This window comes from Vipera berus (assembly GCF_964194415.1).
Source record: "Vipera berus genome assembly, chromosome: 2".
Taxonomy (NCBI): Eukaryota; Metazoa; Chordata; class Lepidosauria; order Squamata; family Viperidae; genus Vipera; species Vipera berus.
Genome location: NC_138203.1, coordinates 56,868,427 through 56,940,247, shown reverse-complemented (window position 1 = coordinate 56,940,247; position 71,821 = coordinate 56,868,427). Strand labels below are relative to the sequence as shown.

Here is a 71,821-nt window from a genome sequence, read left to right as displayed (position 1 = left end):
AATAAAAACCAACACCCCCCCCCTAACCCCACTGCCAATCCTCAATAGAAATGCTCACAAGAATGAAAACCTCAGACAGGAGGAAGAGCACTGCCGGGCGGGCAGGCAGGTGCCTTCTTCGGCTGTGGCTTGAGGGGGCACTTTTTTCAGTGTAACTTCGAACAGTCATTAAGCGAACTGTTGTAAGTCAAGGACTACCTGAACTTCATCACTTTTTTTTCTTTTTTGGTCATCAAGTTTTTGCTAGGCGACTGGTGGTACTTGGATGTTGCCATATCCTAAAAGTGGTACAATGGGTGAAAAGGTTGAAAAGCCCTGTATTAAAGGACTCAGTGTAAAGAAAGCCCCTTCCATTTTTGAAGCAAACATGAGGTTACTAGAGATGCTTGAGATATGTAGGAGATTGTCATATAAAGATCCAGCTGTAAGTTTCTCTGTTATCAATGAAAAGCCCTGCCTCACCAGATCAGAGGAAGAATGTTAGAAAAAAACATTTTTTTTAATCCATTCTCCTAATATACATGAGAGCATATTTGTTCTAAATGGCAATTAGCCCAGGCAGAATTTTTGTAAATCCACCCTTTCCTTCTAAAAGAGACTCTAAGAATGATGCTTTGAAGGAATCATGTTTAGTTTTAGTTAGAGAACTAGAGCCATTTGCAATGGAAAAACCCCACCTGAATGTTTCAGTGAGAAAAATAGAAGAGTCAATGGGGCTTACTAATGAAACCACAATCCTATACTTCTGGTGTAAAATGAACTCCTTGGTGATTAAATCATATTATGACTGGGGACTTGTAAATCAGACACATCATGATATTCTTCATAATAAAAATTAAATTTCATACCTACTCTCATTTCTCCCCCTACTCTGTTCTGGGGTAAATCCTGCTTCTGAAATCAAAATTCACCTTTGAATGAAGCCCTTCTTTAGCACCAAAAGGGATTTCTCCGGCAATTGTTAACTTTAAACAAGCAATAAAATTTATATTTCCAGGTACCTTTCAATGATATACCTCTGATATAATCCAGGAACATTTTCTCCATAATATAAAAAGTCTTACATTTTAACAGTTACAACCAACACTTGTATTTTCTCCATAACTGAAGTTCCCTGAGTAAATTAAAGAATTTAAAATTAAAAACTGAAAGACAAAAATAGTTCAAACAAGAAAATATACTAATAAATAATATGAGAATTATATAACAGAATCCAGTCTAATGCAAATTTTTAATATTAAGAGAAAAAAGTATGCAAATATCTGAAAGGACATCTTAAATTATTCCTAGCTGATCAAATCTTACTTTCCTAGTTTAAAAATATATTTCACTGAGTTATCTTAATTAGGAAAAAGACCAAGCAAACACAGCATTTTTTCCTGTAACATTGTTTTATGTACAGCTGATGAAATCCCAATGGAAGATAAGAATCTCAGAGTTTGATCCTGAAGCCATAAGCCAAAATGGATTTCTGGTATCTAGAAAGGTGAGAATAAATGGGAATATCCACAATAATTTCTTCTTGTGGAACTTTCTGCATAAGTTTCTTTCGGTCCTCCCCATGGCAAAGCCTCTCACTCTTCTCCAGAAATAGGGTGTCTTCTCGGGCTCCACTATATAGTTCAACCTGGTCAGCATGCTAATGAAGGAAAATCAGTTGTTTTATATCCATGTAGAAAGAGACTTCCAATAATGATATGATTAACATTGATATTAATTTATTTGAAATACAGGTAGTCCTTGAGTTATGACCACAATTGAGCCCAACTGTTGGTAAGCGAGACATTTGTTAAGTGAGTTTTGCCCCATTTTATACCTTTCTTGCCACAGTTGTTAAGTGAATCACTGCAGATGTTAAGTTTGTAACATGGTTGTTATGTGAATCTGGCTTCCCCATAGACTTTACTTGTCAGAAGGTCAAAAAAGGGATCACATGAGCCAGGACACTGCAACTGTCATAAATATGAGTCAGTTGCCAAGAGTCTGAATTTTGATCACATGACCGCAGAGATGCTGCAACAGTCGTAAGTATGAAAATCGGTCATAAGTTACTTTTTTCAGTGCCATTGTAACTTTGAAAGGTCACTAAATGAACTGTTGTACATCAAAGATTACCTGTAATATATTTATGCACGTAAACACCCTTACAAGTGAAACTCGAAAAATTAGAATATCGTGCAAAAGTTCATTTATTTCAGTAATGCAACTTAAAAGGGGAAACTAATACTGTATATGAGATAGACTCATTACATGCAAAGCAAGATAGTTCAAGCCGTGATTTGTCATAATTGTGATGATTATGGTGTACAGCTCATGAAAACCCCAAATCCACAATCTCAGAAAATTAGAATATTACATGCAATCAATAAAACAAGGAGTGTACATAGAACAATATCGGACCCCCGAAAAGTATAAGCATGCATATGTACTCAGTACTTGGTTTGGGCCCCTTTTGCAGCAATTACTGCCTCAATGCGGCGTGGCATGAAAGCTATCAGCCTGTGGCACTGCTGAGGTGTTATGGAAGACCAGGATGCTTCAATAGCGGCCTTCAGCTCTTCTGCATTGTTTGGTCTCATGTCTCTCATCTTTCTCTTGGCAATGGCCCATAGATTCTCTATGGGGTTCAGGTCAGGCGAGTTTGCTGGCCAATCAAGCACAGTAATCCCATGGTTATTGAACCAGGTTTTGGTGCTTTTGGCAGTGTGGGCAGGTGCCAAGTCCTGCTGGAAAATGAAGTCAGCATCCCCATAAAGCTCGTCTGCGGAAGGAAGCATGAAGTGCTCCAAAATCTCCTGGTAGACGGCTGCGTTGACCCTGGACTTAATGAAGCACAGTGGACCAACACCAGCAGATGAAATGGCTCCCCAAATCAACATAGACTGTGGAAACTTCACACTGGACTTCAAGCATCTTGCAGTGTGTGCCTCTCCATTCTTCCTCCAGACTCTGGGTCCTTGGTTTCCAAATGAGATGCAAAAGTTGCTCTCATCAGAAAAGAGGACTTTGTACCACTGAGCAACAGACCAGGTCTGTTTTTCTTTAGCCCAGGTAAGACGATTCTGACGTTGTTTGTTGTTCAGGAGTGGCTTGATAAGAGGAATACGACATTTGAAGCCCATGTCCAGGTTCCGTCTGTGTGTGGTGGCTCTTGATGCACTGACTCCAGTCTCAGTCCACTCCTTGTGAAAGTCCCCAACACTTTTGAATGGCCTTTTCCTGACAATCCTCTCCAGGCTGTGGTCATCCCTGCTGCTTGTGCACCTTTTTCTTCCACACTTTTCCCTTCCACATAACTTTCTATTAATGTGCTTTGATACAGCACTTTGAGAACATCAAACGTCTTTTGCAATTACCTTTTGAGGCTTTCCCTCCTTATGGAGGGTGTCAATGATGGTTTTCTGCACAACTGTCAGGTCAGCAGTCTTCCCCATGATTGTGATTCCTACTGAACCAGACTGAGAGACCATTTAAAGGCTCAGGAACCCTTTGCAGGTGTTAGGGCTTAATTAGCTGATTAGAGTGGGACACTTTGAGCCTAGAATATTGCACCTTTTCACAATATTCTAATTTTCTGAGATTGTGGATTTGGGGTTTTCATGAGCTGTAAGCTATAATCATCACAATTAAATCACGGCTTGAACTATCTTGCTTTGCATGTAATGAGTCTATCATTACATTGGACCCCTACCCATCACTCTTTTCGCCGCGAACTGAAGACTTGGCTATTTGAACTTGCCGGCCTGGACTGAGGGATTGGGGTTTTAGATTTTAAATTTTAAATTTTAGAACGTGTTTTATTGTTTAGGGCTACTTGGTTTAATTTATTTTAATTTTGTATATTATGTGTTGTATATAGTGTTTTAATTGCCCTGTACACTGCCCTGAATCCTTCGGGAGTGGGGCGGTATATAAATCCAAAAAATAAATAAATAATAAATATATTAGTTTCCCCTTTTAAGTTGCATTACTGAAATAAATGAACTTTTGCACGATATTCTAATTTTTCGAGTTTCACCTGCATATTACAACCAGTTCAGTCAAAAGAGTCTCTGGATGGTGAACAACAAACCAGAAACCAAATAATAAAATATACCACTATTACTAATCATAATTGAATACTAGTATTGTAAGTCCATGAGCAGAGAAAAATTACAGTGGATTTATCTGAGTATGTGGTATTTTTTTTATTTTAATTCCATTTATATCCCGCCCTTCTCCGAAGACTCAGGGTGGCTTACAAGCTTAGCAGTAGCCTTCATTCTATGTATATGCCTGCTTATTAGGGCTTTCACACACACACCCAAGCGGCATTATTACAAAGTCAGCTTAATTGCCCCCAACAATCTGGGTCCTCATTTTACCTACCTCGGAAGGATGGAAGGTATGTACTCTTGAGATCTTATCTGAGAGGTCTTAATTTCAAAAGCTTCATTGAACCATGCGATGCCCCCGATGAATACTTCCACTCCATATTGTCAAACTTCAAAGTATCATTATTTTTTTAAAAAAAATCACTGATGCCCATGCCTCTGTATTGTTTGAAGAGGAAAGCTCTTACATGAATAAAATGGTCATAATTAATTTTGAAAGTGGAGATGCCTTTTCTCTGTGTTCTGTTTGTGTGGAATCAGACTTGGAAAGGTCTTTGAGTACAACTGCCTGCTATATAGAAATTCAAATTGATATATCCCAGACAGATGGCCATCTAACTTCTAATGAATACATCCAGTGAAAGGAAACACACCATCTCTCTTTCTGGGCCATTGATTTAATTATCAAATTAATTTTTCTGAAAGTGTTTTCTCCCACTAACATTTAACTAGAACCTGTCTTCCTATAACTTCAGTCCTTTATTCTATATCCTCTGGAATGATGGAAAATGGTCTTGAATTTCTTCTACAGGACATCCTTTCAGATATTCAGAAAATGTTTCTCAATTGCCTTTTCTCAGTTGAATTCTACCCAGCTGTTTCATTCCCTTGTTTTTATCGTTATTGTAACTTAAAGTTGACTCATAGTGACTACCTGAACAAGTCTTTACAGTTTGCTTGGCAAAATTTCAGAACTGGTTTGCCATTGCCTCTTTTCTAGGGCTGAGAGAGAATGAACTGGTCCAAGGCCACCCACCTGGCTTTGTGCCTAAGGTGCAGTGGTGGGATTCAGATATGTGAACAACTGGTTCTCTGTGTGGATGCTGCCCAGCCATTCTGGGCTTGGGCAACAAAAATTTAGCTACCGGTTCTGCTGAAGTGGTGCAAACTGGCCGAATCCCACCACTGCTAAGGTGGGATTAGAACTCGTGGTTTCCCACATTTTAGTCTGGTGCCTTAATCACAACATGAAATTCACTCTCTATTCCCAAATTAATCCCTGTTGTCCTTCTGAACCACTTCAGAATTTTCTGAATTCTCCTTAAAATGTGGTGCCTGGAAAGGTACTCAAAGTAGTATCTCACTAAATCATACATGCATACATATATGTTTCATTAAGGATGTCTGGGCAATCATGGGTAAAGAGCCATGTTTGCCTTGGACATCAGGTTGAGCATGATTTTCTTCCTCTTTAATAGAAGAAAGAATGAGCTATTAAATTTGATAGGACTCAATAGTGATTTAATAAGTATTTATTGAGAGACAGTTTGGTGTAATGGTTAAGGCACCAGGCTAGAGACTGGAAGGCTATGAATTCTAGTGCTACCATAGGCACAAAGCCAGCTGAATGACCTTGAGCCAGTCACTTTCTCTCAGTTCCAAGGAGGAGGCAATGGCAAACCATTTCTGAAAAACTTTGACAAGAAAACTGCAGGGATTTGTCCAGGCAGTCTCTGAGAACCAGACATGATTGACAGAGTAAAACACAATTATTACATTTTAAAAATGAGGCCTCTGTTGTTCTGCATAAAAAGTGTAATTGTTTCCCTGATTCCTACCTGCAAATGTAATGCTCGGTATTTCATATCTTGTTTCCAGGGCATCACATAATGTTTTGGAATCATCCCATGTTTGCACGAAAAACTTGGTAAATGGCAGTGAATAAACCTGGGAATATAATAAGCAAGTAAGGAGGTGATAAATAAATGCATAAAAGTGTGAAAAGGATAGCACTGCCATACATTAAAACATCTCACAATCTACCATGCAACCACTTGGCCTCACCTTAGCACACAATGTAAATAAAGATGTCCAAAACATCCTAAGTAAACCAAAAGTTCCAGCATCTCCAGAAGAAAAAACAGGACTCATCTTACTACAACAGTGTAAGAATTGTAACAGCCACTGTGCAGGACAAACAGGCAGAAGATTAGCAGACTGCATCTAAGAATACCAACTAGCAGTTAGAAGACATGATGAAAAGTCCTTAATTTCACAACACATGGACACTTTTAGCCATAGTTTCAACTGGGAAACTGTGAGTATCCTAGACCAAGCCAAATCCAAAAATGCTAGAGAATTTCTGAAAGCCTAGCACTCCTGAGAAATTGGCCATCAAGAGACATATAGATATAAACAACATTTTCATACTATTCAAAAGACAGTCAAAAAGCCAAAAAGGGAACAAAAAGACTCAAACACCTCCTCATCAGAAATCAATACCCAGATGAGCAGAAATTAACATCAAGGACTTCCGTTCCTGCACAATAGCGCAGCAGTCGAGGGCTTCAGGGCTCTGTGCTCTTTGGCTGAGTTTCTTCCTGTTAGGGGACCCTAAATGGGCCAGAAGCTGCCCCGAAGAGGCAGCAAAGAAGGAAGTCCTGGGAACCACGGAGAGATGGCAGTCGACCTGATTGGTCCAGGAGAAGCCTTCCAGAAACCAACAGGAGAAAGGCTAGCCTAACTTCACAGTCTAGCCCAAGCTACAAGCAACTGAAGTCAAAAGCACTATTTTAAGCTGATTGTAAACAGCGTGTTTGAATCTGGGTAAGAACATCGATTTTCTCTATCCTACTTATCAACTTTCCTAAAGAAAAAAAATCCCAAGAAGCAAAAAACCTCTGAAAGTGAAGGAGGGGGATCTTTGCCCCAATCTTTTATGAACAGAAGCGGTGAATTAAGCCTTTTATGGAGGACCAAAACATATTGAAATGAAATGAAATGACTATAAAACCTAAATCTGGATAAGTTTGAAATTGCTGAATGGTTAAGATTCTCATTTTAAAGGCAATTTGTTCATTTTGAAAATTTGAAAAATAAAGCGGTGCTGACATCTAGTGGTGGATGAAGACTATGACAGGTATGGTTTTCATATAGGACTTGGCAAAATCTGGAAAAAACTAATTTCTACTTGTGACCTTCAAAGCTCTAACAATACAGAACAGCTGTGACAAAAAAGAAAACAATCTGGGCTGCAGACAAAGAGAGACTTATAAACTGTAGGGAACAAAAAAAACTTTTTTGAACTTTTTGGATTACAAGTATCTATTTAACTCTGACCCCCAAAGCTATTTGTAGAAAAAAGAAGATTTGGATTCTTGGTCATCATGGAAAATCAGAGATTTATAGAAAGAACCAATCAAGAAAAAATACTTTTCAAGAGGAGACATATGATATGTTGCAACTAATTTTAATAACAATAATTTCAAACCACAAAGAAATCCAAAATAACTTTGAAAATATAAACTAATTCATCTCCAATTTAACTTTACAACAAAAAAAAAAATCCCAGGAAACAACAGAGAAGGAACAGATAAAACAGAAAACTGAATACAAATTTGAGGATAGAGACTTAAAGATGGAACCTAACAAAACAAAGAAGTATGATTTAACTCAAGTGGGAAAAAAATTACAATACTGGATTTGGAAAAGACAATTTATACTTTAACATCACAAAACAAAATTGAGGATAAGAAACAAGATTGGATGAAATGTAGATACCAGGAAAAACACTTGAACTGGAGAGACAAAAAATGATAAGAGAAGCAGAGAGAAAAAGAAAGATTTTCAACAAAAATGAGTTGGCAAATGCCTCTCACAAAGATATTGTTCTTGACTTACCTTTCATATCTACAGTAACACCTACAAGAATATAGAAAGATTCTTTGACTCAGCAGAACATATTGATTAAGAAAGATACTGGGCAAAAGAAAAAGGCTAAAGTGAAAATTAAGAAAATAGACGATGGGGCCTATCAGAGACTATATTTAAAAAAGAAACACTTGTTCAAATATGGTTAAAGAAATAGAAAAATTTCCGATGTGAATTTGACTAAGAGGGAAGAGCCCCTCAAGTAACATAGTACTTTCTTTTTCTTCTTTCTTCTTATTTTATTTCTTGATATGAGTACGGTAATATAAAAGAGATGGAATGGCTTATATCAGGGGTGTCAAACTCAATTTCACTGAGGGCCGCATCAGCATTGCGGTTGCCCTCAGGGGGCCAGGTGGGTATGGCCAGGGTGGGCGCGGTCTACTGAGTGGGCGTGGCTAGTGCATATGGCCTACTGGGTGGGCATGGCCAGCTCTACATCGTTCGCATCAAGGGTGCCTATGGGGGCCTGGGCAGGAGTGGGACAGATCTGAGGGTCTCTGGAAGGAGGGTCTCTGGGCCAGGGCCAAGGCAGTGAGGGCCGTTCCCTCACTGTTTCCAGGATGGTTTCGCGGGCCACATGAAACCACTTCTTGGGCCAGATCCGGCCCCCGGGCCTTGTGTTTGACATGTCTATTCTAGAACATTTATTTTGCAAAAAAGGGACTGATAGGAAATAAAACAAAATGCAGTCAAATGTAGTCAAATAAGAAAATAAAAGGGGAAAAAAGCAATTGGCACAAGATTGCTTTTCAGTGGAGAAGATCCAATTACAGCTTTTAAATTCCATGCTTGTGTAACTTCATGTTAACATAGTATACCCTTAAGGCCTCTGTACTACATTCAATTGATGATGTGCATGCACAAACACGCATAACCAATTCATGAGTTCAGATAAAATATGTTCAGCTGAGAATCCACTGAAGAATTAACAAATAGGTTGCATGCATGCATGGAAAAAAAAGCAAGACGTTTAAAATTGAAAAAGGTACAAGACAGGGATGCCCCCTATCACCATTATTGTTTGTTCTAACGTTAGAGATTTTATTAATTAAAATTCGAGAGTCCTCTATGATAAAGGGAATTAAAATAAAACAGAATGATTATAGATTGAGAGCTTTTGCTGATGACTTGGTTGTGACAGTATCTCAACCGATACAGTCGGTTATAGATTTGATGAAAATTATAACTCAGTATGGTAAGGTTTCTAGGTTTAAGGTGAATAGTAATAAGACTAAGATATTATCTAAGAATATATCTATGAGTGGAAGGGAAATGTTAATTAAACTAACAGGTTTTGAAATAGTAAAAAAGGTTAAGTATTTGGGAGTGTATATTGCAGCTTCAAATGTAAAATTATATAAGAATAATTATGAAACATTATGGTTGAAGATACAAAGGGATTTAAATAATTGGAAAAAATTACAATTATCTTTATTGGGAAGGATCGCAGTTGTTAAAATGAATGTTCTGCCGAAGTTTCTTTTTTTGTTTCAAATGATACCTATATTGAAAAAGGATGCCAACCTTGATGAATGGCAGAAGGGTATTAATAAATTTATTTGGGCGGGGAAAAAACCAAGAGTTAAATTTAAGATTTTACAAGATGCTAGGGAAAGAGGGGGACTCAAGGCACCGAATTTGAAACTGTATTATGATGCGGTGGTCTTGACATGGGTTAGCGATTGGTTTAATTTAACTAATAAGAGAATACTTCACCTTGAGGGTTGGGATTTGGTATATGGATGGCATGCATATTTGCTTTATGATAAAAAGGTGGATAGGGCTTTCAAATCTCATATTCTTAGAAGTGCCTTGTTGCGTGTCTGGAAAAAGTATTATTATAAGTTAAATTATAAAATACCGATTTAGGGAATTCCTGGACACGCGATCGAAGGTGTATCTATGGGAGTGAGTTTGGATATGTTTTCCTATAAGGAATTACTTAGATTGGAAGGGAAGGATTGGCAACTTAAATCATTAGAGGAGTTAAGACAAGAAAACATAAGTTACTCTTGGTTTCAATATACCCAATTGAAAGCTAGGTGGAAGTTGGATCAGAAGGTTGGCATCACAATTAGATGAAAATTTAGTAAAACAAATTAGAGATTTAAATCGTGCACATATAAAGAGGATATATAATGTTTTAATTGAATTGGACTCGGAAATGGAATTAGTTAAAGACTGTATGATAAAGTGGGCACAAAATATCCAGGAACCAATTCCGTTGGATACCTGGGAGGTAATTTGGGTTAGAAATGTTAAATTTACTCAGGCTCAAAATTTAAGAGAAAATTTTTATAAAATGTTTTATAGATGGCATCTGGATCCCAAAAAGTTGTCTATCATGTATCCTAACTTACAGTCTAAATGCTGGAGATGTGGTAGTTTAGAAACCACCTATTTTCATATGTGGTGGACTTGCAGAAATATAAAAGTTTTTTGGGTTAAAATTTGGTGGAACATTCAAACGATTTTTAAGAGAAAGATAAAGTTCTCTCCGCAATTGTTTTTATTGGGCATTGTTGTAGATTGTGATGTTAAAGAAAGTAATTTGATGTTGAATTTGATAACAACAGCACGGTTACTGGTGGGACAATACTGGAAGAAGGATAGTTTGCCTATTATAGAAGAATGGGTGTTTAAAGTTTCGAATCTTGCAGAAATGTCTAAGATTTCTGTTTATCTGAAGGATCATTCACAAGAAAGATATATTTCAGTTTGGAGGAGATGGATAGATTATATTCAGAATACATATGGGACTAAAAAGTTCCATTTAGCTTATGAGTAGATTTTAGAGGGATATTGTTATTAATTTTAGTGTTAGTATTTTGTATGTATCTATGTTAAAGGGGAGTTAAAGCACGTTATGAATTTGGTTAATTTTATATTATGGATAATTTTTAGTTAGAATATGATTATTATAACTATAACCCTGTATTTAGCTCTGGGAAGTGGGGGGGGAAGAGGGGTGGCTTGGGGTGGGTGGGTTTTGGGGATGTATTGTAAAATCTTTTTTTGTAAAACTCTTTAATTAAAAAAAAGCAAATCAATGTAACTTTGTCTCAATGTGTACCAAGGTCCCTGAAGTATAATGATTATTACAGTATAATGATTATTGGATAGGATGCTGGTCACAGGACTGATTTAAACTGATATCTGTATATTCATAAAATCATGAACATGAGCTTCTCACATTGTTAAAAAAAGACACTTTAAAATATAACCACAAAAATGTTGCTTGTTTTTAGTATTTCTAAAGCGTTTTCCTATTTACATCTTTAAAGAGGATTACCAAACAAAGAATTGGCGATTTTTGGCAGGGTTACTGCATTCTTAATCATTAACTTCAACATCTTCCATTTCTAAAATACCTTCTGTGCTTGTTTCTGTTATTTGCACAATAAACTGCAATTGAAAAGCAAGCACGATAACCCACTTGAGAAAAAATGGACATTAAAATCCATCTGTTTCTGATTGATGCTGCTCGAAAAGATACGTTTTCATCCTCCCAAATATGTGTTGATTGAAATTCTGTCTTACCCTCTTAGGTCTGTATTGACCCCCTTGGAAATCCTATTGGTTTTAGACCCCTTAGGGGGTTCAGCTTCGGGGCTGCTCATGCTACAGGGACTGCTGCACTCTGTTATTGGTAACCTATCAAGCAAACTGGCGCCTGCATCAGAACAAGGATTATGATGCATCAGCCATTGTCAGGTTGATGACACAAATAATAAGAAATGCCCTCTCAATGGACACATGGCTAAAATCTAACAAAATCCAAACAAAGCTTTGACTGTTTCCCCGAGGTATTGATGAGGAAGCTCAGATGCTTATATATTTTGATGCAGGTGGAAAATATAAAGAACAGTAGGCTTGACCGAGAGAAGAATATGGGGATGGGATCAAGATCATTGGACCTTTGAAAACCTAGACTATCAGGAAACAGGGCAAGACAGAAGGTATTGTTCTTAGCCTTGGGAGAAGATCAAACTAATTCAACAGAACCTTTATATATGATTAAATTATCAAACATAATTGTGCTTCCAATTTAATTTCGGTCTATTGGTGAGTATGCGGTTAGTAAGCTGAGCGCCAAAGAATTGAGGCCTTTGAACTATGGTGCTGGAGAAGACTCCTGCGAGTCCCTTGGACTACAAGGCGATCAAACCGGTCAGTCCTAGAGATCAACCCTAACTGCTCTTTAGAAGGCCAGATCCTGAAGCTAAAACTCAAATACTTTGGCCACTTAATGAGAAGGAAAGACTCACTGGAGAAGAGGCTAATGCTGGGAAAGATTGAGGGCAATAGAAGGGGACAACAGAGAATGAGGTGGCTGGATGGAGTCACTGAAGCAGTAGGCGTGAGCTTAAATGGACTTCAGAAGATGGTAGAGGACAGGAAGGCCTGGAGGAATGTTGTCTATAGGGTCGCGATGGGTCGGACACGACTTCGCAGCTAACAACAGAGCTTCATTATTAGAAAGGGACATAACTTGGGTTTCTACTATGATGTCTTACTGCTCTTCCTGCCATTCCCATTATGAATGCAACTTATACTGCAACATTTTAGGAAAGTAGAGATGTAAATGTAATATTTTACTCATGATAGGAATTGACTATGCTATATGAGTATTGATGATAGTGATTATGTATCTAAGGCCTTCGGTATCTAAATATCATTATGTATCTAAGACCAAGAGGCTAGGAGTTTGGGGAGGTCAGATCTGCTGTACAGGCAGTCCTCAACGTACAACCCCAATTAAGTCCAAAATTTCCATTGCTAAGCAAGACTGTTGTTAAGTGAGTTTTGTCCCAATTTACAATCTTTCTTGTCGCAATTGTTAAGTGAATCACTTCATTGTTAAGTTAGTAGCATGGTTTAAGTGAATCTGACTTCCCCATTGACTTTGCTTGTTAGGTCACAAAAGGTGATGTCATGACCCAGAACACTGCAACTGTCATAAATACGTACCAGTTGCCAAGCATATGAATTTTGATCACATGGGGATGATGCAATGCTCGTGTGAAAAATAAATCTTAAATCAGTTTTTTGTAAGTCAAAGGTCAGTGCCATTGTAACTTCAGATGGCCATTAAACAAATATAATGTTGTAAGTTGAGGACTACCTGTATTTTCTCTGGTCGTTGATAAAATATATACTAATTTATAAGTTATTTCTTCCTCAAAGGATTCACAAATCAGGAACAAATATGTACATGAAGGGAAAAAATGGATGTGTGACAATTACCAATCCCACAGGAACAGCCTTACCTCTCACCTACTTAACCAATATTTTTTTTAAAAAAAATTAAACATCCTAGCGATAACTAAAAATTGGTTAAATCATTCCAAGGCAATATGGTTTCTTTCTGATTATAAAAGAAGCATTGACTTTTAGGTTTCTAAGAATTCCCATCATAATGAAAGGACTGCATGGTACTAAAGGAAGACTAGAGGAAAATATAACTTTGCTACAGGCAGTTCAGTGTACAAATCCTTTTAATGCACAAAAACACAAACTTTTTTGTTTTGCTCAGCAACATCTCCTATTTTCACAATAAAATGACAAACTCATTGTGTAAGTTTGAACTAAAAATTTAACATACGCAAATGTACATAACTGAAATAAGCTGTTGCACTTCAAGGATTTAATTACCAGTGGTGAAGTTTGATATATTGATAGAATAATTTAAGCAACACAGAGTTCATTTCACTTTCCTACCTCTTCCATTTTTTTAAAGGCCAACTGGACATCCTAAAAAGTCTGGGCAAGTTGAATAAATACATTTTAAAAGCCAAAAAATTTATTTATTGTACATATTATAAATGAAAATTAAACCAGATTTGCAATTTCCACTCTAATAATGTGAAACCTTAGACTTATGATACATAAGTATCCTGCTATGATTCAGACAGATGTGCTGCTTGACTTCTTAACTGTTTTATTCCTTTAAGAATATTGTAATTAATAGGAAGAACAATGGTGAGTAAATCTTATAGCCAACTCCCATCTTCAGAGTTATTAACTTCAAAACAAAATATGAAACTGAGACAAGTTTTGTACCCATTTATGCTGGCTAAATGCAGATAGAGGGGTTCTTCAGTTCTGTGATATCAATTAGGTCTAAGTCACAACTAAAGATTCACTGATTTAAGTGATCTACTTTTAGTACAACTAATTTTATACAAGATTGTTAGCTCAAAACTCAGGAGTAAGAAATTGAAAACTGAAAGAATTGTAAAAGAGAAAAAAGCTTGTTTTAATTATTGCAAGTTTATATGATTTCCTCAGAGCTAATGGTCAACATAAGCTGAAATTGAAGTTCTCTATGCATGCAACATGTAGTATTTACCATTTTGTATTAAGGAACAAAACCTCAGGTTCTATCATTAAAACAGGAGACAAACTGTACAAGAGCATATCTTCTTTAGAAACAGTCTTTTCAACTGTGTGAAGGGCATCCAAATAAAGAATATTTGAAATGGCTGCATTATATTCTTTATTGTTCAATATCTTGCAAGCAGACTGAATACCTATCTGGCTCATAGGCAAAACCTGTTCCCAAATTCATCATGAAAACAATGATCATGCTAAAAGGCTTCCATATAAGAGTGTCAGAGTGGTATTTGTTTACAGTACTATTAGTTAAATGAAACAGTGTTTCCATGCAGTTATATTCAGTTCCATACAAAGGTTTTACTCTGGGATGAGAGCATTCAGTTGTTTTCTAATGTTAAACTAACCTTGAGATGAAAGAATGTGCATCAGGTGTTAAGTATCTGTTGAAGTTATGAAATAAATGAAGCTATACGGCATTGTTGATCTGAAGCAAACTGAAAACTTAAGCATCAATTGTGAGAAATAAAATTATCCTTTCCAGCATGTGACTGATTCACATAATAGGCACTATTGCAACTAATGACAAGATAAAAAATTGACCATTAATATGGACATCACAAAGATTTTGATTCCTCAAGTATCTAGTGCACAAAAGATAGCATCACCTTCATCTATTTCAAAAACATGTTCTACATTATTTCCCAATGTCCTTCTTGCAAGTCATCCAGAGAAGCCAGGGCTTCATTTGTGTCACTTGCAAAAGTCTCTCGAGAGGCATCATCGTGTTCATGAAGATTAACTCCTTTAATAGCTTGCTGCATCTTTTTGCTCAGCACTTGATATCTCCTCTTCTTTGCAGCCCATTTTTTCTCACTCTCCTTTTGATTTTCAATATAGAAGATTTCCTTTAAAGAGAATGTTAATTACCTCATGAAATGAGAAGGAATAATAGACAAAAGCAGCTTCCACAAAACACCAACTTTTAGAGATAATCATGGCTATTTAACAAAGAACCCTCAAGTTTTTAAAAAGCCATTATTTTTTCAAATATTGGTGCAGAATTATTTGAAAATGTATTATCTACAGAGTTAAAAGAAAGCCTTGTTGTAAAATAATAATTTTATAATAAAATAGATGTCTCTCCGTTTATAATATTGAGAAAGAAAGTACCGTATATACTTGAGTATAAGCCGACTCGAGTATAAGCCGAGACCCCCAATTTTACCCCCCAAAACTGGAAAAAGTTATTGACTCGAGTATAAGCCGAGGCTGGGAAATGCAGCAGCTGGAGGCTGGATCCCCCGAAAGACGTCTCTGCTGAGATGAGAGAACGGGGTGGCAAGCCGCCGAGAGAATGGGGCGGTGGAGTGCTCCGCCGAGAGAATGGGGCGGCTTGCTGTTCTCTCGGTGCAGCACGGCAGAGGCTGGATCTCGCGAAAGAAGTCTCCGCTGAGCGAGAGAATGAGGCATCTCAGCGCCCATTTTCTCGGCGAAGACTTCTTTCGGGGGATGCAGCTTCTGCCGCCCCTTTGTCTCAGCTGCCCAGTGGAACAGCTTGCCACCAGAAATCAAGAGTGCTCCATCACTGGAGGTTTTTAAGAAGAGACTGGACATTCACCTGTCTGAGATGGTATCGGTCAGTGGTGGGAAAACTTTTAGAGACCGAGTGCCCAAACCGCAAGCCAAAACCCACTTGTTTATCACAAAGTGCCAAGGTAGCATCGGCATTCTGGTGCCCTCGGGGGAGGGGACAGGGAGGCGCCTCTGAGTGCCGCCTCTGGCACGAAAAAAAAGGGGGAGCAAAAAATGGGCCACCGTACCGCAAGGCACAAAAATGCCAACCGCCGCGCCGCAGGGTGCAGATACAAGGCACCGCACCACGTGAGAACGGGGCTGGGCTAGTGAGTATCACGCAGGCACTAGCCCCGCCCCCTTTGCAGCATGTGCCTGCTCGTGGCCCCGTGCGCGCATGCACGCATGTAAAATGCTTCCCCCTCCCTTTTCTTCCAGTCCACCAACCGACAAGGACCTGCTGCTGGCAGCGGTGGTGGCGCACGTGCCAACAGAGAGGGCTCTGAGTGCCACCTCTGGCAGGCGTGCCATAGGTTCACCACCACTGGTATAGGTCCTCCTGCTTGAGCAAGGGGCTGGACTAGAAGACCTCCAAGGTCCCTTCCAGCTCTATTCTATTCTATTCTATTCTATTCTATTCTATTCTATTCACTTTCTATATTTCTATTCTATTCTATTCTATTCCATTCACTTTCTATATTTCTATTCTATTCTATTCTATTCACTTTCTATATTTCTATTCTATTCTATTCTATTCCATTCACTTTCTATATTTCTATTCTATTCTATTCTATTCTATTCTATTCTTATTACCATTCTCTATTCTATTCTATTCACTTTCTATATTTCTATTCTATTCTATTCCATTCACTTTCTATATTTCTATTCTATTCTACTCTATTCTATTCACTTTCTATATTTCTATTCTATTCTATTCTATTCTATTCTATTCTATTCTATTCTATTCTATTCTATTCACTTTCTATATTTCTATTCTATTCTATTCTATTCTATTCTATTCTATTCTATTCACTTTCTATATTTCTATTCTATTCTATTCTATTCCATTCACTTTCTATATTTCTATTCTATTCTATTCTATTCTATTCTATTCTATTCTATTCTATTCTATTCTATTCTATTCTATTCTATTCTATTCTATTCTTATTACCATTCTCTATTCTATTCTATTCTATTCTATTCTATTCTATTCTATTCTATTCTATTCTATTCTATTCTATTCTATTCACTTTCTATATTTCTATTCTATTCTATTCTATTCCATTCACTTTCTATATTTCTATTCTATTCTATTCTATTCTATTCTATTCTATTCTATTCTATTCTATTCTATTCACTTTCTATATTTCTATTCTATTCTATTCTATTCTATTCTATTCTGTTCTGTTCTGTTCTGTTCTGTTCTGTTCTGTTCTGTTCTACGTTCTGTTCCAATCCATTCCATATTTTCTATTCCATTCTGTTCCACTGTCAGAGCCCATCGGAGGCAACCCAGTCAGCCCACACAGGAGTTACACTAAGGCTACGCAGCCTCTCCTCTCAACCTGAACCCCTCCTTACCTTTCCTTTTATCTGCATCCTATTTATAACTGCCGGCTCTGCCCTGCCCTATTTTGTCCTTGAGCACTTGTGAGCTCATCAAGAACAGAAGGTAACTGTGGGGGGAAAGGCAGGGCAAGATCTGCAAGATCCCCATTTGCATTTGACTTTGCCATCCCATCTGGTTCGAGATAACACACCACAGAGAGAGAGAGAGAGAGAGAGAGAGAGAGAGAGAGAGAGGGGGGAGGATGAGGATGAACGAATTTTGCAGCGCGTTTGCTTTCAGCTTTCAACGAAGAAGGGAATGTTCTCCACTTCTCGCCTCAACTTTTTCTTTCCTCAGGAACCAGAGGCAAGGGCTTTCTGTTTGTTTGTTTGTTTTACCACGAGTTGACAGTTGGGCAGAAACCAGAGGGGAAAAAAAAAGAGTTTCGGGCTTCGTGGGAACCGAGGAAGCAAAACAAGATGCAAAGTCTAAAATCTATAGGCTCATAAACCACCCCGGTTTCTTGAAACAAACCGGGATTTCTCTACCCCAACCTTGAAACCATGGATCGAGTGAATCTCTTTACCGAAGAATGTGTGTGTGGAGGAAGGGAGAGAGGGAGGGAGGGAGGGAGAGAGAGAGAGAGAGAGAGAGAGAGAGAGACACGCACACCTCAGCAAAAAAGAAAGAAAAAGAAGTAGTAGAAGAGGCAGAGAGCCCCTGTGGGTAGGAGTGAGGATGGGGAGAAACAGCAAGAAGACCGGGTGGGGTGGGGTGGGTTAATCACTAAACCTTCCAGTGTTTAACCAAAGCAGCTTTTGCATTTGTCAAGCTCTGCTAGCAGGGCACTGGACGGGCCTGGCAGAGCTGCTGAAGGTGAACGGGAGAAGGTGAGTCTTCGCCGAGAAAATCTCAGCGCCCATTTTCTCGGCGAAGACTTCTTTCGGGGGATGCAGCTTCTGCCGCCCCTTTCTGTCAGCTGCCCAGCTGAGAGAAGGGGGTGACAGAGGCTGGATCCCCCGAAACAAGTCTCCGCTGAGACGAGAGAACAAGGCGTTTCTCTCTCCCCCCCCGCTTTTGCGTGTGTGTGTGGGGGGGGCAGTCAAGCGTTGTTTCCCTCCTCGTGTGCGTGTGTGTGTGGGGGGGGCAGTCAAGCGTTGTTTCCCTCCTCGTGCGCGCGCGTGTGTGTGGGGGGCAGTCAAGCGTTGTTTCCCTCCTCGTGCGTGTGTGTGTGTGGGGGGGGCAGTCAAGCGTTGTTTCCCTCCTCGTGTGTGTGTGGGGGGGCAGTCAAGCGTTGTTTCCACGTGGGCCCCGGGCTGCACCCCCGGCGACTCCGCTCCCTCCCCTCCCCTCCGGGCCGGGCTTCTCTCCGCCCGTCCGCCCGCCTGGCTGGCTTTGGGGTGGCGCCGCTGGTCCCGGGCGAGGCAGCGGGCGAGCGAGCGAGCGGGTGAGGCAGCGGGCGAGCGAGCGAGCAAGCGGGCGAGCGAGCGAGGCAGCGGGCGAGCGAGCGAGGCAGCGGGCGAGCGAGCAAGCTCCGCAGGGCAGGCTCTCTCCGCCGGGACGTGGGCGGATGGCTGTGGCTCCGGGGTGGCGCTGAGCTGCGCGGCCGCCCTCCCGCCCTGCCTGCCCCCCGGCCGGTGCCTTCGCCCCGCAAGCCCCCCGACTTGCCCGGAGGAAGCGGCAGCGGCGCGGCGGGCCGGGAGGGGGGCGCGGCGGGGGCTGCCCCTCCTGCCGAGCCCGGCGGCGTGTGTGTGTGTGGTGTGTGTGTGTGTGTGTGTGTGTCAGACCCGCAGGAATGGCTAGTAAAGGTGGCGGCAGTCCGGCATTTGCGTTTCTCTGTGTGTCAAGCCCCGTGGGCTCGACACACAGGAAGGGGGGGAATGCCGGAATGCCGCTTCCCTACCAGCCATTCCCGTGGGTCTGACACAGACACGCACGCACGAGGGGGAGAAACAACGCTGGACTGCCGCCAGCTCTGCAAGGCTCTGCCGCTCCCTTCTCTCAGCAGCCTGTACCGAACGAAGGGACAGTTCTTTTTTTTTGTTCACTGGAGTATAAGCCGAAGTGGAGTTTTTCAGCCCGAAAAGTGGGCTGAAAAATTCGGCTTATACTCAAGTATATACGGTATCTAAAAATTGAGAGTTATACCTTGGATCTATTGAAAGGAAGGGGGCAAAAAAAATCAGGAGAATGAACCAGTTTATTGTAGATAGGAAATACCGTATTTTTCGGACCATAAGATGCACTTTTCCCCCCCAAAAGTGAGGGGGAAAACGAGAGTGCGTCTTATGGTCCGAAGGTGATCCATATGGCCAGCCCCAACCTCCGCAAGTGGAAAGCAAGGGAGATTGCCAGGAGCACAAATCGGCACGTGCTGAGAAACACCGATCTCGCACTCCTGCAATCTCCCTCGCTTGGTTTCAGCTTCCCTTGCTACAAGAGAAAGCAGGCTGAAACCGAGTGAGAGAGATTGCCAGGAACGCGATCTCCCGCTGCTGCAATCTCCCTCGTTTCAGCCTTTCTCTTGTAGCAAGGGAAACTGAAACCACGCGAGATCGCATTCCTGGCAATGTCCCTCGCTCCGTTTCAGCTTGCTTTCTGCAAGAGAAAGCCGGGCTGCAGGGCCGCCTCCGTGGGTACTGCTCTAACACAGAGAGGGAAGGACAAAGAGGGAGGGAAGGAAGGAAAGAAGGAAGGGACAATGGGAGAGGGAGGGAGAAAGAGAGAGAGAGAGAAAGATAGGGAGAGAGAGAAGGAAAAAGAAATAGGGAGGGAGAGAAAGAGAGAGAGAGGAGAAAGATAGGGAGGGAGAGAAAGAGGGAGAGAGAGAGAAGGAGAAAGAAAGGGAGAGAAATAGAGGGAGAGAGAAAGAGGGAGAGGGAAAGAGAGGGAGAGAAAGAAAGGGAGAGAGAGGGAGAAATAGAGAGAAAGAGAAAAATAGAGAGGGAGAGAAAGAGGAAGAGAGAAAGGAGAAAGAAAGAGAGGGAAATAGAGGGAGAGAAAGAGGGAGAAATAGAGGGAAAGAGAAAAATAGAGAAAGAAGGAGAGGGAGAAAGGGAGAGAGAAAGAAAGAGGGAGGGGGAAGAGAGGGAGAAAAAGAGAAGGAGAGAGAAAAATTAAATTAGTAACATGATTGTTAAGTGAATCTGGTTTCCCCACTAACTTTGCTTGTCAGAAGGTTGCAAAAGGCGATCACATGACCCTGGAACAATGTGACCATCATAAATATGAATCAATTGCCAAGCATCTGAATGTAAATCACATGACCCTGGGGATGCTTCAATGGTCATAAGTGTGAAAAATGGTCATAAGTTGCTTTTTCAGTGCCATCGTAACTTTGAACAGTCACTAAGTAAATCGTTGTAAGTCGAGGACTACCTGTACTTTATCATTTTTTTTTTCCTTTTTTGGGGGTGTGTGTCAAGTTTTTGACACCTTGCTGGGCGACTGGTGGTACTCGGACATTGCCTTGTCCTAAAAGTGGTACAATGGATGAAAAGGTTGAAAAGCCCTGTTTTAGTATACTGATTTAAGGGACGCGGTGGCTCAGTGGGTTAGGACGCTGAGCTTGTCGATCGGAAGGTCGGCAGTTTGGCGGGTCGAATCCCGAGTGCCGCGTAACAGAGTGAGCGCCTGTTACTCGTCCCAGCTTCTGCCCACCTAGCAGTTTGAAAGCACGTAAAAATGCAAGTAGAAAAATAGGGACCACTCCGGTGGGAAGGTAACAGCGTTCCGTGCGCCTTTGGCGTCTAGTCATGCCGGCCACATGACCACGGAGACGTCCTTGGACAAACGCTGGCTCTTCGGCTATGAAACGGAGATGAGCACCGGCCCCTAGAGTCGGAAACGACTAGCACGCATGTGCGGGGGAACCTTTACCTTTTTAGTATACTGATACTATTTGGTTCAGAATATTTTTTTTCTTGTTTTCCTGCTCTAAAAACTGGGTGCGTCTTATGGTCAGGTGCGTCTTATGGTCCGAAAAATACGGTATGCTACAAGGACAATTTGGCTCTGAAATACAATCAAAGAGATAGTGAGAGTCACAAAGATCCTTTGTGACTCTCACAAGAATTAGCTTTGGGAAGTCGAAGGCTGTCTAGGTTGTTGGTAGGCCCATGTAATATTTCCAAAACACATCCTTGCAGAAATGAGGCTCCTCGCCTTTGCCTTTAGCTCAGAAGAGAGAGACACTAAGCAATAAAGTGGACCGGCCCACAGACTTGGCATTCTCTTCTTTCTACTTTTGGAATTCCATGCATTCTAAAGATTACATATGTTTTTCTTCATTACGCATTAAATATGTACTCTACAAAGCTTTACAGAGAGCAGAACGGCACACTGAAACTTTGAACGAAAAGAATAGGCATCCTACAGTTTGAGATACCAAGAAAAGTACTAGGCAGAGTTAGTAACATCAATTCCATACATCTTTCAAATAGAGTTGGACAGGATCCAAATATAAAACACAACAGTGGGGTGTTATTTAGCTGACTTACTACAACAGAGGCCCCATGCCTTCAATAAGACAATTATCATTTACTACTTTGTCAGCTTGGGTTATTCCATCATTATATTACTACAACAGTATCTTTATTTATAGGCAGTTGTCTCCAGAGTGAAGAATTTAACGATTAGGGAATGCTGATGTTGAGTGTGCAACCTTTTTTTTGTCAGTTCATTTTTGCATACTTGCAGCTATATGAGAGAGCTGAACCTGAAATTTCTTAACAGTAACCTCTGCAGAGTTAAGAATGAAAGCCTGGGTTATCAGTATAGAAAACAGCTGACAGGAAGTCCTTGACTTACAAACACTTGTTTACTGACCATTCGAAGTTACAACAAACTGAAAAAAGTGACTTATGACCATTTTTCACACTCATGAGACCCTTGCAGCATCCCCATGCATGTGATCAAAATCTGGATGCTTGGCAGTTGCAAGAAAAAGTATGTGAACCCTTTGGGATTATGTGGAGTTTTGCATGAATTGGCCATAAAATGCGCTCTAAACGTCATGTAAGTCACAGCAATAGAAAAACACAGTCTGCTTAAAATAATACTACACAAACATTAGCTGTTGTCATGTTTTAATTGAACATAAGATGGAAACATTCACAGTGCAGGGTGGAAAAAGTATGTGAACCCCTAGCCTAATGTTTTCTCCAAGAGCTAATTGGAGCCAGGAGTGAGCCAACCTTGACTCCAACCAGTGTGATGATATTGGATGTGTTGCTGACAGCTGTCCTGCCCTTTAAAAACACACACCCATTTTGGGTTTACTGGTCTCAAGAAGCACTGTCTGATGTGAACCATGCCTCGCAGAAAAGAGCTCTCAGAAGACCTACGATCAAGAATTGTTGACTTGCATGAAGCTGGAAAGGGTTACAAAAGTATCTCCAAAAGCCTTGATGTTCATGTGTCCACGGTAAGACAGACTGTCTACAAATGGAGAAAGTTTAGCACTGTTGCTACTCTCCCTAGGCGTGGTCGTCCTGTAAAAATGACTGCAAGAGCACAGTGCATAATGCTTAATGAGGTAAAGAAGAATCCTAGAGTGTCAGCTAAAGACCTACAGAAATCTCTGGCACATGCTAACATTTTTGTTGACACATCTACAATAAGGAAAACATTAAACAAGAATGGAGTACATGGGAGGACACCACAAAGGAAGCCATTGCTGTCCAAAGAAAAAAAATATTGCAGCATGTTTGAAGTTTGCAAAAGACCACCTGGATGTTCCACAGCACTACTGGCAAAATATACTGTGGACAGATGAAACCAAAATTGAGTTGTTTGGGAAAAACACACAACACTATGTGTGGAGAAAAAAGGCACAGCACACCAACATTAAAACCTCATCCCCACTGTAAAACATGGTGGAGCATCATGGTTTGGGGCTGCCTTGCTGCCTCAGGGCCTGGACGGATTGTTGTCATTGATGGGAAAATGAATTCCAGAGTTTATCAGGACATTTTGCATGAAAACATATGACCATCTGTCCGCCAACTGAAGCTCCACAGAGGATGGGTGATGCAACAGGACAATGACCCAAAGCACACAAGTAATTGAACAAAACAATGGCTTCAACAGAACAGAATACGCCTTCTGGAGTGGCCCAGTCAGAGTCCTGACCTCAACCCGATTGAAATGCTGTGGCATGACCTTAAGAGAGCAATTCACACCAGACATCCCAAGAATATTGCTACACTGAAACAGTTTTGTGAAGAGGAGTAGTCCAAAATTACTCCAGATCGTTGTGCAGGTCTGATCTGCAACTACAGGAAACGTTTGGTTGAGGTTATTGCTGCCAAAGGAGGGTCAACCAGTTATTAAGTCCAAAGGTTCACATACTTTTTCCACCCTGCACTGTGAATGTTTCCATCTTATGTTCAATTAAAACATGACAACAGCTGATGTCTGTGTAGTATTATTTTAAGCAGATTGTGTTTTTCTATTGTTGTGACTTACATGATGTTTAGAGCGCATTTTATGGCCAATTCATGCAAAACTCCACGTAATCCCAAAGGGTTCACATACTTTTTCTTGCAACTGTAAGGGTTGCAGAGTCCCGCAGTCATGTGATCACCTTTTGCCACCTTCTGACATGCAGTCAATGAAAAAGCCAGATTCTCTTGACAACCGGATTACTAACAACTGCAATGATTCATGTAGTGACTGTCGCAAAAATGGCCATAAAATGAGGCAAAATTCAACAACAGTCTTGCTTAGCAACAGAAAGTTTGGGCTCAATTGTGGCAGTAAGTTGAGGATTATCTGTATTTCATGAAATGCATAAAGGAACGTGAGAAAGTAAAGCCAGAATATTGTATTAATAAAACTTTTTTTAAGTTGTATAAAATTATGCTGCAAATTGGAATGTAGAAAGTAATGTTTACCTCGATTTGTTCACTGGTTATACAAGGTGTGTTTTTCAACAAGTTTATATAAACTCCACCTGGAGTTCTTCTTCTAGAACCATCCTGAATGATGAAAAAATAACCTTTTAAAAGCTGCAAGTGTAAAATATATCAAATGTTTTATACTTGGAATCTGAATATTTATCTGAGATATAATGAGAATAGAAAATGCAATTATTAATTACCTGTAAAAATATTAACAGGGCTTTATATAATTATTGAAAGACTGACTATATAAACTGAAAAAATATTGTTTGAAATGTCAAATGTTTCAAGAAATAAGGCAGCAAATCAGTTGAGATTAGGGTTTCACCCTATTTTGTTTTTCCTGAAAGTTTCTGGCAAGATAGTGATGTGTTACAATGTTATTTCTCTAGCCTTCCAAAATTTGTGAAAACAGTACTTGAGTTTTTTTTCCTTACACACACACACACACACAGCTAGTACAGGGGTGTCAAACTGCTGGCAATGGAAAAAAAAGTCGCAGTACGTTGCAACATGTCATGTGACGTTGCGAATTTGAAACCCCTGAGCTAGTAGGCAAAAATACAAATTATATTGTTATTTGTTATTCCTAATGTTTTGGAGAGATTAAAAATTAAGTTTTGAAACCTCAAAGAGTGTCTTTCTGCTTTGGGTTCTTTTCCAACTGTGCAGACTTCCTTCAGACAGCCTCTGAACACTGATTTCTATAGAAGCGAATTAAACCTGGGAGTGAGATTTTGAGTGAAAAATTATCCATATATCCCTTTATGAGGTCTGGCTGAAACCCCAACCCAAAAGCAAAATACTGTATATACTTGAGTATAAGCCGACTCGAGTATAAGCCGAGACCCCCAATTTCACCCCCAAAAACTGGAAAAAGTTATTGACTCGAGTATAAGCCGATCCGCCGTTCTGCAAGCCTCTGCCGCCAGCAGAGGCTCGATCCGCCATTTTGCAAGCCTGAATACACAGGAATACCCTGTGTGGCCGCGGCTCTCGGGGAAGCCCTGGCTGTCCGCTTCCTCGCTCCACGCTGCCATTCGGGGCCCGCGCGTTCCCCGGGCAAATCGCGGCGCCCAGCAGGCGAGGAAACACGCCCGCTCCAGTCGCCCCCCCTTCCCTCAGGAGACGCGAAGCAAGTGACCGCCCGGAGCTTACCGAGGACTTGCGCGCGGCCGAGGCTTCCGTGCTTCCAGGATCGCGCGCACCTCTCCCAAGCCGCCACCGTCCGGAGACCTGCCGAAGTTTGGGGAGGTTTGGGGAGGTGCGCGCGCACCTCCCCAAACCTCCCCAAACCTCGGCAGGTCTCCGTTCCTCCTGCCGACCTTTGGGGAGGTTTGGGCGCCTCCCCAAACCTCGGCAGGTCTCCGTTCCTCCTGCCGACCTTTGGGGAGGTTTGGGCGCCTCCCCAAACCTCCCCAAACCTCGGCAGGTCTCCGTTCCTCCTGCTGACCTTTGGGGAGGTTTGGGCGCCTCCCCAAACCTCGGCAGGTCTCCGTTCCTCCTGCCGACCTTTGGGGAGGTTTGGGCGCCTCCCCAAACCTCCCCAAACCTCGGCAGGTCTCCGTTCCTCCTGCCGACCTTTGGGGAGGTTTGGGCGCCTCCCCAAACCTCGGCAGGTCTCCGTTCCTCCTGCCGACGTTTGGGGAGGTTTGGGCGCCTCCCCAAACCTCGGCAGGTCTCCGTTCATCCGCGCAGACCTGCCGACCTTTGGGGAGGTTTGGGCGCCTCCCCAAACCTTGGCAGGTCTCCGTTCCTCCTGCCGACCTTTGGGGAGGTTTGGGCGCCTCCCCAAACCTCCCCAAACCTCGGCAGGTCTCCGTTCCTCCGCGCAGACCTGCCGACGTTTGGGGAGGTTTGGGCGCCTCCCCAAACCTCGGCAGGTCTCCGTTCCTCCTGCCGACCTTTGGGGAAGTTTGGGCGCCTCCCCAAACCTCCCCAAAGGTCGGCAGGAGGAACGGAGACCTGCCGAGGTTTGGGGAGGTTTGGGGAGGCGCCCAAACTTCCCCAAAGGTCGGCAGGAGGAACGGAGACCTGCCGAGGTTTGGGGAGGCGCCCAAACCTCCCCAAACGTCGGCAGGTCTGCGCGGAGGAACGGAGACCTGCCGAGGTTTGGGGAGGCGCCCAAACCTCCCCAAACGTCGGCAGGAGGAACGGAGACCTGCCGAGGTTTGGGGAGGTTTGGGGAGGCGCCCAAACCTCCCCAAAGGTCGGCAGGTCTGCGCGGAGGAACGGAGACCTGCCGAGGTTTGGGGAGGCGCCCAAACCTCCCCAAAGGTCGGCAGGAGGAACGGAGACCTGCCGAGGTTTGGGGAGGTTTGGGGAGGCGCCCAAACCTCCCCAAAGGTCGGCAGGAGGAACGGAGACCTGCCGACGTTTGGGGAGGTTTGGGGAGGCGCCCAAACCTCCCCAAAGGTCGGCAGGAGGAACGGAGACCTGCCGAGGTTTGGGGAGGTTTGGGGAGGCGCCCAAACCTCCCCAAAGGTCGGCAGGAGGAACGGAGACCTGCCGAGGTTTGGGGAGGTTTGGGGAGGCGCCCAAACCTCCCCAAAGGTCGGCAGGAGGAACGGAGACCTGCCGAGGTTTGGGGAGGTTTGGGGAGGCGCCCAAACCTCCCCAAACGTCGGCAGGTCTGCGCGGAGGAACGGAGACCTGCCGAGGTTTGGGGAGGCGCCCAAACCTCCCCAAACGTCGGCAGGAGGAACGGAGACCTGCCGAGGTTTGGGGAGGTTTGGGGAGGCGCCCAAACCTCCCCAAAGGTCGGCAGGTCTGCGCGGAGGAACGGAGACCTGCCGAGGTTTGGGGAGGCGCCCAAACCTCCCCAAAGGTCGGCAGGAGGAACGGAGACCTGCCGAGGTTTGGGGAGGCGCCCAAACCTCCCCAAAGGTCGGCAGGAGGAACGGAGACCTGCCGAGGTTTGGGGAGGCGCCCAAACCTCCCCAAACGTCGGCAGGTCTCCGTTCCTCCGCGCCCTGCCTGCCTGCTTCTTTCCGCTGCGGAAAGAAGCAGGCAGGCAAGGCGCGGAGGTCCGGAGACCTGCCGACGTTTGGGGAGGTTTGGGGAGGTGCGCGCGCACCTCCCCAAACCTCCCCAAACTTCGGCAGGTCTCCGGATGGCGGTGGCTTGGGAGAGGTGCGCGCGATCCCGGAAGCACCAAAGCCTCGGCCGCGCACAAGTCCTCGGTAAGTTTTTTTGTTGACTGGAGTATAAGCCGAAGTGGAATTTTTCAGCCCAAAAAGTGGGCTGAAAAATTCGGCTTATACTCAAGTATATATGGTACACAGACAATAACTCTCCTTCCTGTAATTCCATCAGATGTTTCTATCTAAGATGTGACCAATTTTGAGATTCTGGTAATGTTAGACACAATAACTTGCCATCTCTTAGAGCAGGGGTCCCCAACCTATGGCGTGCGGCCCACTATTGGGCTCAGCTTCTTGGCCAGGCCACAGCAATGGCTGGCCAGTGTGTGCACGTACGCACGCGCACTCCGCCACTTGCGCTAGTGCTCATGAGCCCGTTTGTGCATGTAATAAGCTAATTCATTAACCATCATTAGCACCAAGGCTCATTTAAACACAATAAAAGAAATGCAAGTTAACTATACTGCTCAAAAAAATAAAGGGAACACTTAAACAACACAATGTACTGTATTTAATAGTAGGATGTCTTATCTTGTGTTCCCTTTATTTTTTTGAGCAGTATATAAATGTTTGACCCAAATGGCTGATTTGTAATCCTAACATGAGCCAATAATGCAATTTACTTCAAAGAGGATTGATATGAATATATTGTACTTTTACAGCAGGTAGAATTGCCAAAACAAAGTATCTGATAGGAATAAAGCTAAACTGATAGGGATAGTGTTTGATAGCAACAAACATATTCATTGGATGGTAATGAGTAATGGAATCAGACTGGACAAAAGTGACATTATCAATAGTAACGACAGCAAGTAGGAAAAATATAGGGAATGAAATACCATTTGGTCTCATTTAGTATTAGTTAAGCTGCAATCCTAACAAACTACATGACAAATTATTTCTTACCATAATTAAAAGACCTCCATTTTGCTCCACCTCAGTGGTTTTCATCAGTAGTTCAATAGATTTCTTTTTCCCAATGATTTTCACTACCCGTGCAATTAGATCTTTCTTTGGTTCATGAAGCCTGAAAGAAAGATGGAAATTCTGTATTTGCCAAGTAATTTGAGTGACAATATTTTCAAAAACAAATCCATTATTATAAATTTTAGTGATGTTTGGCATATTTGATATCAAACAGTTTTCCTTTTGCAGCCATAATTACAGTGATATGGATACTGTAGGTGTATATATGTTTATTGTCTATGGGAAAGAAATATCTGGAACAGATATTTAGCACTCTTGTGTAACTAAGCACCTGAATGGACTTTAAAGTTGTTTATCTAAAAAATAGCTTTTCTTTAAGATCAAAAAGTGCTTTAATAAAAATTATTCAAAACCAGAATATCTTTATCTTTTGCTATTATCTTGAAACATCGCTTTTGTTGAAAATCTCTTAAATAAAATATCAAAATCTTACCGATAGACAATTTCATCTGCCACTTTTTCTTCAGGATCATCTTCTGTAATTTCATATCTCCCTTTATAATCCATTTCTTGTCTTTGACCGAATTTCTCCTTTATGGGCCTTTTCCGTTTCCAGAGACCTTGTCCACTCACCTCTTCTTCCTCCTCTTTTGATATAGTCTTTTTATCATCTTGCATATATTCTTCCAACTCTTTGTCTAGTGTCTTAACTGCTTCTGGTTCAGAGTTTTTCACCAACTGTTTTGCTAAAATGTAGTTGTAGGCCTCGGAGCCTCGACTTGTGTCCAGGTTGCCATCCATCCATAGAATCCCAAGTCTTCTTGACATATCATCTTGATTCTGTTTCTGCAGAACTTCACCCCATATATTGTTGACTTTTTTACGGATATCTTTGTGAGGGTTTGGAGAAAACTGGAAAGGCTCTGGTTTGAGGGGAGGAAGGTTTGAACATTTCTGTCGCTTTCGCTTCCATAGACCACTCTCTTCATCAGAATCTGAAAAACTTTCATCAGTCGAATCCATACTTTTCACTGTCCGATAAGGAACACTTGTTGTTGATTGTGAACTGCTGCTTGGAAAAGATATTGCCGGATTACCACTATCATTCTGAAATATAAATGTACGTATTTATATTAATAAAACACTTTCACTATTTTTAACTTTTTCATGTAGCATATGAGAGAAAAAATGCTAAAATTTTAATAGGGATTAATTAGAAATCCATAGTTTGCAGAAATCTATATTGGGGAGAATATTCAAAGAGCCCCCAACACACAAAAACAATTAAGGGAGAACTTGGGCAGAGTGAACAGAACTTCAGGTACAACAGAAAATTTAACAGAGTACCTTGGACCTTGTTACAGGTAATCACGTGTATAAAAATATTCATTATATTATTACAATATTTTTTACAAAATTAAATGTTATTCATTATGTCAACCTTGCTGCTTAATGGGATTGGTAGTCCAATATATTTGAAGTGCACATGTTGAACTCAGAGAATTAATGAAATCAATTGATGAATGTTGAGAGGAAAAAGACACCTAAGTGCCTTTGATTTAATATGAAACCTATTAACAATGCATACAAATCACAACAATCATCTACTGATGGTACACTCAGATCACATACACACACTCTGTCTGTCTATATCTTCTATCTCTCTATCTATTCCCCTCTTCTCCGAAGAACTCGCTCTTCTGCAAAGCACAAGCTCTAGTCATGTTTGTTAGATAGTTACGATTTTGTTTTAAAAATTATAAAAAATTGAGCTGTGTACTGAATTTGATTTCAGATTTCTTTACAAATGATAATTAGAACCCTTGGTGGTGCAATGGTTAAAATGCATTATTTCAGGCTGACACTGCCCACAACCTGGAGTTCGACCTTGATGGACTCAAGGTTGATTCAGCCTTCCATCCTTCTGAGGTCGGTAAAATGAGACCCAGAGTGTTGGGGGAAATATTCTGACACTATAAACCACTCAGAGTGCTGTAAAGTACTATGGGGCAGTATATAACTGTAGGGCTACTGCTATTGCTAACTTTTTTAAAAAGATGCAATTTATATTTCACATAAAGATACTATATATTTACCAGTAAGAGTTTAGGCCAGTGTCTTCTAACCATGCTTTTATCACCCTTATAATAGTTTACTGGCTGATTATAGATTGTCTTCATTATTGTCCAATACATCTGGAGCAGATATGTCAAACACAAGGCCCGGGGGCCGGATCCGGCCCGCGAAGTGGTTTCATGTGGCCCGCGAAGCCATCCTGGAAACAGTGAGGGAACGGCTCCCTCTGCCTTGGCCCTGGCCCAGAGACCCTCCTTCTGCCAGAGACCCTCAGATCTGTCCCACACCTGGCCAGGCCCCCATAGGCACCCTTGATGCGAACAATGTAGAGCTGGCCATGCCCACCCAGTAGGCCATACGCACTCTAGCCATGCCCACCTAGTAGGCCACGCCCACCCTGGCCATACCCACCCGGCCCCCTGAGGGCAGCCACAATGCTGCTGCGGCCCTCAATGAAATTGAGTTTGACACCCCTGATCTGGAGAACAGTAAATTGGGAAGAAAATGCTAGTTTATACAGCTAATTTTATACTAGCTTTTCCTTGTTACACTGCAGCAATAGAAGGCTGTTTTCAGAACATCTTGGTCATATTAAACATTTAAGTGCTTTGCAGTTAAAGGATATATAATAGTGTAAGGTGTTCTAAGCACATTTTAATAATTCTTGAATCTGATTACAACTGAAGATGTCAACAGTTCACTCACAATTTATAGAAGTTGCTGATGCCTACTTTTTACTACACTAATTATCTTTTTATATTACTGCATTAAAAAGTAACTTCTAGCACAAACATAAGGAGATTCATACTAATCCAATAAAACATGTTCCTATTTACTTATAAGAAAGCTCCATTAAACAAAATAGGAGATACCTCTAAGTATTACACCATAAAAATCTGATGAAAAACCAAGCAATGTAAGATCAGCTAATGGCAATTCGTGTGTGTCACAGCAATCATTAATGCACTCTTCATATGGATATAGACTGTATTGACATACAGGGCATACTGACCTTTCTATTTAAAACAGCTAGTATAACTAATATTTACATTGCTGTTAATAGTTCTTAATTAGTTCTTAACTCAAGCATGTTTTACTTAGGTTAGTTTTATCTTGAAGATATTTTATGAGGGGAAAAATAATGATTAGTGTTTTGCTGATGTATTGGACACAAGTTTCCTTGCCATCTTACAAAAATTTAAATTATATAATCTGCTATTGAAAATTGAAATTCTATGATGCAAATTCCTATCATCTGCATGAGGTTGCCTCATAGAATTTTAATTTTCAGTTTTCTGCATGAAAAGTTTAATGGGCTAGACAACTTGGATGGTCATAGGCAGCTGAGAATCATGGGAGTTGTAGATCCACCTTACAACTGAGACCATAATTTCCACTGCTAAGCAAGACAGTTGTTCAGTTAGTTGTGACCCATTTTCAATCTTTTTGCTGTGGTCGATAAGTGAATCAATAGTTGTCAAGTGAATCATATGGTCATTAAGCAAATCTGCTTTCCCCCATTGACTTTGCTTGCCAGAAGCTCCTAGGAAGGTTGCAAATGACTATACCAGGCCACCAAGCCATTGCAACCATTGTAAATACATGCTGGCTGGCAGGCACCCAAAGTTTGATCATGTGACTGAGGGATGCTGCAACAGTCATAAGTGTGAGAACTAGTCATAAGTGCTGTTGTATCTCTGAACTGTCATTCAAGAAATGGTTGTAAGTTGAAGACTACCTGTATATGGATGCAGATTTCTATGAGACCATGCAGTAATACGCCCAGTGAACCATAGCTTATGAAGGAAAGCTTTAGATCGTTGTATGCTCCCTTCAATGGGGAAGTTGCTTAAGAACTTCACAGAAATCTGAAACCTAAATCTTGATACATGGCAGTGACATCTGCAGAGAAGGTCAAAAAGACAAGAGCACAGAAATGATAAAGTGGTATATCGGTACTTGTCCTTAATTGGTTCTGGGAGGCGCAATGAGTACTAAAAAGGATGAGTGCCAAACAAACCACATGACTTAACACGTGATCCTTTGTTTCAGCAGGGAAGGACTTCCTATTAGTTCCTTTTCCTATCTCAGTGACCTTCCCAGCATGGCTGACTTTGTTTCCACTCTCTGTGGCTGTCCCACTTCCTTTTGCAGCATATTTAAGTACCAGACAAATGATGACTATTGGGACATTTGCATGTCAAAATGTGTCAAGTGCCCAATTTGACAGGTTTTGAAGCAGTTGAGTATTGAGGTACCACTGTATTGGCATCACAATGCACACCCCACCCTTTTTATAGATGCACCAACATAAGATATATAAACAAAAGAGGTGGCTTTGCATTGCAAATGCTGCTTTTGTCATCCTGTCTTTTTTTGATCCCATCTGCTGGTACTACAGAAGCATTGTTACTTCTCTTCTGAAGGCCAATTCATCTTTAGAAAATTGGACGGGTTTACATTCCTACCACCAAATATGAGGAAATACAATGCATTCAGAAAGTATTCGGACTCCTTTCACTTTTGTCTATTACGTTATGCTGCAGCCTGATTCTACAATTCTTGAAATTCATTTTTTTCTCATTAATTTACATTCAGTACCCCATAGGTCAAAGTGAAAACAGAATTTTAGAAATATCTATAAATTTATTTTAAAAAACCCTGAAACATCACATTAGCTTAAGTATTCAGACCTTTCACTCAATACTTTGTCGAAGCACCTTTGGCAGCAATTACAGCCTTAAATCTTTTTGGGTATGAGGGGATTTCCTGCCATTTTTCCTTGCAAATCCTCTCAAGCTGAATCAGGTTGGATGGAGACTGTCGGTGCACAGCAATTTTTCAGGTCGCTCCAGAGATGTTCAATAGGGTTCAAGTTAGGGCTCTGGCTGGGCCACTCTAGGACATTCACAGAGTTATTCCTAAGCCACTTCTGTGTTATCTTGACTGTATGCTTAGGATCATTGTAAAAGTGAACGATCAAGAGAAATAGGAGGCACCGGAACTAAATTTCACATCTTGCAAAAGGTCTGAATACCAATGGGATATTTCAGTTTTTTCTTTTTAATAAATTTACAGACGTTTCTAAAATTCTGTTTTCACTTTGTCAATATGGAGCTGTAGAATCAGGCTGCAGCATAACAAAATTGTAAAAAGTGAAGGGAGTCTGAATACTTGCTGAATGTATTGTATAGGTATTCTGCTTCACGTATTCTTTTTTCATAAAAAATTGAACATTTAAAGAGAAAGAAAGCAGAAATAAGATTAAGTACAAATTGTCAGAAAAATACTAGATATTTAAATATTTTAAAATGATGTATCTGAAGTCTGTGTATCAATCATACTAATCTGCACAATATGAAATAAATTTTAAAAATCATAGTCTTTTCTAGTTAGCAAGAAATATACTGTTATTTAACAAACTATTTTCTAAAATGTAGAAAATCTACTTTATGTTCAGAGAAACTCACATTTTGGATGTGACAGAAGCCCATAAACAGAACTATAATTGATTTCTGGGTTAAACTATACATCAGCTTTATTTTTCAAATATGTGGTTACTTAAACATTAAAACATATGCCCACAAAATAATTTATCATTCATCTACTGAAGGAATTGTACACTTTCCAGTGCAAAGTAGAATATCCTAGCAACTGTTGGCATGTACAAAGCCAGTTTAGTATACTTTGTTGAACAATGAAGTTAGCAATATTTAATAGAAAAATGGCATATTGGAAAAAAAATTCAACTTCTAGAATTTGCTTTATTCTCTTATGAATCATTTCATCAAACTTTTGCACTTCACTACATTGCCACCAATTATGGAAGAATGAACCAACCTGACCAAGAGCATTTACAAGATGAATTATCTGAGTAATCAATAAGGAAGTTTTATAATATCAGTAAAACAACTTAAAGTAGAATATTTCTTCTAAAGTTAGTTTACTATTTAACAATTGTTAGAGGCTGTCTCAATCTGAACAATTCTGGTGCCATACATAAGCAACTGAAACAATGAATTAAATATGCTGCAGGTGTGCTAGAACTGTTGCAAGTAGCATGCCCTGAAATACTCTGAGCCAGCAGTATTTTAACCATTATATATGTAAAATCAAAAAAGAATTATTTTTGAATATTTCACTTTTACTTTATATAATCTCACTAATAACCCAGCTAAATAATGTCCTTTATCTTTAGAAAACTAATTAAGAAGTCCACAAGGTTAGAAAAATAAATGTTGCTGATTCTTTGCAGCCCATATCTGACATAATGGGCGCAGGCTGGATGTTTGTGGGGACACCTTAAGCCAGGGGTCTTCAAACTCGGCCCTTTTATGATTCATGGACTTCAACTCCCAGAATTCCTCAGCCAGCATGCCTGGCTGAGGAATTCTGGGAGTTGAAGTCCATGAGTCATAAAAGGGCCGAGTTTGAAGACCCCTGCCTTAAGCGAATGAACTAACTGAATTATCATATACCACTGTGTATTATTTTCCCCACATTTAATAGGCTAAAATTAGCATTCCTTTAAAGAGGAAGATCAAATTTGAAGTTATTGTCTCTTCAGAAGCATGTTTGGGTATCTTAATGCAGACTGAGTCACTGCTGTTTAAAGTACTCCCTTCCCCCAAACTGTCAGAAAAAGGGCATAATCAGTAGATAGCTGGATCTGGAATAAAAATAAAGCCATAAAATACTAAAAAAAAAAGTTTCGTTTCCATAATGAAACAGGTCTGAAGGCCTTGGAGCAAATTTGTCTTTTACCAAAAAATCAGAAACCCTGCTCTCACAGAAAGTTTTCAGAAGAATATCCACATTGGCCAACAAAGATGCCAAGTGAAAGAGCTGGGATGAAAGCGAAAGAGCTCAGAACCCATACAGCAGAAATAAGTTTTTTTTCCTAATATGAATATTTAAAGACACAAACCACGGCACCTATCTACAATGTGAAAATTTATAGCAACGTTGAGGAAAACTAGGGTGGGCAGAAACAGAAACAGAAACCCTTCTGCTTAAAGAAGAGAGAAATCCCATCTTCCTCTTCAAAATAGATCCTGAAATAGGGTCTGCTGGCTGCAATCCCCAGAGAAAACACTATTACTGGTCCACGTATCCAGGAAATCATTCATACCATTTATTTATACATCAGAAATCTTATGACTTAAGTGTTAGTATTTTCTGTACAAGTACACTGACGAGTCGCTTACAAGGCAGGACCTTCGGGAGAAGCCATTGCAATAAGAAATAGCATCAACTAGCTTGGCGGGTAGGAACCGGATCCTACTCTGGTTCAAGTGGGGAAACATGCCCAGTCACTCATTCCAGTGGGATAGTGCCAAAATAAGAGCGGGCAGACTCGGGTTACAAGCTTCCTTCCAAGCTTCCCTCCAAGATGTTAACCTCCCCGTCTGCGCATTATAAAAAGCCCGAGAGTTTGCCAGACCTGTTGGGGACTCCTGGAAGAAGCCGAGACCGGCATTTCGTTGTCCGATTCGAAAATTTCTCCATCTTCGACATCCTGCTCCATTCTTGAAGCTTCTGACGCCATCTTTCCTCTCTCAATCAGACCGGGAGCCGCGAAGGGAGAAACGAAAGTCCTTAAGTCTAGAAAAAAACTACAGAGACCACAATGCCTTGCTCTAAGGAAAAAAAGGCGGGACAACTAGCGTTTCTTCCCTTCCTTCTTGAATTTTCGTGAATCGTAGTCTTTTAATTCCTTTCCGCCCGTGAATTTACATCCGTTTTCTCCTCTGTTGAGAGATTTCCCACGTTGGTTTTTTCAGAGCTGTATTTTATGCTCCAGACAGGTGTGCAAATGCGTTTGACTTCTGCAGCCATTGGATAAGCTTCAGTTGTTCGCGCCTTTGCCTTTAAGATGCGCGAGAGAAGCAGAAAAGCCCCGAGGCGCAGAGAGGATGCGCCTAGTCCAGGGGTAGGCAACCTCGGCTCTTTTATGACTCGTGGACTTCAACTCCCAGAATTCCTGAGCCAGCTTGGCTGGCTCAGGAATTCTGGGAGTTGAAGTCCACGAGTCATAAAAGAGCCGAGGTTGCCTACCCCTGGCCTAGTCGCTAGGAGGAGTCGACGCTGGATGGGGGCGGGCCTTGTTTGGTCCGCCAGGCAACGGTGGACCGAGCCTTTTGTCTTCTCCAATCCGGGCTCTGCGTTTGGGGGTGGGGCTCTTGACGGACGCCTCTTTGGCTATTGGTGATTCAAGGTGCCGCGGCCCCTTCTCGCTATGCTGCTGCAAGTTGGACTTTCGGGGCTCGCCAGGCGTGCTCTGCTGAGGAAGAGCTTCTCCTTCACCGCTTCTTGCAACAGACCGGCCGCCTTCATGTCGACCTTGCTGATCAACCAAGCCCAGTACGCGTGGCTGAAAGAATTGGGGCTTCGAGAAGAAAACGAGGGAGTTTACAATGGCTCCTGGGGAGGAAGAGGAGAGGTAGGCTTGCAAGGCGGGGTGGGAGCAAGTTTGACAGACAGCCCTAAAAACTGAGGTTGGAAATGGTCCTGCGGGCACTTTTTGAAGTTGTTTCTCCAGTTCTCTGAGGCTAGCATCGCGTCTTCGTTTGAAGTCTGCGGTTTGCTTTTGTTTATTTGTTTCGCATTTCGTACAGTCACCCACGCTCTCGTTACCTCCCGTATAGACTACTGTAATGCCCTCTACATGGGGCTGCCCTTGAAGACCACCCGGAGGCTTCAGCTGGTGCAGAGTGCAGCTGCACGGGTAGTGATGGGAGCACCCCGATACTCCCATATTACACCCCTCCTGCGTGAGCTGCATTGGCTACCGGTTGCCCTCCGGGTGGGATTTAAGGTGCTGGTACTTACCTTTAAAGCCCTACATGGCTTAGGCCCGGGATACTTGCAGGACCATCTGCTGCCGGGAACAAATCTCCATCGCCCAGTATGCTCACACAGAGAAGGCCTCCTCAGGGTACCGTCAGCTAGGCAATGTCGGCTGGCGACCCCCAGGGGGAGGGCCTTCTCTGTGGGAGCGCCAGTCCTATGGAATCAGCTCCCCACTGAGCTTCGAATGGCCCAAAATCTCCAGTCCTTTCGCCGCGGCCTCAAAACACTCGTTTTCCACCTGGCTGACCTGGGCTGACAGGCATTTTAATTATATTTACAATTTTTAATTTATTTTTAATTTTAATTTATTGCACAGATGATTTTAATTTTATTTTTATCTTAATTTCTGTACTTATTATATGTTTTGTTGTTAGCCGCCCTGAGTCCTTCGGGAGATAGGGCGGGATATAAATCCCATTAATAAATAAATAAATAAATTTGAAGAAACGTTTCCACCTCTCACAAATTATGGTGGCAGCCCATATTAGAATTGGCAGAAAGAGACAAGTCTCGGTTTAATCATTCATTGATCTCGGCTCGGAAAGAGAATGCGTGTCTTGCAGTCCTGCAGCTTTTTTCGGCTCTTCCCCTCTTGTGACTTTCATCAGCAGGTAGACCTAAAAACATTGCAAACGGTATGCTTTTCTGACATATCCTCGTTATAATATTTCTGCATGCCTTTATGATGATATGAGTCACCAGTGCCACCCTTGGGTACTCTTCCATGGACTGGCGATCTACAGGCATTGGGGGCTTCATGTCCTGGAAACCCTAATCAATGTAGCCAAACCTGTTGTGAAATTTAGCAATTGTATTTCCAGGGCATAAGCACTGTCATTTTGCAGTCAAGCAACTAAAACAATAGTTGGCATGTGGCCGATTAATACATTCCAAAGTTAAAATGACCAGGATGATTATCAGAGAATTGATGGAAACTTAGAAGCAATCACATTATTCTTAGTTACCTGCTCAGTGCAGGATTTGCAGTGTGGGATATTCTACAGTATCCTGCCTGATTAAAAGCTTCCAGTGAACAAAAGCCTGCTGCCCTCAGCTATCATCTGATACTCATGCTCTTTCAATTAATGTGCAGTTGAAACAACCTTCCTTCCAATTTCTTCTTTTGGATCTGAGCTTTCCTGTAGAACTACAGAGGCAATTCTGCATTTCAGGTCTTTGAAAATCACCGACATGTCTCGCTGTTATTTTTTCTGCATTTAGCATTCAGCTACTTCTTGTACAGCTTGATTCCTGGACTTTTGACTTTTGCCTGAACTCATTCTGATTTATCAGTTCCTATAATGTGACTTGTCCCAGCTTCTGCCAATCTAGCAGTTCGAAAGCATGTAAAAATGCAAGTAGAAAAATAGGGACCACTATGGTGGGAAGGTAACAGCGTTCCATGCACCTTTGGCGTCTAGTCATGCCAGCCACATGATGACGGAGATGTCCTCGGACAAGCGCTGGCTCTTCGGCTTTGAAACGGAGATGAGCACCAGCCCCTAGAGTTGGAAACGACTAAGCACGCATGTGCGGGGGGGGGGGGAACTTTACCTTTACCTTTTATAATGTGACTTGGCATAAAAACTGCTCTATTGATTTGGATCCAGCCAATGCCTTAACTTGTGCCAGCTTTTGACCATAAGGTTTATGATTGTAGGGATGTTTACTAAATGGGACTGAAATGTTCTTTCTTTAGGTTGTGACTACATACTGTCCTGCAAATAATCAGCCCATAGCTAAAGTTCGCCAGGTAAGATTTATATAAATATATATATGACTCTTTAATAAAAAGCATCATTAGGAGAAAAAATCATAAGCAGATCTCAAGGCTGGAATGTTAACAAAATTCATGAGATGAATAAGAAATGCAGTCTAGCTAAAAGCAATACAAGTAGAAAATATTATAGATTACATTATTCCGCCCCACCAGATGGAGATTTTGTGTAGAAATAGGGCTAATCGGTGTTTAAATAACAGTGAAACCCCCAAACTGAACTTGATTACTGATGACTTTATGAAACATCTGTGTAATTTCCAATTTTCCATTGATTTATGAAAAACTGAGTTTTGTGTTATCACTTTGTCCATTGCAGCATTTTTTTACTGCTTGGTTTTAGGCAAATTTGGAAGACTATGAAGAAACAATAAAGAAAGCTAAAGAAGCTTGGCAAATATGGGCAGAGGTGAGTTAAATCTTGAATGCTAGGGATAGTTTTGATAGTGATGCTAAAGTCTGTTTTTTCAGATCAAATGTTCATATTTTTAAATCATACACATGAATTGTACTCTTGTCTAATAGTATCAAGTAGTGTTTTTCTGTATGATTTTAAAATCTGGTCCTATTCATTCAGGTTCATCTGAGAGTAAATTAAAGTATATTTCATAGAATTTCCTTCCACTTAAACAATGTGTGATATATTAATCAAAATGTTGGAATATGACTTAATTTTGTTAGCTGTCATTCTGCTGGGTCAACTTGATAGCTACGTTTTTGAGGCATTTAAAAATAGTAATATATTTCAAAAAGTGCACAGGTAAGGTAGTCAGTCCTTGGCTTGTGACCACAGTTGGAACTGGTCACTAAGCAATGCAGTCATTAAACTTGTAGTCATCATGTGACTCTTGATTTTATTATCATTTTTCCATGATAATAAGTTTGAATGAATCACCTCAGTCATTACAGGAATCACATGGTTAATAAGCTAATCATATGGTAATTAAGTGAATCTAGCTTCCTCAGTTCACTTATCAGAAGCCAGCTGGAGAGGTTGTAAATTGTGACTTCAAGATGCTCAACCTTTGTAAATGCATCTGAATCATGCAACTATGGATGGTGAAATGGTTGTAACTTTAATGACTGGTTGTAAGTCACTTTTTTTGGAGGCTGTTGTAACTTTAAATTGTTGTTAAACAAATGGCTGTGGTAAATTGAGGACTACCTTTAATGGTAAAAATTGTAAAATGTGTAACTAAATTGGTCAGACAGGATTGTTTTGCATTTTTCCTGATTTATGTCATAGAATATTTTAATTTTCACTACAGCAACTTCTGTACGTTTGCTTGTTTTACCAATCCAGTGTAGGCTTTGTTCAGTATTCATAGTAAAATATCAAATCATTTTATGTCCAGAAATATATTTTGCATGATTTTAGGGAAAGCATGCAGGATTCTGAAAGACTGGACTTAAGCAAATAATTTTTTTGCTTTCTTTTTATAGGTTCCTGCACCTAAACGAGGAGAAATAGTGAGACAGATTGGAGACGCCTTAAGAGACAAAATCAAAATTTTAGGAAATTTAGTAAGTTTTACCATGGAATTGATAATCATTAAATTAGTAAAAAAAATGCAGACATTAGTTCCTGTAGTGTTGCTTCTGGAGTGCATTGCTAATTTAATCAATTAGATTTCTAAACACTGACAAATGCCATTATGCTGGTATGGCAACAGACTTCATTTCTTTTACCAAGTATTGATTAAAGTTAAGGAGGCATGTTTTCAGTTCTGAACAAAACAGCTCTATTGAATTTCCTAAATTGGTTTTTATGATGGAATAAAAATGTTAAGGTAGGGATTTAAAATAATTCAGGCATATCATTTCTTGTGGGATATTTATTATTTATTTATTTAATTCCATTTATATCCCGCCCTTCTCCGAAGACTCAGGGTGGCTTACAAGCTTAGCAGTAGCCTTCATTCTATGTATATGCCTGCTTATTAGGGCTTTCACACACACCCCAAGCGGCATTATTACAAAGTCAGCTTAATTTCCCCCAACAATCTGGGTCCTCATTTTACCTACCTCGGAAGGATGGAAGGCTGAGTCAACCTTGAGCCTGGTGGGATGCGAACCTGCACTAATTGCAGGCAGCTGGTGTTACTTAAGGAGGCATTAGCCCACTGCTCCACCAAGGCTCCACCAAGGATATGGGATTTCCCCCCCCAAAAAAATTAATCATTCCATGGATCAAGTTTCTGTTGGTTGAGTAGCAGCTAGCAGTCAGCATTCACTACCAATCCACCTATTAACCAATCCAAACAACATTTTTTTCCGTCTTGTCTCATAGGACAAGGTGATAAAAAAGGCATTGGTTGCCTGTGTTTTGTTCAGCAAAAAAAATGCTATTCTTGCATCAATAGTTCTTTTGCTTTAGTTCAGGCATGTCAAACACGCGACATCATGTGATGTATTGTGACTTTTTCCCCATTGCCAGCAATGGGGTGGGTGCAGTTTCAGTATGATGCATCTGGCCCACATGCCTGCTTTAGTTTATCCTCAGGTTCAGCATTGTAGGGCACAAGAACTGGGTGTACATAGATTCTAGAATTCATTAGATGAATCCAAACAATTCCATTATATTAGTATTGTCCATTTACAGCTGAAAATCACAACAGCATGAGCTATTGATTGGTTGCATACATAATGTAATTATACAATTAGAAAAGGCAGCAAGAGAGGTTCCTTCCTTTGGGATATTCTAGCAGTGTTCTGTTGAGAGGATCTAAGGCAGGGGTCTTCAAACTTGGCCCTTTTATGACTTGTGGACTTCAACTCCCAGAATTCCTCAGCCAGCGTGCCTGAAGTTTGAAGACCTCTGATCTAAGGAAACTGTAAGCATTCATAACAATAACAATAATAGAGTTGGAAGGGACCTTGGAGGTCTTCTAGTCCAACCCCCTGCTCAGGCAGGAGACCCTATACCATTTCAGACAAATGGTTGTTTAGTCTCCTCTTTAAAGCTTCCAGTGTTGGAGCATTAATTAATTGTTCTAACTGTCAGGAAATTTCTCCTTAGTTTTAGGTTGCTTGTCTCTGATTAGTTCCCATCCATTGGAAACTAATTCATCAAGTTCCATGTGATTAATGTTTTCCTTAATGCTTTTAGGTATCATTAGAAATGGGGAAGATCTTTGTTGAAGGTGTTGGTGAAGTCCAGGAATATGTAGATATCTGTGATTATGCTGTTGGTTTATCTCGAATGTTTGGTGGACCCATGCTGCCTTCAGAAAGTAAGCCTACATTTTTGCCTGCATAAGAATTTATTTAAATAATCGGATATAGAAAATTTCAGTAATAGAATAGTGAATTATTTTGGACATAGGTAATATTTTAAGTTTATATTCTTCAGGACAAGCCAAAATATTTATTTGTCCTAAGCAGACATTATATCAGCCTTGCATAAACTTGGTCAAAGTATATAATTTATGGATTTTCTCCCGTCTGTAGGAAATTCAACTGACATAGTAGTTTCTACCTCTATATCAGGGGTCTTCAAATTCAGCCCTTTTATGACTCATGGACTTCAACTCCCAGAATTCCTCAGTTAGCATGCCTGGCTGAGGGATTCTGGGAGTTGAAGTCCATGAGTCGTAAAAGGGCCGAGTTTGAAAACCCCTGCTCTGTGTAAATATTCATCCCTCTCCACCAATCTGCTCCAGAAAGAGGGAAAACAAGGAAGAATTTAATTTAATTTAATTTAATAATATTTCTATACCGCCCTTCTCCCTGAGGACTCAGGGCGGTTCACAGGGCAAAAGTGAAATACAAAATACAAACATTAAAAAGAGATTAAATGATTGCCCAAGTTAAAACAATTAATATACAATTATAAAACCCCAAAAATAAAATTAAGAATACAAAAAATAAAAAACCCCACCAATCCCCATCAGGCTAGGCCGGCTTGTACAAACAAAAACGTCTTGAGATCGCGACGAAAGGAGCGAAGATCGGGCGCCATCCGGAGCTCTACCGGTAACTGATTCCACAGCTCCGGAGCGCCCACAGAGAAGGATCTCCCCCTGGGGGCCACCAATCGACATTCTCTGATCGGTGGCACCCTGAGGAGGCCCTCTCTGTGGGAACGCACAGGGCGCAGGGAGCTTGATGCCGGCAGCAGATGTTCCCTAAGGTACTCCGGCCCCATGCCATGGAGGGCTTTGAACACCATTACCAGTACCTTGAATCTCAAGGATCACTGTTGTACCAGTGGAAATATTGAGTGCGGTTGTATGTATCTCTATATACATATACCACTGTAAATAGCCGCCTGACTATTGAATTGAGTTTTTCTTTGGAACGTTTGATCCTAGGGTTATTTCTCTGTGATTACTAACTTAGATAAATATGCTGCTTGATCTAGGGCCAATTTTAGTAACTCAACACTAACAATTGAAGAGTTGTTGTAACAATAAGTTTGGATACTTTTTATATATATGCCTGATCTCCTTGGACAATGGGATAGATAAGTAAAAAGAAAAAACACCTGAGCTTGCCAAACAAAACGGCTGTTTTTGCTTTTAGGACCTGGACATGCCTTAATAGAACAATGGAACCCTTTGGGATTAGTTGGCATCATCACAGCCTTTAATTTTCCTGTTGCAGTTTATGGATGGAACAATGCAATTGCACTCATCTGTGGCAATGTCTGCTTGTGGTAAGGTTTTTTTCCCCCAGTTTCAAGATGAATATTTTCAGTGGCAGTCTCCATACTTTACACTATGTGCACAAACATACTTTATAACGTTTGTGCACATGGAGTACAATGAAACAAACAAAAATTCAGAATGATATAAAGCCAGTTTAGTAAGCTATAACCCTACAAGGTGAAGAGTAAGACTTTCTTTTCTCTGGAATTTGGTTAGATCTTTAGCACTAAAGGGAGTTCCTATCAGGAAGAAAATTAAAATTCGATTCCTGTTCTTATGACAAACGGGTGCTGTGGAAAAGTCTCAATTTAAAAAGAGCTGGAAAGATTTATTAGTGGCAGAGGAGATAATTTGGGCTCAAAATGGGATAAATACTCTCAGTCGAGTAATGTTTAAGCATCACAAAAAAGTCCAACTACCCTGCATAGCTGAATGGCAATGTATACAGATGCCACAATCACATTCAAAGCCCAGTTTTACTTCAAATGTGTTTGCGCTATTCCAGGTAAGGCAGGATATCTCTAATTTAGGGACTATTTAGCTAGGGAACATATTATTGCCTGTACCCCACAATTCAGAGGTAGTCAAGAATACCGAAATATGCTTAAGATGCCAGTTTGCTTCTTTGAAGCAAAGTAGTGCATTTCCAGATAGATGCTTTACAGGAAGTCCTCAGCTTACAACCACAATCGGGACTGGAATCTTAGTCCCTGAGTAAAGCGATTGTTAACTGAGACCCCCATCCGACTGCTTTGCTCAACAGCCTCAATCCCAGCTCTCTCCGTTGTAGTCACTAAGTGACTGTGCAGGTCATTAGGCAGATGGAGCAAAAGAGCTGCCTGCTGAAGGAGAGCAGGTAGTTCCCATCCGTGCATGGAAAGGGACTCCTGCATTTGGCTAGAAAAATGAAGTTTGGATCTTTGCGATCCCTGCTTTGTTTCTCCAGACCCACATCGGAAATTCCTCTTCCCTCTGTGCACAGAAGGCAATTCCTAAGCTTGGCTGGAGAAATGAAGTAGGGACTTCAGACCGAGCTTTGTTTTTGCAGCCCAGGGAAAGATTTCCAGGGAAGGGAAATCCTTTGGTAGGCAGCAGCAGCTTTCCCGCTTCGCTGTTGACTTTCTGGGGAAGTTAGCAGGGAAGGTTGCAAATGGTGATCATGTGATTGCGGGGCGCTTGTCAATCCGTCAGAAGTGCAAACAGGATACCAAACAGATAGCAATCACATGATGTGGGAGGGGCACCATTTCATGATGCCAGGTGATTGATTTAAGATGAACCATAAAGCACTGTTTATGGTCCATCATAATTTCCAACAGTAGTTAAACGACGGTAAGTCAAGAACCACAAGAGCCAGTGGTTATGTGCCATTTGTAAATGGTACAAAAACATAGGATAGTGCAGCTGTTAGTTGTGCAAAGCAACTGTATGTCTTCAAGAAATTAGATGATATTTTTATCTCATTTACAGCATTCATATTCTAGTTAAGCAAGGGACGCGGTGGCTCAGAGGGTTAGGACTCTGAGCTTGTTGATCAGAAGGTCGGCAGTTTGGTGAGTCGAATCCCAAGTGCCACGTAGCAGAGTGAGCACCTGTTACTTATCCCAGCTTCTGCCAACCTAGCAGTTCAAAAGCACGTAAAAATGCAAGTAGAAAAATAGGGACCACTACGGTGGGAAGGTAACAGCGTGCACCTTTGGCGTCTAGTCATGCCAGCCACATGACCACGGAGACGTCCTCGGACAAGCACTGCCCCTTCGGCTTTGAAGCGGAGATGAGCACCGGCCCCTAGAGTCGGAAACAACTAGCACGCATGTGCGGGGGAACCTTTACCTTTACCTTATTCTAGTTAATACATTAGATATTAATATATGTTAGATAGTATTGCTTTAAAAGAGACTGATATAAGACGGCGATACTTGGCTTACTGAATTTATACTGCAGTAAACGTGCCCTGTTGTTTCTTTGTTTCCGTATATCACACACTAAGGAACCCATCATCCCTTCACGCTGGGATAGTGTAGCTGCTATCATCTATGCTGCCAAGATAACTGGCATGCCACAAATTACCCATCTTGTCTCTGGATGAGTCTTGATCATTAGGCACTTCCCAAGATTTCTAGCGGCTTAAGTTTAAAAATAGCTCTCTATGCCTGCCATACAAGAAGTACTGCGGTTTGGGTCATTGTTAATATAGCAAGCAAACCATCCTTATGCTTTGTGTCAGGTTGGTGAATGCACAAAGCCACCCTAATTTACGCTGCTACCAAGCTGTGAAATGTGGTAGTTTAAATGCAGTTTTTGTACAGTGGTCTCAAATAATCGAGTTGAAAAAGTAAATGGTGTAAGAGCGGGAACAAGATAGTGAGGTTTTTTTTTTATTATTGTATGTCAACCTGACAATTCCTGCAAGGGAGTAGCTAATCAATTTTAGAAACAAATGGCCAAATACGTTGTTAAAATAGCCTTATTCATATGAAGATAGTTCTAACAATAAGAACAGTTAGTGTCTGGAGGAACTTCAGTAGATTGTATGAGATAAAGGGTAATCATGTGATTAATTTTTCTTTTGCTATGACAGATTATTATGAGGTGTTAATTTTTCTGAAACTGCTTTTTGGTCAAGTTCTTTAGCACAACTCTCAGTTCCATCACCTGCTGTGGGTTTCTGAGGTGCATTCTTAGAATTGGAATTGGCGGTTTAAAACTTGGATAAGGACATATAGAAGTCTCTTTATGTTTTCAGTAGGTTTCATTTTTAGAAAAAACTTTTTATAGTTATCCTGTACTTCTGTAGCTTTCAGTGCTTAGTTAATGTCTCAAAATACCATATATTATTCATTTTAATTTAGTTTATTCCTATGTCTAAGAATCTGTATCTCCCCCTCCCCTTTCTTCTAAAGGAAAGGTGCACCCACAACATCCCTCACCAGTGTGGCTGTTACAAAGTGAGTTTCTTTCCTTTATTGCTATGACTTGCACGCAGTTTCAATTTTGTTTTGTCTTCTACATTGTTTCAACAGGCTTGTTGTTTGATATTTCACCTTTTTGCCCTTTTTCTGAGTTGGCTGCCTGGACACCCAGTGGTATGCATGCATGTGTGAAGGCATTCCAGACTTAAAACCTCTATAGTGAGGTGATGTGGGAAGTATAGGTAATCATCAACTTTGCGACTGTTTGAAATTGTGACAGCTTCCCCCCAAAGCTACTTACAGCCCAGTTTCAAAGTTTAGACTGCTACAATTCCCCACCACCACCGGCAGTCATTTGCCCTTACGACTGACTGCAGAGATTCTGCAGTGCGCCCCCTGCCTATTCCCCCATCCCATCCTTCCCTGCTGGGTCCCTGCAGGCTTTGGGTCTGCTTTGCCAGCCCACTGGGTTCCACGTGCTTCTCCTCACCTCAGTCAAACCGCTCACTTACCCTTTTGAAGATCTCCAGAGCTCAGGAAGTGAGGTAGAGAAGGACGACAGGCAGCTACATTGGAGGGCCACTTAAGTAAGTAAACAGCAGTTCTCTCTTTCATGAAAAAGAATTGTATTCAACAACATCTAGATATGCTTGCAAGATGAAATTGTCAAAAGTGAAATATTAGATGTCTATCCAAATTTGTTCTATTTTCCCCATTGGAAATATGGTATCATTAATCAATGTCTTATTTGATTACCAGAATCATTGCACAGGTCCTAGAGAATAACAAGCTGCCTGGTGCTATTTGCTCTCTGGCTTGTGGTGGAGCAGATATTGGGTAAGTGCAACATTTTGAACATTATGTAGATTTTAGACAAATTCCGATACTACTGAAATCATGTTTTTTTTGTTTGTTTCTAAGGGTGTAATCCTGCAGTTCTTGATATAGCAATCCACAGTCCATTGGATTCCTAGTGTTTCCTGCACCCAGGTTGGAGATATGATTTTGACCTCGGAGAGAAAACGTTAATGTCAGATCTTCTCTCTTTCCAGTTTAGAAGTTGGGAAGTTGCAAAGGGACAGAGCCTTCAGCTCTGTTTCCCAAACCTGAAATATGTTGGACCTGGTTTAGAACTGGTCTAAACAATCTCCTGTCATTGGGAAAGCTTTCTGTTTTAAAGGGCAGACAGATGCAAGCCTGTTTTCAGTGTCACTTTTCCATTGTGGGCCTCACCCATTTATCAAAACTTTCCAGAGTATTGCTATTGTATTTCTGAAGCTTAGAGGTGTCACTTAAATTATTTGTGGTTGTCATAGCGGTGGTTTTAGGAAAGTAGCTTTCTTGTAGAGGGGATGAAGAGGGAAGAGAGAGGTGGGCAATGGTCAGAATGTTAAAATTCAAGACAGTGATCGATTGGGGTTGTCAAATACCTGGTGCAAATCCAATTCCCTTTTTTACAATTGGACTACATAAATCAATTAATTCCCAGTCCCCAGACTCTGGAGTAATTTCTTGTCTTAAGCAACCAATCTTACGAGAATCACTCTCTGAATTCCCCCCTTCCCAATTCACTAATTATTTCTACTCTATTGGTAATTTTATACTTTTTTCCTTCTATACTTCTGACTTACCTTTTGCCTACAGTTTCCGACTAAGTACTAAGTACAATTTATTTATTGTATTGCCCAAAATAAAGTACTCGCGCTTTTTCATGTTTTTGTGCTTATGTTGATGCATAATGCATTTTTGGCAGTGAGTTATACTTTTTAGGAATGCTGACATGATTCTTTAAAAACATCCTTCTCCTTTTCCATACTCTCAGCTTCTGTATCTGAAATCTCACAAGTGTATTCACCACAGAACGAGTGATGACTACAGATTCCTTCTGTGGAATAGCATGTCCCCAAATATTCAGATTGCCCCTTCCCTATTGAGCAACTGCTCAATTGTCCCTATGGTCAGTTGTCCCTATTGAGCCATTGTCCAGTTGTCTGTAAGCCTCCTAGAGTCACTGAAAGTTAGTGGGCAGCCAAATAAATTCTCTAAATAAATAAACTGCAGAGCTATGAATACATAGCTCTTCAGGAAAGTGCTGAGGACAGTGTAGTTTAACCAACCCTATTGGGTGGCACATTTAATGGAGGGTCCTGTTACATTGTATATCTCTTCTTTTTAATCTTGCTATTGATAGAAATTGCTCAGAGACTTGAAAATTATTGGGCAGCATAGTAGCCATAGTGAATTAATTAATCCAAATGAATTCTATCCTCAATAATGTTATGTCTCTCTCTCCTTCCCTCCCTCCCTCCTTCCCTCCATCTTTCTTCCATATTGTTGGCTGAACTTAAGAAAAGGGGAACTGTTGTATACAGTGCCACTTAAATCACTTTTAAATAAGAAAATAACAATTTTCAGTGGACATAGATCATTAGTGTAATCCTATAGTCCCAGACATAGAATTGCAATTTAAATGTGCTGCCATTGGTAAAATGAATAAAAATGTGGTTGTACTGAAAAGAAAATGAATCTGAATTGACAAACTATTTCTCCATCAGTACAATGTTATAATGGATAGAATGGATTGTTTGCTTTTCTATAACTTCGGTGGACCATTAATTTATGTGGAATTGTCTTGAAGTGGAAATATTTTTTAGAAATGTCAAGACAACAGGGAAGAAATTAATTCTATAGGAATTAATATAGTACATAGACGTGCATAAGTCTTTCTCTTTGCGTTATTCTTAACAGTTTGGAAAATAAAATCTGGTTAGTACAGTGTGAACATTTTAATAACAAGTTGTATGAAATTAAAGGTGGGAACTTGGAAAATTTGCAGTCCAGGGCACTACAAAAAACTTTTTGAAACTAAACCCAAGATATTGCACAACCTTACTGAAAAGGCTTGTGGAGTGGGAAAAATTAATAGAGTTCCATTTTTTTCTTTCCATAGTTGTCTCTTCATTTTATCTATCAAACATAGGTCCTTCTTCCTATGCACCACATCTATTTGGATCAATATAGAGCAGAACACTAAAGTATTTGCCATTCTATTCATGCTTTATAATATAAACATTTTTGGAAGAATTTTCACTTATGATCAAGGAGCAAAATGATATGAAGAGCATAATAGAGCATGTATCAAATATTCCATTGTTATCGCAATAGATCTTAATGGTAATTAACAAGAAGTGCTTTCTAGCTCCACTTTTTCTACTACTATCTTAAAATATTCCTGTATTGTCTTGTGTAGCACAGCAATGGCAAGAGATGAGCGAATTGATCTGCTCTCCTTCACTGGCAGCACCAATGTGGGCAAGCAAGTAGCTGTGACAGTCCAGGAAAGATTTGGTAAGTGTAATATAATTTTTTTCTCAATTTCTTTTAATGGCTCTAGATGCAAGAAAGAGAAATGAAACAGAAATGGCCAAAGGCACACAGTGCTACCCTGTACTGCTCTTTTGGCAGCTGTTGTGTGTCACACATTATCACCAAGGCTCAAATAACAAAATAGGTTGCAAGAGTGCACGCTACAGTTCTTCCCTGTCCAGGCATTAATCTAATTCAGGGGTGTCAAACTCAATTTCATTGAGGGCCGCATCAGCATTGCGGTTGCCCTCAGGGGGGCGGGTGGGTGTGGCCTGGGTGGGTGTGGCCTACTGGGTGGGCGTGGCTAGAGTGCGTATGGCCTACTGGGTGGGCATGGCCAGCTCTACATCGTTGGCATCAAGGGTGCCTATGGGGGCCTGGGCAGGAGTGGGGCAGATCTGAGGGTCTCTGGCAGAAGGAGGGTCTCTGGGCCAGGGCCAAGGCAGTGGGGGCTGTTCCCTCACTGTTTCCAGGATGGCTTCGCGGGCCACATAAAACCACTTCACGGGCCGCATCCGGCCCCTGGGCCTTGTGTTTGACATGTCTGATCTAATTATTCTGAATATTAGTAAGATAAACAGCTTAGAATCTGTGCTACCCAATAGTCACAATTGCAAAAGATGTTTTCTCAGTGGAGTTTGTATGAAAAATGGATGAAAAAGAAATGATGGGAAAGAAATCATTTTTGTTGTTTGGCTGTTTTGGTCAGGTAGCCATGTACCTACCTAACAACCTTTCCATCTGCTTTTATTTTTGAAGGATCAATCCTTTTCATACTTGCCATTTCTGCCAATATTCTCTCAGTTTCTGGACCAAGGACCCTGTCAAGAACCATGTTCAAAACTCTTTTAAACTGTTTAAATTCTAATTTTTGCTATGGCTGAGAATTAGAGTGAAATATAAAACCCTAATCATTCATGAAATGCTAATATGCACTATAGAGCCTTGGTGGAGCAGTGGGCTAATGCCTCCTTAAGTAACACCAGCTGCCTGCAATTAGTGCAGGTTCGCATCCCACCAGGCTCAAGGTTGACTCAGCCTTCCATCCTTCCGAGGTAGGTAAAATGAGGACCCAGATTGTTGGGGGGCAATAAGCTGACTTTGTAATAATGCCGCTGGGGGGGGCGAAAGCCCTAATAAGCAGGCATATACATAGAATGAAGGCTATTGCTAAGCGCATTGATTTGTGCTTTAAATTGTAAGCCGCCCTGAGTCTTCGGAGAAGGGCGGGATATAAATGGGATTAAAAAAAATGGTAACAAAAATGGGTATTTTTGGCTATGTAAATAAAACAATTGTACATTTTTGTTAAATATTTTCATTTCTTGGTTTCCCATTTTTTAAATAAAATTCTGATGAGATGATGGGGGTGGGCTAGCATAAATGCTAGTTAATGGCTAGATTAATATGACTTAGTTTATTTTAATAGGACGCTGCCTGTTGGAGCTTGGTGGAAACAACGCTATTATTGGTAATTATAATATTTCTATATAAATCTGGTAGTAGTGCTTACTACTCCTTGGCTCATTGAATATGTACAGAAACTACTACTATACTTTGGCCAGATATAGGCTTTTTAATGGTCCTCTTGAATAGATCAAAATGCAAAAAATATTTTGGTGATGGATTATTAATGCTTATGTTTGAGTGCTCAAGATGCTTTTTGAATTATATGCATATTATTTTTTCTGGGCAAATCTCACTGTCTCTACTTTTTCCCCCCTGCTTTGTTATTTGGGTACTTTCTTCCAGTCCACAGTTCAATAATCTACTAATCTCACTGCATAAGGTGGGTAGATAATAATTCAGAAAGTGTCCTTTATTTCTAGTCATCAGTTGCCCTTTTTCTCTTTTTCATTTTCACTGTGGTTTATACAGCAAAAGACAGTTAATGCCTCTGATAACTTGCTGCTTTTACTTGTAAACCGTGGAATTGCTGGCCTGCAAAGCTATTCTGATCCACCAAGTTGATTCGTCCAGTTTTTAGAGTTTTGAGGGAAGCCCCTTCTCAAAGCTCGCTCTTCTCATCTCTCTTCCCCCCACACCCCCAGGGATTGCCTGCTGCCCCAAGTGTGCTTTGTGCTGCTTATCTCCCCTCCCTTGCAAGGGTAAAGTGGGATGAAGCTAAAACGGGCTTCATCAGATGGTCTTGCTGGCATTTTGAGTCACATATTTTTTCTGTGTCATAGGAGAAAGCCAGAGTACAAGCTGGCTGAATCAGTGGTGATTGCAGTATCCCTTTTCTGACTTGCCAGAATTCATGTATTCCCCATTGGCCATGCACTCTTTTCTGGAACAGAAAAGTGGATTAAATGGGGGATGTGATTAAATGAAATGTATTGTGACTGGCATTTTTTAAAAGTCTTAGTCCTGATTTGATTGGCCCTGTAGATAAGGAAAAACCTTGAATTTAGTTCAAGGTTAGGACTGAATAAGTTTTGGGAACCAAAGGCTGAGATTTTCAGATACTGGTCTCTCTATAAGTAGAAGAAAAACTAGATACCACAGGGCTTTTTTTCTCATAGAACGCTCAGAACGGAGTTCCGGCACCGTTTTTGGGTGGAACCTTGTAGGGTAGGCAAGGCAGGTTGTATGACATGTGTGAGTTCCGGCACCTTTTTCTTTTACAAAAAAAGCACTGAGATACCATACTGAACTGTACTGAAAATTTTAATGTTCTGATGGCAACAGGAATTAATTATGCATGGGATTTTAAAAATTCCCCTCTGCTGCTGTTGCTGCTAATTTCAAGATCTTTCTGCTTTATACATTTTGTTGTATTTTTCTCATTGTCTAAGGGAAAAGAGTTGTTCTTCCCAACTCTGTATGAATCTAGAGGAATCAAAACAAAGTTTGTTTGATAATCACTGACCTTTGCAGATGTTCGGTTTTGGCTATAAATGTTTCTGATATATTTAGAATAAAAATTGTTGACAGTCTTTCACCGGTAGTTGTTGCTTAACTCCTTATAGTTGGTATTTAGTTTGCTTATATTTTGCACTGGTCCATCATGATCTGCTTCTGTTCCTTGCAGTATTTGAAGATGCAGATCTCAACCTGGTTATCCCATCTGCCCTCTTTGCCGCTGTGGGTACAGCAGGCCAGAGATGCACAACTGCTAGGAGGCTGGTAAATAATTATTAATATATCTGTGTATTTTACTGTCTGGATGGGTGGACTGATAGATAGATAGGTAGACAGACAGATAGTTAATACATGTAGAGAAAGAAGACAATAGATATATAGACAGATTTCTTAGTTGTTCTCTTCATATCTTCTGCATAATCTTGATAGTAATTTGTGCATACAACTGCTTCTGGCCCCGGCAAATATACTGTAATATTTTCCCATGGAGATATTGTGTTCTATTTGTTCTTTACTGCCTGTCCTATTTTCTGTGCAGTTTAGAACAAAATAAGACAGAGTTTGCATAAATCTAACTCCCAATTTGAAAAGGTATAAGGAGTAATGTGGTATCTTTTACTCCTTATTCTCAAACGTCCTTCCAATTCTATCATGAGTTGCTAAATATCAAATTAGAAATAAAATGCTTACATACATTTAAGCACATAAAAGTGGAGAAAGGCTGCTTGTCATAACTTTACAAAAGTTAAGTCTCTAGAAAAATCTGAAAGATCTTCAGAAGATACCATAGTTTTCTGCAGGATGCTGAAGTTGTGCTGTTACTGCTAATAATATTCATGACTTTCTGCTTAGTTTTTGCATGAAAGCATCCATGATCAAGTGGTAGAAAAACTCATGAAGGCGTATGCTCAAGTCCGTATTGGAGATCCATGGGATGGTAAGAGCTTTGTTTTATTCCTGAAAATAGACTGTGATAGTTCTTGACTAAAATCTAATTACTTTTACAGTAGCTTTTAGTCTTGTGTTCAGGCTACCTCAAAGAACTTTTTCCTTTGTTTACAACCATGCCCTGATGTACCACGTACTAATGGATGATATACATGAATAACCACGTACTGATATAACAAAGTTGCTCCAACCTGTTCCAGTTGTAGCCATGAGCTTTTAAAATAAATCTAATGGATTTCTCAATATATTCTTATACGTTTTATTTGGCTTTCACTTAGACCAGGGGTGTCAAACTCAATTTCATTGAGGGTCGCATCAGCATTACGGTTGCCCTCGGGGCCGGGTGGGTATGGCCAGGGTGGGCGTGGCCTACTGGGTGGGCGTGGCTAGAGTGTGTATGGCCTACTGGGTGGGCATGGCCAGCTCTACATCGTTCGCATCAAGGGTGCCTATGGGGGCCTGGGCAGGAGTGGGACAGATCTGAGGGTCTCTGGCAGAAAGAGGGTCTCTGGGCCAGGGCCAAGGCAGTGGGGGCCGTTCCCTCACTGTTTCCAGGATGGCTTCGCGGGCCACATTAAACCACTTTGCGGGCCGGATCCGGCCCCCGGGCCTTGTGTTTGACATGTCTGACTTAGACTTTTTTTTTAATTGCAGCAAACACCTTGTATGGTCCTCTTCATACAAAGCAAGCAGTTAAGATGTTCCTTGATGCAGTGGAAGTGGCCAAACAACAAGGGGGCACTGTTGTCTATGGTGGGAAGGTGATTAGTCTCATTTACATCTATAAAATAAAACTTAAAAGCAGTGGTGTCGAAGAATGTGTTGTTCTGACCAATACTACGTACCCCCATCAAACTCTTGTTGCTTTTATCCTTCACCTGATAAATAATCCTTCACCTTCGAATTTTGTTTCACCAAGTTTAACCAAATATATTTCCTGTTTCTATAGTGTTTACATAACCTGTAATAATGTACACTTTATCATGCTTGAAAACTACCCGTCCAAGAGGTGGCACTTAGTTGAATTTATCCAATTTGAGTACTCTTTAGTACTTGAACAGGTGAACACCTGGCAATTCCAGAGGTAGATTAGCAAATTAAAATGGCGTGCAGCGGTGCCTTTTGCCACTAAAAAATGAAAACAAAGTAACAGATGTGTCCATGAAGTTTTCAGTTGAATTTGACTCGAAGGAGACTTTATGTTTGTAGATACAGATTTCTACAAACTAGAAGTAGAGCAGTTACTTCCTATGACAGTATGAAGCCCTATTATGGAAGGTTGAGAAGGACCAAAAGGTAGACCTTTCTTGGGTAACTCTCACAGGGTTTCCTATTGATAACCAGTAATCTATCTTATATTGTCCTTATCTAGTAGGTAAGATTAGGGTTATTACTAGTTGTCTCTTTAAGAAGCTACTTACAAAGAAAGGCACATCAGCTCTCTTGATATGAACAGTTAAATGAAGATGATTCTCCTGGCAGCTCATACTTCTGACAAGCTAATATTCAGAACCCCAGTTGTATTGTTGCTTTTAGGCACGGTTTGTATGTTGCGAACATAGCTGTTGAAGTTTATGCAGTAGATATTTTCATGCGTAGAGATTGATTTGTCTGAAACCAGTGGGTTCTCTTTTAAATTCAAGGTTATAGATCGTCCTGGAAACTATGTTGAACCAACCATTGTGATTGGCCTTCCTCATAATTCTCCAATTGTGCACACAGAGACATTTGCTCCTATTCTCTATGTGCTCAAATTTAAGGTAAGTAAAACAGCTTTTTAGTTAGATGCTAGCAAGGTTATATCAACGTGAAATCCAAAGGACTACAATAATAGTGTTAGAAGTTAATGCAGCTGCATGAGGTTTTTTCCTGCTTTGGAAATACAGTAAATATCTCAGCTGCTTAGGAATTATTGGTGGCAGCTCTCTGGGATTATCTAAGGACTTTATACCAGGTACATTGAGAGGTCAGTACTATGATAAGGCCTCCCTGTTCTGGGACCGGTATGATGAGTATAATGAATACTGGAAAAGTGAGTATTTAATAATAACACCCTGCTTGCCTTATAGTTTGAGGCATGCTTCAGTCTTTTTGTGACTTTACTAGGCCTTGCGCATAGTTCAGGGGTAGGCAACCTCGGCTCTTTTATGACTCATGGACTTCAACTCCCAGAATTCCTGAGTCAGCATAGCTGACTCAGGAATTCTGGAAGTTGAAGTCCATGAGTCATAAAAGAGCCGAGGTTGCCTACCCCTGGCATCGTCAAACATTTTAGAAGTTCCGGTTTATCGTTCTATTTTTGTGGTTATAGTTAGTGCTAAGTTCATGTAGTTTTTTAAAATTTATTTTGCTTTCCAGACAGAGGAAGAAGCTTTTGGTTGGAACAATGGTGTGAAACAAGGCTTGTCCAGCAGCATCTTCACTAAGGATTTGGGCAGAATATTCCGATGGCTAGGGTATGAATCTTCCCTTTTGTCTAACAGGGAAAATTTGAATCTGCTTAAAATGTATGACATAACAACTTAGTTGTTGAATTTTTATTTCTCCTGTCTCAAAAGTGCTTTTGCAAAAGGCAACTAGACTGTTTTTCCTTAAGGAAGAAGAAGAAACATTTCGCTTCTCATCCAAGAAGCTTCATCACTTGTAATGGTGGTGGCGGGGAATGAAAGGATAGGTTAGGGGTAGGCAACCTTGTCTCTTTTATGACTCGTGGACTTCAACTCCCAGAATTCCTGAGCCCAGCCATGCTGGCTCAGGAATTCTGGGAGTTGAAGTCCACGAGTCATAAAAGAGACAAGGTTGTCTACCCCTGGGATAGGTATATCCCCCACCATTAGAACTGATGAAGCTTCTTGGATGAGAAGAGAAATGTTTTCTTCTTCTTTTTCAAGGAAAAGCAGTCTAGTTGCCTTTTGCAAAAGCACATTTGAGACAACTATGACCTGAATGACTGAGAATATCCACAGGCTTTTATTTCTCTTATTTTTAGACTATTCATATACATGATATAAATGGGATTAAAATAAAAATAAAAAATGATGCATTCAGAGTTGGCCTTTATAGACAGACTCCATAGAACATAGACATACTTTAATTACATAAATTAATGCAATGTGTGAATTGGATTTATTCTCTTCTAAACTTTGTAAATTAATAATTAAGTAAATAGTGGTTCCTTATTATCTGATGGTATTTCTCAGTTTTGGCACTTCACAGAATTCTGGGAGTTGAAGTCTATGTATCTTAAAGTTGGAACACTCTGTGTATTTCTTTCTTTCTTTCTTTATTTGTAAATCAAAAAGACTAACAAAGCATAGAAATTAAAAAAATGATAAGCATGCCTGAAAGAAAATAAAACTTGAAAGCAGTGGTGGGATTCAAATATGTGTGGATGCCGCTTCCGGAAGTCCATTCTGGGCCTAGGCAACAAAAAATTAGCTACTGGTTCTGCTGAAGTGGTGCAAACTGGCTGAATCCCACCATTGCTTGAAAGGTTATGTAACATGTATCTGTGTGGTATGTGTTTATTCACACATACACGTATATACACCCATGTGATTTTAAAAAGTACAGAGATTTTAAACAAGTTTATTGTGGGAAACATTTTTGGTGTAATCCAGAAATGATGTTCTGATTTCATGGAATTTGTTTTTCACTATCAGGTTTTGCAAAGTCAGATTGTATCTAGATTGTAAACCAGTGTAAGAATTTATTACGAAAGACTGTTCAATGATTTTCCATCAAAAAAAGATCAGTTGGCTATTGTTATCATGTGCCAACTTGTTTACCGTCCCATTAACACAGATCATGTTAAATATCAGAATGAATATGTTAAATATCAGAATGAATTTTAGCAAAATGTAATGCAATCAAATGGCTTATTATACTAGTAATTCCTAATGTTTTTCTGAAATAGATTTATGTGGCCTCCTGGGCCTCAAAAGAGCAAATGAAATATTCTATATATCCCTCTTGAAATTTAAGACTTTCAAGAAAATTCTTATTAATTGCAGTTTTCTTTTTCTTTCTTCCTAGGCCCAAGGGGTCAGACTGTGGAATTGTTAATGTCAATATCCCTACCAGTGGGGCTGAAATTGGAGGTGCATTTGGTAAGTTGTATAGATATAGCTAAATCTCCATAACTTTGTAACCCTACAAATAGTTCAAGTGCTTGTGAATGTTTCAGGGTAATTCTGGTCTCCAATTGCAGAAGTATATTTGCTTCATATGCAAAATTATTATCTGCAGAGAGTTTGTTGAGTGATGAGTGAACAGACTAACGTTTATTGGTGTGTTAATAGGAATCTGCGTTTGGATTTCTTAGGAGGCAGTTCACACTTCTGCACTCATTTTCCTTGATAGACTGATCAGAAGCAATTACTTTTTCAAGAATTGGATACTATTTCATGACCTCATGTGATGATAGGAGTGTCTCCAGGTTCCCTCTCTCCCCAATAACTCATATAAGAATGATGACACTGCATGAAATTTAATGAACTAGTTGGAATTGGACATTTAGTTGGACTAAATGTTACCCCCCGTTGATAGGGCTCACAACTTGGGCGTCCTCCTGGATTCACGGCTCAATTTTAAAGATCATATAGGAGCCGTGACCAGGGGGGCTTTTGCCCAGGTTCACCTAGTGCGCCAGTTGCGACCCTGTCTGGACCGAGATGCCCTATGCACAGCCACTCATGCGCTTGTGACCTCCCGTCTAGACTACTGCAACGCTCTCTACATGGGGCTGCCCTTGAGGACCACTCGGAGGCTTCAGCTGGAGCAGGATGCGGCCGCGCGAGTTGTGATGGGGGTTTCCCGATACTCCCATGTAACACCTCTACTCCGCGAGCTGCATTGGCTTCCGGTTGCCCTCCGGGTGAGATTCAAGGTGCTGGTGATGACCTATAAAGCCCTAAATGGCTTGGGTCCGGGATATCTGAGGGAACACCTGCTGCCAGCATCAAGTTCCCTTCGTCCAGTGTGCTCACACAGGGAGGGTCTTCTCAGGGTGCCGCCGGTAAAAGACTGCCGGCGGATACACCCAGGGGAAGGGCCTTCTCTGTGGGTGCACATGCCCTCTGGAACCAGCTGCCAGTGGAGCTTAGGACTGCCCCCGACCTTCGTTCATTTCGCCGGGACCTGAAGACCTGGCTCTTTGAGCTCTCCGGCCCAGGCTGAGAATTTTTAACTGGGTTTTTAATTTTAGGGATGATTTAATCTTTTTTTAATTGTTTTTAACTTTTGTACTGGTTTTGTTTTAATACCCTGTAAACCGCCCTGAGTCCTTCGGGAAAGGACGGTATATAAATCTAATAAAATAAATAAATAAAATAAATACATATTTAACCTGTTATATAAGTTAGGTAGATGTTGGCTGTACACTCTGCAATGTTTGGGGAAATTTATTGTTTAAACTGATAAAATTATTCTGAAAGTGATCTATGCTGAAGAATTTGCAGATTACAGATTGCTCTTGCTTAACAATCATTTGTTTAGCGACCATTCAAAAATACAGTGGTGCTGAACAAAAGGGACTAGAGACACATGCCTAAAGTGCTGTTGCAGCGTTCCCACAGTCACGTGATTGTGATCTGGCCATTAAACCCGTGTACCTTTACAAAAGGTTGTCAAGCATCCTGCAATCACATGATCACCATTTGCAATCTTCCCTGCCGGTTTCCTCAGGAAGGTTGCAAACCGCTGCCACCTCCCTCCCTCTGGTTCTGAAAAAAGGTCTGATCTGAAATCCAAACAGGTTTTTGGCACGAGACGTTTGCAGCATGGGGTGTTTGGAGCCAGTCCCCAGAAATGAGGAGTCCAGCACCACAGTTCTCTCCCCCACCCAATAATCCAAGCTTTTTTCCACAGTCCAGTACCAGAATTCTCCCCCACCCCACCTCCACCTGCTGCACGCACAGGAGGAACTTCAGCATGCTATGAAAATGATTCATTTTTATGACACTTGGGAATGCAAAGTAGCACTGCTTGATTTTAGAAATATAATTTCTACTTTCTTTCCTCTTCTAGGAGGTAATAAACACACGGGTGGTGGAAGAGAATCTGGTAGTGATTCATGGAAGCAGTATATGAGGCGATCCACTTGGTAAGATCTGAAGAGTTTATGTACATGTAAACTAACTTTCCATAGTTGGATGTCCTCTAGTTACTTTTGTAGTTTTGTAATTTTCCATGCATACCTCTAGGGCAGGGGTAGGCAACCTTGGCTCTTTTGTGACTTGTGGACTTCAACTCCCAGAATTCCTGAGCCAGCATGGCTCAGCTTGGAAACCTCTCACTTTCCTCTCAGCATGGGTGGCTCAGGAATTCTGGGAGTTGAAGTCATAAAAGAGTCATAAAAGAGCCAAGGTTGCCTGCCCCTGCTCTAGGGTATCAGGTTGATGATGCTTAGTATAAATGTTCTAATCACTCTAGAGATGGGTAGAGAAAGTCATAAAAGGGCAGAAATGTAGTATCCCCTTAGAAAAATGGTTAAAAGGCTTAATGTGAAACAAAGGAGAAATTATTAAGTGCACAAGAAGTTATCTTAATACATGGATTTAATTAATTTAGATAACATTACATTTAATTGTAAAACTGAATTAAATGAAAATTGTTTCTCATTTGGACCCCTGCCTTTTTTTTGGCTGCTAAGCATGTCCATCAAAATTTAAGGATGTCTCTCTCCTCTAGAGGCACATTGATACAAGTGATACAAGTGTTCTAAATGTAGGATTTCCAGCAAAGTGCTTTTCAGCTAATTTTCTTGCAAAGAGGAATAGAATACTCTGTCAAGAATTTTAATAATTGGATCTTAAAAGTAATGCTATATATAAATTCAGAACAAATATAAGCATACATATACTAAAAATTGCATTATGACATGTGAGATTTTGTGAGGAAACTGCAGAGAGGGGCGTCAAGCATAATACGATTTGTGATGTGGCTGAAATGTTTCTAGGTCATTTTAAAAAGATCATGGGAAATGCTTACTGAAGTGAGTCAGATTGCTGCTGTGATAAACTTTTTTGCTTGAAATATTCCTGTTTTGGAATAGCTATGCATATCTCCCCTAATTTGATACAGAATTTCATTTGCTTTTGTTCTTTAATTAAATAACACATCTGAAGCCATAGGAATGGTTCACTAACTGAAATCTGATGGTTCTACATAACTTGCTCTATGGCAGGATACAGAATTATTAAGAGAGAATTGTTTCTGTATGTTCATTCTAATTCTTTCCCTCCTGCCATTTTGATATTCACATGTCTTGTTAAATCTATTAGATGCTCTAACAGCTCTGAAATGGGACATGATAGCTCAGTGGGTTAGGACGCTGAGCTTGTCGATGAAGATCGGCAGTTTGGCGGGTCAAATCCCGAGTGCCATGTAGCAGAGTGAGCGCCTGTTACTCGTCCAGCTTCTGCCAACCTAGCAGTTTGAAAGCACGTAAAAATGCAAGTAGAAAAATAGGGACCACTACGGTGGGAAGGTAACAGCGTTCCATGCGCCTTTGGCGTCTAGTCATGATGGCCACATGACCATGGAGATGTCCTCGGACAAACGCTGGCTCTTTGGCTTTGAAACGGAGATGAGCACTGGCCCCTAGAGTTGGAAACGACTAGCATGCATGTGCGGGGGAACCTTTACCTTTACTTTTAACAGCTCTGAATTAAAAAGAAAAATTAACATTAAAAAGTGCCAGTTTGGTGTAATGGTTAAGATGCTGGGTTCAGAACCAGTAGACTGAATTCTAGTACCGCTTTAGGCATGAAAGCTGGCTGGGAGACTTTGGGCCATTCATTTTCTCTCAGCCCAACTCACCTTACAGCAAGGGTGTCAAATTCAATTTCACCGAGGGCCGCATCAGCATTATGGTTGCCTTCAAAGGGCCAGTTGCTGTCCCCTTCTCTTCCTCAGGCTTGCCCCACCAACATCTCTCCTCTCCTGCCTATTGCCTTCTCTCCCCCCACTACTCTTTCCTGCCAAAACCCGTCCTTTTATATCCTCTTCTCTCCCCCATGTGTTCACTCACTGCCCAGCTGGCCTTTTCATGCATTGCTCATTATCTGGAGCTGTGTGCACTGATTCTGGGTCCTGCCAAGCCCCAGCAGCCCCGCAGCTCTAGGTGACTCTTCCCCAGAAGACTGTGTGTGGCTGCTGGCCACCCCCGAGGCCGCCAGAATCCTTGATCATCTGGAGCTGCGTGTGCTGATCCCGGGGCCTCAGCCAAGCCCCAGCAACACCACAGCTCCAGCTGAGTCTCCCCCAGGCCTCTCTGGTGCTGCCGCTAGTTCAGTTTACTCCCCTGCTACATACTCAGTCGCCTCCTTCTACTAGTCTGCTAGTGGGCCAGATCTAAACACATCACGGGCTGGATCTGTTCCGCGGGCCTTGAGATTGACAGGTCTGCCTTAAAAGGGTTGTTGTAGGGAAAATAGGAGGAAGGAGTATTCGGTATGTTTGTCACCTTAATTTGGATAAAAATCTAAATATCAATAAATCTAAAAAATAAAATAATATATGTGGTCATGAATACAGAAACCTCCTTAGCAAACCTGCATATTGATGGTTCTTTCCAGTATTGTGACACTACCTTGATGTACTTCCATTTGAATCCATGTTCTCAATTCTGAAAATGTCTTGTGACCTGACTGATTATTTTAGAAACTCAATATTGAGCTAAATGTGCATTTAGTTTTGTTAGATGGACTTTTTCTAAAACCTGCATATTCGATTTTTCTGTTTTATCTTTCAGCACGATTAATTACAGCAAAGATTTGCCTCTTGCTCAAGGAATCAAATTTAATTAAGAGGCAGGTAGAAACACTGCCTTTGGTGAACCTTGCATTAAGAAACCAAATATCCATCGATTTCAAATCCGCGGACAATGACTACCTGAAGCATTGAGGATGTTTTTAACTGCTGCACTACTTTCATCCAGAAAATTCAAATTATGTTATGTATGGCAATCATGTTAAAAATGTGCCCAAACTCTTGATTCTGTGCAGTGGAGGTGAGATGAAGAGTTTGGCAGTGAAGTAGAATTTAGATTATGGGCTACAAAATTTGGATTATGAGTGGACAAATCCTAAAACCCTATCTTTGCCACCATGGTAGCGCAATGGCAGCCAATGTGTTTGGCAATAATTTATATAATACTGACTTCACTGCAGAAATAAACTTTATAAAGCTCTTGTTATTATGGAGTACCTGATTATTTCTTTAAAATATTATTTTTTGGAACCACAGTATCTTTCTTCAAATAAAATCTCAGTATTAGGATTATTCTTACAGTAGAATTCTCAGCCTAGTCTTGCAATTCATGCCATCTGCAACTGTCATAGCTGGTATGATAGAAGTTGTGGTCCTGCACATCTGGAGGGCACCAGATTAGGAAGGGATAGTGTGATTTGTGGAATGAATCCACCTTCCTTCACCTTGAAACAGAACTGGCAGGTGGAGTAAAGCTGCGTAAACAGTCTTAAACAAACAGTGACAAATTCTCCTTTAGGCCGAAGTTGAAACAATCAGTGCAGCTATAACTTTGTTCTTGTTATACAAAAATTCCTTGAGCTTTTTAAAAGCGTTTGATGGCCTTCAAAATGTTTCTATTATTCATTCAGGTACTAGAATCAAAGCATTGCTGTCGAGCTATATTGTATTATAGAAATCTTAAAAGGGTGGTTTTTAAGGCTCGTGGGAGGAACAGAGCGAGGCTCTGAGAAATATAGCCTCTTTCAACCAAGCAAATGCTTACATCTCCAACTGTATTTTTAAAGTTATATTTTAAAAGTTTAAACACTCAATTTTTAAAAAGTATGAATGAAGTAGGGCTATTTACAGTCATATCTTGTGATTTTTTTTATGTATGTGAGTGAAAAGATTTACATAATCTAGCAATCTCTTTCTAACGATGAAAGATCCATTTTTGATCTTGATTGTAAGATTATAAGATACATGTATTATGTTTTGTACACTGTCCTGTGTTAAATATAAGTAAATTAATACACCCATCCATATCACTAAACTCGGGGCAGTGTACAAAGCATAATAAAAAACATAAAACACTCAAAACAGATAATATATATATATAAACATAAATATTCAAAATTACAGGAGAACAGTTGTCACTTGACATATGGCAGGTTCACCATGGAATCCTCTAGGCCAGGGGTGTCAAACTGTCGGCCTGCGGGCCAGTTGCATCATACGGAGGCCGTGCCCCAGCCCAGCTCCGGCAATGCAAAAAAAGTCGCAATACATTGTGACGCGGCACGTTTGACACCCGTGCTCTCGGCTGATGGGAAGAATTATGTTTTCAGTGCTTCCCATAAGGCAGGGATTGGGCCAACTTCACTTGGGAGGGGGGAGGAATGATGTTTCAGAGATGGGGCGACAACAGAAAAGCCTCTGGATGCTGCAAGATGGAACTCTTTAGTAGAGAGGACCCGCAGCATACCTTTTGCTTTAACCGGATGGAACAGGTAGAAGTGAACTGGAAGAGGGACATGGGCAATTTTTAAATATAAATAAAAAAGAGGCAGGCCCTCAGATAACCTGGTCCTATGTCATGTAGGGCTTTAAAGGACAAAACCAGCACCTAGAACTCCACCTAGAAGCAAGTTGGCAGGCAATGCAGCTCATGGAACAGATGTATATTGTTTGCCATCCTATTGTGTGTACATAACTGCGTAGCTGCATTCTGCACCAGTTGAAGCTCCTGGACACTGCAAGGGCAGCCCTTTCTACGGCATGTTAGAGTAATCCATTCTGGAGACGCCTAGGATGTGTATCTGTGAGTAATTAATGAAAAGCCATTGGCATTTGGAGGGGATATGGACTTGTTTTGACTAGAAATCTTGGAATTTTAATCATATTTTATTATAAATTTTAATGCACAGTGTGGGAAATAATTGAATATAAAATGAAATGAAGGAAACATGACACAGTTCTTATGCACAAAACTTTTGTTTAAATGTGGAATATAAGAATGGGATAGAAACCGAAACGTCTCATTTGTCCTTACATTGAATCTCTCTGTTTTACTGGCAAGGAATGAATAAAAATGAAATAAATTCTACAGCACCACTTCTGATATGATGTTGAATTATGTGATTAGGGAAAACACCTATATTTTCTTCTGGAAACATCAATCTTACAAATAGTGGATAAAATCAAACTTTATTTTAAAACAAAACGATCAAAATCTTTTTATACTTTAAATACTCATATGCAAGACAATTTGGTATGAAGGAAATGCAATCATGGCATTGCAAATGAACCCCCAGCACAAAAATACACAGGAAATGATAACTTTCTGATAGAACACAGAATAATGCTAGTTTACAGGCAGTTTTTTTAAAAAAGCTAAAGAGGTTCTAAATTGTATACAAAACCACGTAGTTGAATTTGTATAGAGACAATACGTACCAAAGCCAAAAAACCCCTCATTTGTTAGCACACATAGAAATGAAACTTACAGTAGTATAGTTCTTACTTAACTTTTTTTCTGTACTTCCATAGGATTGGTGACTCTTGCAACAAATATTACTTATTCACCTTAGTGAGTTTTCTATCTGGGATCTACTCTCAAAGGCCTCCTAGCGCCAAAGGAAACTTTTAAACAAGAGTCCTAGATATGTATTAGTGCTCAAACAATTATTGGCTAAAAACAGATCCTTGGATTGGTTGGCTAAGAATAAAGCCATTTTTCAACATAAAAAGTACCTGTCATTGAGTCTTGACACAATTTTTAAGAAGCATCTGTTCTAGAACAAGATTTGAGTGTTGGTTAAATATGGCCACTTCCCCTACTTGCCATATTATGAGAGAACCAGCCATTGAAAATATTACTCATATTTTGTTTGACTGTTGGTTTATATGCCTCATTAGGCTTAAATACTCTTCATCCGTATTGGAAAGAACAGCCCACTGGGATCCAAACCACAGACAATCATTATTTTCTTCTGGGCTCAAATATACATTTTGTATGCAGAGCTGCTAAATTTATAAGTAAGGCAGCTAAGACCCCAATAGATTTAACAAATTGGGATACTCTGTAAGGGAAATTCATTTATCTGATTGCTGACATTTTGTATTACCACATAAGTATTTTATCCTATCTTCCCTCCTAGCTATTTTATTCTGAAATTAAATTGTGTACTGTATTTTATACAGTAAAATAAAATAAGACCATTCTATAAACTCCTCCTTCTCCTCCTCCACAGTTCTGAATGCAGTTTTCCAAACAATGAAAGCTCTTCTGTCTGGCAAGAAAGGACTTAAGAGCACATCTCTTTATGCTTCATTTTCAAGTAAGCATCTTTCTGTCAAGGAGATGTTGATTTGAATGTCTGAGCTGGCAGTTTACTGGCTGGCGTGGAAGCCTGGCAGGCAGGCTGCAATAGCGGGTTGTTACAGCTTGCCAATGCACTACATTGCTATTCTCCAGATGTATCACATTGCCCTTCATGAGAGGAACTACCATGTTTAATGCCTGAATGTGTAGCCGTTAAGGAAGCCTGATTTTATAGAATTGTCAGGTCCAGGTACTGACTCACTGCTACTGACTCAGCAAATTTTTTCAGCCGCTCCAGTGGGAACAGCCCATATGACCTTTAGCAAACATATTTGGCAGGGATTCCACATTACAGATAAGCTTTTAAGAACAGCGGTATTTATGGGAAGCTAATAAAACAAAGACAAGTTTAAAGATACCGTAAACAAGTTGATGTTCCTTAATTTCTAGCTTAATTATCAAAGGCTATTTGAGTAGATTATAAACTGCAGTAGCAGCTAGTTGATTATTGTTCCCTGAGGTACCCTGTTTGAGTAGTTGTAAAATATGTCCTAGACCTGCCACCGCATTATGTGTGGCAAAAAGCTGCTTAGAGTTTAATACAGCTGCTCCTTGCAGCTTCTGCCTTTGCATATATTTAATTACCATTGAATTTGTATCATCAGTGACTCCTGAGTGCTAAATTACACGGGCGATCAATAATTCATTTGCTCTCCTTGTATTGTTTTACTACAGAATGACCTTGTGAGAAAAGAGCAGCTGAAAATTAATGTTCCCTTCTTATAGTTGTAGCATCTTTTGGGATTGGCTAGTAGAAAAGGGCATTCTAAAATATTGTCACGCTAGAAGGCATGAGTTTGTTTGCCAAAATGGGGGTGAAACCTCCTGAAAGCTGATAGACAGGTTTATATGGTCTGTTGCTGGATAAATCCATGTACATTCTAATCATTGATCATCACTGTTAGTATGTTAGTACCTCTATTGCAAGTCTAAAAAAACTAATTTAAGGACCTATTTTTTCCATTTTCAATCTCTATTTTGACATGTAAAATGGTGGATATTGCTGGTCATAGGAAAACAACATCTGTTGCAAAATTTACAATCTGTGGCTGGGTTTGGATCTCCAAATTCCTCCATGTGTTGCCACCAAATTATAGTTTTAAACCCGAACAGATTAGGGAAATTCTTTGGATTTAATTGGTTAAAACTGCCCTACCCAGTGCACAACTCAGCACAATCATTTTACATGGTTTGGAAGTAATTATATTAACAGTGTTGACATTAATTTCAATTATGTTAAATTAAATCAAGTATTGAAGTTCCTCTGCTTAGTTTATGCTGACCATGTCCACTTTTCAGAGCTTAATTCTTGGTATAACCCTCCAAGATCAAGGACAACCCTTGTAAAGGAATTGTGCATTTTTGCTTTATCGTGTCACAGGTGATTGTTACATTTTATTTTATAATTAATTATATGCTTACATGAACTAAAAAAAATATTTTCTGCAGTATTAGCCTTCACTTACTTTAGAAACTTCATAGGTTTATTCCTTCACATTGAAATATTTCAGGGTGTGTATGAGTGTCTGAGCTTGCCAGCAATTCTTGTTCTCATGCTGCAGAATGCCTGCAAAGGGAAAGTTTGTGTGTGTATCTGTCTATCTTGTGGACATACTGTGTGGAGCCACAAAAGTGCATGATAGGAACTCAAGGACTCTTGCTTATTGTTGCAGTCACTATTGTATGGAGGGAAATGTTTTTAGATGACTACACTTATATTAAAATCTCTGTTTTTTTTCCAAAATACTTTGCTCAGAGTTTCCAGAGATTGAAGCCCTAAAATAATTTTTGTAGGATTGCACTCATATTTGAGCTTATGATTTTGTGATGTGTCCCATGATATAGAACTAGAATCTATTCTCACAATCATTTTTCTTGCATCAGCCATATGTGTATTGTCTGAAATGAATCATTGCTGCTAACATAACCCCTTTAGTATATTCAGGTATGTTTTGAAATCAGCCAAGATAGTTAGTATGCTAACTATGCTATTATCATAACATTGGTATTTTTATTTGATGTATCTTAATTTAGTACTTTATTGCTAGAAAAAACTATTACTAAGCTTATACAGAGATAACTGTTATAATATTGTTAAGCAGTCTTTATTATTACAGTCAGAAACCAAATAACACCATAATTGTATTAAACTTTTTTTTTCTTCCTAGCATTTTCTTGTGCATTCAGGGTCTATTTTTTTTAATCAACCAAATATTGATCCTTTGGTTGCAAATTAATTGCCCAACTGGCTTGTCATGGGCTGAGAGTGAGTGGCCCATGGTCACCCAGTTGGCCTTCATACCTAAGGCAGGACTAGAATTCACAGTTCCCTGGTTTCTAGCCTTAACCACTAGACAAAGCTGGCTCTCAATAGTTGCATTAAAATAGAATGAAAATAAGTTGCATATCATTTAATGCTACTTGAACAAGAGGAAGACGATGACTAAGTAAAACTGAGGGCAAGAACAGATAGCAAAGAAGTTGAATAAAGTCTTACAGCAATCAATTCACAAGCTGGAGTATAAGGAAGTTAAGGTGTCTGGTAACTGCTTGAATACATTTGCACTTATTCTTGAATTTGGATCAGATAAAAGATATTGTACATAGAATTTATTAAGCTCATCTGGAACAGCTTGAATCAGAGTCACTATTAAATGCTTTCAACCATCTCTACTAAAAAACAAAGTTTGACCAGTTTTGGTCACTACGATGTAAAAAAGATGTCAAGACTCTAGAAAGAGTGCAGAGAAGAGCAACGAGGCTAAAACATAGAAAGAACAGTTGCTGGAGTTGGATATGTCTAGCTTAATGAAGAGAAGGATATGGGGTGACATGATAGCAGTGTTCCAATATCTCAGGGGTTGCCACAAAGAAGAGGGAGTCAAGCTATTCTCCAAAGCACCTGAGGGTAGGACAAGAAGCAATGGATGGAAACTAATTAAAGAGAGAAGCAACCATCCTGACAGTTAGAACAGAAGTCTCCAACTGTTCTGGGCTCACAGACCACAGGGAAGGAGAGCAGCTTCCAGACTGGTGCGCATGCATGTGCGTGCACACACCCAGCCACACACACTGGCATGGCACTAGCAGCACCGTTTGCGGCACCGTGCACATGTGCAAATGGGCGTGCAACATACTGTGTGCTGGTGGCCCATTCGTGCATGCGGAAACAAGCTGCACACATGCGCCAACGGGGCTGTGGGCGCAAGTGCGAGTGGGGGAAAATGCACACCCATGCATGCGTGCACTGGCCAACCATTTCCATGGCCCTCTGGCCAAGACCCTGCAGCCCAGTCCCAGTTCGTGGCCTATAGGTTGTGGACCCCTGAGTTAGAAAATTAATCAGTGGAACAACCTACCTCCAGAAGCTGTGAATGCTCCAACACTGGAAGTTTTTAAGAAGAGACTGGACAGCCATTTGTCTGAAATGGTATAGGATTTCCTGCCTGAGGAGGGGGTAGGACTAGAAGACCTCAAAGGTCCCTTCCAATTCTATTGTTGTTGTTATTGTTTATTATTCACTATTTCAGCTGCCATTCCATATATCTGCTTTGGCAGACAGCTTTGACTAATATTGTAGTCTCCTGCTGTCTTGTATATTTCATGGTCTTTTGGAAACTCTTACCTGTTTCTTCTATCAGAGAACTTTGAATTTGATCAAATTTCATCCCATATGTACTTACCTATACTTTTCATTGTTAAGATCTGGGGTTTTGAGTTAGTCACTCCCTTCTCCCATTGATAGCTGCTCCCGTCTGTTTTGCCTGTACCATCTCTTTTCCATTTGAGTGAAAAAGGTGAATGATAAACAAAGTCAATCTTGCTGGAACGTCCATCTTCAGCTTTGAAGTAAGGAAAAAGACATATTAAATGGGCAGGGAGAGGTGTGAAACCACCTACCTACCACCCAACATGGCAAGCATTTTCCCTTCCTTCCTTCCTTCCTTCCTTCCTTCCTTCCTTCCTTCCTTCCTTCCTTCCTTCCTTCCTTCCTTCCTTCCTTCCTTCCTTCCTTCCTTCCTTCCTTCCTTCCTTCCTTCCTTCCTTCCTTCCTTCTCAATTCAGTACAGCAATTATCTCCACTACATGAGAAGTGTAGTGTAAAGAGAAACCAATAATGTCAATTGGCCATTACTTATCATCATTCAACTCACCGAAGGAGCTAAACACAGCTCTGAATTGTCCCCAGACCCTGCTTTAATTCTTGTTGTATGAATAGTTTATATTATACTAATGGAAATAAAGTGGCCTTCATCACTGTGACAAGGATTTTATTGTTTGTGGATGGTCTTTTATTTTACTTATTTTATTTGCAGTAGGACTGCACAATGTTTGCAGAATTTTATTTCAGGAGATATTAAGCAAATACAGTTCCCCACCCCACCCTGCCCTATGTATGAGAAGATGACAAAAGGAATACACTATAAATATGCTACCTACTGCGATAATAATTTATTAAATTTGTATGCTACCTGATTCTCAGCAGCTCTGGGAAGCATAAAACTTCTCTTTTCCCAGGTGTTTCTAACCATCCAATCCAGTCAGATGGGTTATTATTATTATTATTATTATTATTATTATTATTATTATTATTATTATTATTATTATTATTATTATTATTATTTAGATTTATATACCACCCTTTCCCGAAGGACTCAGGGCGGTTTACAGGATATTTAAAACAAAAACAATACAAAAGTTAAAACAATTAAAAAAAAATAAATGAAACCCTGAGAGAAAATAAAAACCCCAGTTAAAATTAAAAATTAAAAATTCTCAGCCTGGGCCAGAGAGCTCGAAGAGCCAGGTCTTCAGGTCCCGGAGGAATGCCTGCTCCGCGGACAGCTGGTTCTAAAGGGCAGGCGCGCCCACTGAGAAGGCCCTACCGCTGGGTGTTATCCGCCGGCAATCTTTAACCGGCGGCACCCTGAGAAGACCCTCCCTGTGGGAGCGCACTGGACGAAGGGAGCTTGATGCTGGCAGCAGGTGTTCCCTCAGATATCCCGGAACCTCGCCATTTAGGGCTTTATAGGTCATCACCAGCACCTTGAATCTCACCCGAAGGGCAACCGGAGGCCAATGCAGCTCGCGGAGTAGAGGTGTTACATGGGAGTATCGGGAGACCCCCATCACGACTCACGTGGCCGCATTCTACACCAGCTGAAGCCTCCGGGTGGTCCTCAAGGGCAGCCCCATGTAGAGAGCGTTGCAGTAGTCTAAATGGGAGGTCACGAGTGCATGAGTGACTGTGCATAGGGCATCTCGGTCCAGATAGGGTCGTAACTGGCGCACCAGGCAAACCTGGGCAAAAGCCCCCCTGGTCACGGCTCCTATATGATCTTCAAAATTCAGCCATGAATCCAGGAGGACGCCCAGGTTGCGAGCCCTATCAACGGGGGGGTAACACCTCACCCCCCATTGTTAGAGATGGAATAGTCTGGTTGACCTGAGATGCCGGTATGCACAGCCACTCAGTCTTGGCAGGATTGAGACGAAGCCTGTTTCTCCCCATCCAGACCCGGACCGCTTCCAGGCAAAGGGACATCACAGCGAGGGCAT

At 40.7% G+C, this 71,821-nt stretch overlaps 2 protein-coding genes across 4 annotated transcripts; one reads left to right on the top strand and one right to left on the bottom strand.

The window, feature by feature from the left end:
* Positions 1-13,324: 13,324 nt before the first annotated feature.
* PHAX (phosphorylated adaptor for RNA export) lies at positions 13,325-36,396 on the bottom strand. 2 transcript variants are annotated; one of them, XM_081315735.1, is made up of 7 exons: positions 35,979-36,396; positions 30,556-30,654; positions 28,953-29,566; positions 28,439-28,559; positions 24,384-24,467; positions 15,032-15,271; positions 13,325-14,942 (listed from the first exon to the last, which is right to left on the bottom strand). In XM_081315735.1, exons 1-6 carry the CDS (start codon positions 36,081-36,083, stop codon positions 15,056-15,058), a joined length of 1,239 nt encoding a protein of 412 aa, XP_081171861.1. In that variant the 5' UTR covers positions 36,084-36,396; the 3' UTR covers positions 13,325-14,942; positions 15,032-15,055. The 2 variants fall into 2 exon arrangements, with proteins under 2 accessions (XP_081171861.1, XP_081171862.1); XM_081315736.1 differs by lacking the exon at positions 30,556-30,654 and having other exon boundaries at positions 13,325-15,271; positions 35,979-36,395.
* A 325-nt stretch (positions 36,397-36,721) lies between these two features.
* ALDH7A1 (aldehyde dehydrogenase 7 family member A1) lies at positions 36,722-64,985 on the top strand. 2 transcript variants are annotated; one of them, XR_014024873.1, is made up of 19 exons: positions 36,722-36,977; positions 39,087-39,140; positions 39,508-39,573; positions 40,608-40,688; positions 42,274-42,397; positions 43,689-43,821; positions 46,717-46,761; positions 47,485-47,562; positions 49,976-50,073; positions 51,521-51,562; positions 53,126-53,220; positions 53,809-53,893; positions 54,559-54,665; positions 55,548-55,664; positions 56,263-56,360; positions 57,940-58,013; positions 59,932-60,007; positions 62,660-63,774; positions 63,825-64,985. XR_014024873.1 is itself a non-coding variant. In XM_081315734.1 (18 exons), exons 1-18 carry the CDS (start codon positions 36,774-36,776, stop codon positions 62,712-62,714), a joined length of 1,632 nt encoding a protein of 543 aa, XP_081171860.1. In that variant the 5' UTR covers positions 36,722-36,773; the 3' UTR covers positions 62,715-64,985. The 2 variants fall into 2 exon arrangements, 1 of the variants encoding a protein (XP_081171860.1); XM_081315734.1 differs by having other exon boundaries at positions 62,660-64,985.
* Positions 64,986-71,821: the final 6,836 nt, after the last annotated feature.

Excerpts from the sequence above, each read along its gene's own strand:
- PHAX (XM_081315735.1), bottom strand. The coding sequence starts at position 36,083 with ATGGCGTCAGAAGCTTCAAGAATGGAGCAGGATGTCGAAGATGGAGAA. Across the intron at positions 24,468-28,438 it reads ATGGAGGTCTTTTAATTATG|GATGGTTCTAGAAGAAGAAC; the intron begins GTAAGAAATAAT and ends TTCATCATTCAG. Across the intron at positions 15,272-24,383 it reads TAACCAGTGAACAAATCGAG|GAAATCTTCTATATTGAAAA; the intron begins GTAAACATTACT and ends TTCTCTTTAAAG.
- ALDH7A1 (XM_081315734.1), top strand. The coding sequence starts at position 36,774 with ATGCTGCTGCAAGTTGGACTTTCGGGGCTCGCCAGGCGTGCTCTGCTG. Across the intron at positions 36,978-39,086 it reads CCTGGGGAGGAAGAGGAGAG|GTTGTGACTACATACTGTCC; the intron begins GTAGGCTTGCAA and ends TTCTTTCTTTAG. Across the intron at positions 39,574-40,607 it reads CTTGGCAAATATGGGCAGAG|GTTCCTGCACCTAAACGAGG; the intron begins GTGAGTTAAATC and ends TTCTTTTTATAG.